This window comes from Lactuca serriola, chromosome 8, assembly GCF_051521515.1.
Source record: "Lactuca serriola cultivar US96UC23 chromosome 8, Lser_US96UC23_V15, whole genome shotgun sequence".
NCBI classification, from domain to species: domain Eukaryota; kingdom Viridiplantae; phylum Streptophyta; class Magnoliopsida; order Asterales; family Asteraceae; genus Lactuca; species Lactuca serriola.
Genome location: NC_136415.1, coordinates 300483079 through 300555167, shown reverse-complemented (window position 1 = coordinate 300555167; position 72089 = coordinate 300483079).

Sequence of the window (72089 nt, the reverse complement as noted above, 5' to 3'; positions counted from 1 at the left end):
TCATCAGGCCATAGTAGCTCACGGGATGCTTGTGGATGAGCCAGGAGAGAATCCAGGTGAAGCACACGATGTCGGACCCGACGAATACATAGACACTGACTACGAGTTTGGAGGAATCGACATTGACGACGAGGAAGGTCAGGCTGGGGACCAGGACCCCATCCCGCCATATGAGGACGTAGCACAACCCGATCACCCCGCTCCACCAGTGAACCCCCCAAGAGAGAACCGTTCCCTCGAAGCGGAGGTCGTCGCACTGCGACAACAGCTGTATGCTATGGAAGCTCGGGCAGTGCGAGCCGAGCATGAGAGGGATGAGGTTATTGGAGACATGGCAGAAATGGCGCAGTTACTGGCGCAACATTTCGGCATGTGACTTCGGCACCACCTCCTGACGCAGCTCATCGCGGTTAGGGATAGACTCGTCGTAGTAGATCATTAGGAACTATGTTATGTACTCCGGCTCTATGTTTAAGTGACTACACTACTCATGGAGCCGTTATGCTGTCGGATTAGTGTCTCATATGTATGCTCCTACGAGCAAATTTTCTTGTATTACATGCGGATAATATTAATAAACTTTGTGTGTTTTGTTATGATATTACTAGTTGTTATGTGTTGAGACGTTATGATTGTATGCTCGATGGTAGTACTGCTTAGGTTTGTATCATACGTCTAGTTAGTAGGATCGCCACCTCACAGAAACCACGTGCACTCAACATCTTTCCGTTTCATGACAGAAAGATGCCTCGCCCAGCTACTCGCGGAAATCCTGAACCAACCCTGCCCGAAGTTGACTCCACTGCTTTTCAGGCGGCCGTGTCTGCTGCGGTCACAGCAGCTATGGCACAACTTCACCGAGGGAACAACGGAGGAGGTAACGGGCAAGGATCCGGAAGTTCGAACCACGGGACGAACCAAGGACCCACTAAAACGTGCACCTACAAGGATTTTGCGAACGCTAAACCCCGAACTTTCAACGGCACTGGAGGAGTGATCGCCCTAAAGCGATGGATCGAGAAGATAGAGTCGGTATTCGAGATATGCGAGTGCCCCGAGCAGACGAAAGTGAAGTTCGCGGCCTGCACTTTTGTGGACCAAGCACTTACTTGGTGGAATGGACACGTAGAAGCTATGACGCTCCCTGTTGCCAACTCTATCCCATGGGTATAAATGAAAGAGATGTTAAAGGCTGAGTACTGCCCCCGAGGCGAAATACAGAAGATGGAACAGGAACTATGGAATCTCACGGTGCAGAGTGGGAACATTGATGCTTACATATCGAGATTCAGCGAACTATCTCTTTTGTGCCCGGGTATGATCACATCAGAAGGAAAGAAGATCGAACGATTCATCTGGGGACTGACACCTCCCATTCAAGGGAATGTGATAGCTGCGAACCCTGAAACGTTTGACAGTGCAAAGAGATTGGCGAAGAGGCTATATGATCATAACCACAAAAAGGGCGAGAAGCCAGTGGAGACTGAGAAGAAGAAGGAGGGTGATGGTAAGAAAGGATGGAACAACAAGAGAAAGGGGCGTCAGGGCCCCGAGACCTCTAAAAAGCAGCAAACGGTGGCAGTTAACGCTGTCACTGCGCCGGTTCCAGCCACACCACATGCTCCAGCCTCAGCTGCTTCAAATGCTTCAAGACCTTATTCCGGTAATCTTCCCAAATGCAACAAGTGCGGTCTCCATCACCAAGGAGAATGTAGGGAGTTCCATTGCACCAGTTGCAACAGAAGGGGACACACTGCAAGGTTCTGCAGGACTTATCCTTCTCAGAACCAGAGTCAGGGAAGCAACCAGAGCAACAACAACCCCCGCAATAACAACAACACCAATGCCGGTAGCAACAATACAGGGCTTAGCCACACCTGTTTCGGGTGCGGAAGGACGGGACACTTCCGTCGGGATTGCCCTAACAACAACAACTCAGGAAATAGAGGAGCAGGAAGAATGCTGACTATGGGTCAGAGTGATGCAGTTCAGGACCCCGCAGTTGTGACCGGTACGTTTCTCCTGAACCACACTTATGCATGCATCTTATTTGATACCGAAGCGGAGCGAAGTTTCGTAAGAGAAAAGTTTAAACATTTACTAAAACAACAACCCCAGAAGCTAAATGAAACCTATACGGTGGAAATGGCCAATGGGAAAACCGAATCCACTAGGGAGATCTACATCGGATGTACCCTAACCCTCAACCAACACGTCTTACGAATAGATCTGATGCCAGTATCAATTAGGAGTTTCGATGTGATTATCGGCATGGATTGGTTAAGCCCCCACCATGCTGAGATTATGTGCCACGAGAAGGTCGTTCGCCTTCGTCTCCCAAATCACGAAACCCTAGTAATTTACGGAGACAAACCCAGTACGAACCTTCGTCTCATTTTGTGCATCAAAGGACAAAAACATCTGCGAAAGAATAATTTGGCATTCTTGGCTCACATAGTGGACAAGACCAAAGAAGAAACTAACGTCCAAGATATTCCGGTAGCGCGTGAATTTCCAGACGTGTTTCCCGAAGATCTTCCAGGAGTACCCCCAGAGAGATAGGTTGAGTTCCGAATCGACCTCGTTCCAGGAGCAACTCCTCTCGCTAAATCACCATATCGGTTGGCTCCTGCTGAAATGCAGGAATTGTCCAGCCAACTCAGTGAGCTTCTGGACAAGGGATTTATCCGACCTAGCTACTCGCCATGGGGAGCTCCGGTGCTCTTTGTCAAAAAGAAGGACGAATCTTTCAGAATGTGCATCGATTACAGAGAGTTGAATAAACTCACTGTTAAAAACCGCTACCCACTCCCACGAATCGATGATCTATTCGACCAGCTCCAAGGAGCTAGTTATTTCTCCAAAATAGATCTACGGTCTGGATACCACCAACTCAAGGTCCGAGAAGAGGATATTCCCAAAACCGCTTTCCGAACCCGCTACGGACATTATGAATTCGTCGTAATGCCCTTCGGTCTAACAAATGCACCTGCCGCATTTATGGACCTAATGAATCGAATCTGTTGACCGTTCCTGGACAACTTCGTCATTGTGTTTATCGATGACATCCTCGTCTATTCTCGAAACAAAGAGGAGCATGGCCAACATCTCCGACAAGTCTTAGAGACCCTGCGAACGGAAAAGCTGTACGCCAAACTCTCCAAGTGCGAGTTCTGGCTTCGCAGTGTGAATTTCCTAGGCCACGTAGTAAGCAAAGACGAAATTCATGTGGATCCCTCTAAGGTCAAAGCTGTGGAAGGATGGGCAACTCCGACTACGCCCACATAAATTCGTCAGTTCTTAGGCCTAGCAGGCTACTATAGGAGATTCATCCAAAACTTCTCTAAGATCGCCAAGCCGCTTACCTTGCTCACGCAAAAGGGCGTGCCGTTCAAGTGGACCGACCGACAAGAGATTGCGTTTCGAACTTTGAAGCAAGCTCTCTGTAGCGCTCCTGTGCTATCTCTACCCGAAGGAACGGAAGATTTTGTAGTCTACTGTGACGCGTCAAATCAGGGCTTAGGTTGCGTTCTCATGCAACGTGGAAGAGTGATAGCATATGCGTCCCGCCAACTAAAGACGCATGAGGTAAATTATACGACCCATGACCTAGAACTGGGAGCCGTGGTCTTTGCTCTAAAAATTTGGAGACACTACCTGTACGGTACAAAGTGCACCATCTTCACAGACCACAAGAGCCTCCAACACATCTTGAATCAGAAGGAGCTAAACATGAGACAACGAAGATGGGTGGAATTGCTAAACGACTACGAATGCGAGATCAAGTACCATCCAGGCAAGGCCAACGTGGTAGCTGACGCATTAAGTCGGAAGGAGTACTCTAATCGCCGTACGAAAACGCACTCGATAACCATTCAGTCTCATCTGACCACTCAAATTGCATCAGTCCAGGCAGAGGCTATGGAAGCGGAAACTAGAACTAGCGAGGCATTACGCGGAATGGAGAAGAACCTAGAAGTCAAGGAGAATGGAGTATACTACTTCATGAACCGTATTTGGGTTCCAAAAATCGGAGGATTTAGAGAGACCGTTATGAAGGAAGCCCACAAGGCACGATACTCCATTCACCCTGGTTCGGACAAGATGTATTTGGACATTAAGCAGCACTATTGGTGGCCTAACATGAAGGCGGAAATCGCGACCTATGTTGGTAAGTGCCTTACGTGCGCCAAAGTGAAAGTGGAGTACCAGAAACCTTCCGAATTGTTACAGCAACCGGCAATCCCTGAGTGGAAATGGGAGGGAATTTCTATGGATTTCGTGACCAAGCTGCCCAAGACGTCGGACGGACTGGACAGCATATGGGTGATAATCGACCGACTGACGAAATCTGCCCATTTCCTACCAATCAAAGAATCCTACAAGATGGAGAGATTGACGCGGTTGTACCTACGAGAAATCGTAAGGCTCCATGGAGTGCCAAAATCTATCATCTCGGATAGGGACAGTAGATTCACGTCGCGCTTTTGGCAATCGCTCCACAAGGCAATGGGTACTTATCTTGATATGAGCACCGCATATCACCCACAAACGGACGGTCAGAGTGAACGAACCATTCAGACGCTTGAAGACATGCTTCGTGCTTGTGTGATAGACTTTGGAAAGTCTTGGGATACCCACCTACCGTTGATCGAGTTTTCATATAACAATAGTTATCATTCGAGCATTAAGGTGGCCCCTTTCGAAGCACTGTACGGGCGTAAATGTAGATCACCGTTATGTTGGGCTGAAGTAGGTGACACCCAGCTAGCAAGAACGCATACGTCGGACAGGGCAATAACAGGACCGGAGATTATTCGCGAAACCACAGAAAAGATCGTTCAGATCAGAGCTCGATTACAGGCATCGCGTGACCGACAAAAGAGCTACGCCGATAAACGGCGAAAGCCCTTAGAATTCCAGGTCGGTGATCGAGTATTGTTGAAAGTCTCACCCTGGAAAGGGGTTATACGTTTCGGAAAACGGGGAAAGCTGAACCCGCGATACATTGGACCTTTCGAAATCGTCGCCCGAATAGGTCCGGTAGCCTATAGACTACAATTACCCACGGAACTAAACGGTGTACACCCCGTGTTTCATGTCTCTAATCTGAAAAAGTGCCTATCGGATGAAACCCTCGTCATTCCTCTTGACGAAATCGAAATCAATGAGAATCTCCTGTTCGTCGAAGAACCAATCGAAATCATGGACAGGGAGGTGAAGCGTACTAAGCAGACCCGCATCCCGATCGTGAAGGTACGGTGGAACGCAAAGCGTGGGCCAGAATTCACGTGGGAACGCGAAGATCAAATGAAGCAGAAGTACCCTCATCTATTCTAGCATTCTCAAATCTAGCTTTCAAACAGAATTTCGGGACGAAATTCCCTCTAACGGGGGGATGATGTCACAACTGAAAATTTTGAGCTATGTAATCTATACATTCAAGTAAATGTGAATCAAAAACTTCAATCAACTACATCATACAAGTAATACAAGTAGTCATTAAACAATTGGAAAACCCTAGAAGTTCTTGTTAAGTCTATTTTGGACTAGAACTTCCTTATTGGATCCAAACGGACCAATAAGCTTCCAATTAGACTATCATGGGCTTAGAACCCTAATTGGGCTCTAATTGGACCCACATCTAATTTATTTCAATATTATGGGCCATATTGGGCCTAGAATGAAATAAATCACAAGCTTTGATCCATAATTTAACCTAGCCTAGCTTAATAAAGCATAAAAATCACAATTTTATTTTATAAGGCCAATAAGCACCCAAACTACCTCTAATGATGGGCTTAGGGGCAAAAAGCCCAAAAATCCTTTCTTCTCTCCCTATTCTCGGCCCAAGCCCAAGGAAAAAGGGAGAGTTGACCTTGGGTTGCCACCTCACTTTTATATGTTGGATTTCCATGCACATAGCCCATGTTTCCAAGCAAGCATCATATCAAGATCACTTCTTTCTTCTCTCCTCTCTCACTCTCGGCCAAACACAACACACACACACTCACAAAAATCTATTCTACTCTCTCTAAATCTTGAAGAACATCTCCTTCCCCCTTCTTCAAAAATTTCGTGAATCAAGGGCTCACAAGGGAAAATCCATCACCAAAAATCATCATCTAAGGTAAGTTGATGACTAATCCATGATCTAGCTACTTCATTTTATTAAAATCTCTTCTAAATTCATTCACTCTTGTGATCTTGCATCCTAGAGGTCGAAATCTTCATCAAAGGGTGCTTAGGCCAAAAATCACTTCATTTTCCTTCCATTTTCTTGCAAAACCGAGCCCCCACACCCAAGGTGAGCTTCATACCCCCTATTTTCTGTTTTTATGAGTTTTGTGGGGGGGGGGGGGAATACAAGTGAAAGTGTAGATCTATATGTGTTTATATGCCTTGTATGATTTCCATGCTTATATGTATGCTTTTATGTGTTTTAATGTTGGATCTAGCCATAAAACTCCTCAAAACCGAGATATATCTTGTGTTAAATGATTTTAGCTTCAAATATATTTCTAAATACAAAGTGTTTCAAGAAAGATAGCTAAATGATTTAGTAACAATTTTCTTTAAGCTAAAAACCCAAATTTTGGGCCAAAAATGTGAAAAATACAAAATTAAGGGCCCAAATTGATATTTCACAGATTCTGATGGATGAAGTGTGCCAAAACAGTTTCCATAAAACTATTTCTAGAATTATACTCAATTGGAGGGTTAAAAACATAAATTTCAAGCTTAATGGGCTAAAAATGAAAATTTCGGGCCAATGAGGCCCATTATGTGAATTTTTCTGTTTTGGAGGGCCAAAACTGTAATTTTCTGTAAAACAGTGGACTATAAGTGTTCCAAATCCTTTTCAAAGGTTTAAAATGCTTTTTAAATTTAAAAAGGACCAAAGTTGCAAAAATTTTCCAATTTGGGCCAAAATTGTCAAAGTTGCGAAAAGAAGGGATTAAAACCGAGAAAACTGCATTTTCAGGGTCTTAAGCTGTTTTCTAAGAAAAATATTCTGGAAAATGTTTATTTCAATAATTTTTGGTGTTAAAATGTCAAGAAAATTGATTTAAGGACCAAACCGGGAAATATTCAATAAGAGGGTTGAAAATGTAAATTTTACAAATAATGAGGGGCTGAAAACAGAAATATTTCAAGGCTAATTCAATATACACAATTTGATCAAATAATGGCACCGAGACTATCGACGAAATACAATACATTACAATACCAAAAGTCGTTGTAAACGAATTGGCTCGGTCTCGAGCCAATAGAAATCTACAACTACTAACACTACGACACTACGATTCATACAAGTAACGTTGGTAATACATATACATGCGAGTGTGCACAGACGTCGACGCACCATCTTTGGGCCCCACAAGTGTAAAATCTTGTTCGTTGAGCCTAGCTAGCCCAATGACCTGATCTTAAGGCCCGAAGACCTTTTTTTTTACGGAGTGTTGGGTTTTACCGATCCGACACAACGTAAATGGACTTTCAATGGCTTGTATACTACTGGTCCCCAAGGGTCCTTTGGTATTGCTAGTAAAGTCTACGTTTCATGCGAGGCGGGTCGGGGACCCCTCGTACCTTTTTATCCCCAACCGGTTAATGGAGTCACCGGGGTCTTCGTGACCTCTTTCTCTTCGGATGTGGGACTACACCTAGTCAGGGCGATTGGATAACGCGATTAGTACTGACGACGCCTTCGGAGTCGTTAGTATAACTATAAACTGGGCGTTTGTGTAACGCGGGTTTGTAGTAAATAATCCTGCTCGAGAACCTTCCAACGTCGCCCGGGACTGATACAATACGCTATGCAATGGTTTCAATGAAATTTCATGTAATTCAAGGAACTAGGAGAACATCGGGTTTTCCTAGGGTTTTCAATACATACAGATTTGAAATGCATACAACTTAAATGAACATTTTTTTTTACAAGTATAGAAACAAACAAGCATACCTATGGATCTTCACAAACGTTTTCAAAAGCTTTTATTTTCAGAAAATATCGGATTTTCTGGTGGTTTTTCAAACAATACAAACATTGGATTTCAAACACTACTTATGAACTCACCAACATTTCATATGTTGTCGTTTTTCAAAATACTTGTATTCTCAGGGAACCAGTGAATCAAAGGAAATCATATCCAGTGACGGCTTGCAGTTTATTTATGAACGAACCGAACAATTTAATTTTTGGGAAATGTAATGTTTAAACAATGTATGACATGTAAACACTACTGGTTGTAATATATTAATGCACGGTGACGAATGTTGTTATGTTTCATATATATTCAATGTTATGGTATTCAATTGAGTCACGACAAGCCCCCGGACGTTTCCGCCGTCTGGTTCGGGGGTGTGACATGCATGCCCATATATGTATAGATATATAAATAATGTTTAAAGGGCTTAGGAAGGCCATCCGCCCTATTTCCTTTTTCTCGATTTGGATGTGGTCTTGTGGGATTTCGGGTGACCATCCGAAGGTCGTTTCCATATTACTTATATATCATATATACATGTATAGACATAAAAGTACTTCCATTTTTATACTTATCAGTACATCAATAGTTAGTTACCATCGGGGTAACACGGGAACATATACAGCTATACTAGAAACAAGTACATATACAGCTATACTAGAAACAAGTACATATACAGTTATACTAGAAACAAGTACATATACAGCTATACTAGAAACAAGTACATATACAGCTATACTAGAAACAAGTACATATACAGCTATACCAGGACCATGTACATATATAGTTATACTAGAAACATGAACATACACAACTATACTAGAAACACGTACATATACATCTATACTAGAAACAGGACATGTACAACTATACTAGAACAAGAAACATTACATATACATGAATACGTTAACAGTTGTGATCCACTGTGTCGGAGCATGCCTTAAATGTCATGGCCCGAGTTGTAGCTAGAAATCTCTTGGAGGGAGAGCGTGAGTTTGCGTATAGATCTATACTGGATTGACTATCCTACACCTTGCTGCTAGCTACAGCCGGACCTGCAGGTTTGCGGTTGCCAAACATCATTTCTTTTTATTAGGACCATTCATTATGTCGTTGTTACCAGTCGATAGCATGGTGCAATTTATCACATTATACCTTAATATAAATCCGGTTTAAGGTAGTAGTAATTAGTACAGCAGTAGTTCTTATTATACAAAGCTACAGTACTACAATGATTTACCCATTACATATTTTAGTGATAATCTCACTTAAGCATTAATGTACAAACTATATTTTATCAAATGATAGTTATACTTGGGAAATTACACACTTTTACAACAGACGAGTTTACAAAACAGTTAAGCATTGGTAGAAGGTTACTTCAATAGAAAATATAGGATTTTTCTGAGGGTTTCAAACTTTTACAAACACTTTCAAACATTTACTTACACTTTTACTAACTTATACATTGAGACAGGTTCAAACGTTTTTGACAACAAACATTGACACTAAAATACTTATGAACTCACCAGCTTAATGCTGATAAACTCTTTCAAAATAACTTGTATTCTCAGGTCATCAGTAGACGGGTACTGAGGCCAGCTTTTGAGAAGATGGTGTGCATTCAAGAGGGATGTCGTAATCCAAGCTATAAAATATTTGAAGGTAGGTGAATGACGATTCACCAATTTCCACCAAGATAAACGGAATGTATTATTAGGTTTTAATTGGTTTTGAAACTCCTAGATTCTTTTGAGATTCATTGAACTTTTGAGATTCATTGAACTTTTCAATGGTCGTTCGGCTAACAACCCTCCACCGGTCAAGGAAGCGTTGCGTGAGAGTGGACACCCATTAAACTGCCATTTTCTAGGCAGTAACCTTATACCCCCCTTATACACCGGCTTCGTGAATGAGGCCTACTAATGGTAAGACAACTTTTTGTTCTTATACATATATAAATATTATTACACTTATAATATTATAAAGTATATGGGTTGAATTTTAACTTTTTTAAAATTCTAGAGATTGGAACCAAAATTTCAATTGTGACTTTACATGTTCCTAAACTTGAGGGCAAGTTTTATAAACTTCCAAAACTTTTCATTTCTCATAACTTATGAGTTAAAGGCTTATTAAAATGATGACTCTTCATCTTCTGTAACCATTGTGTTCTTTTAATGGATTTCATGTCTTGTGACTTTTGGTTATCCATAACTTGAGGACAAGCTATGGACTCCATTAAAACACATAATGACCAAGAATTAAACTACCAAGAAGGTTACAAATAATTCCTATGATCATCTAAGCTCATAAGTTCAAGAACATGCATGTCAACAATTTCAAGAATCATAAAGTTAACCATATAAAACTTGAAATTTTGATAACAACACTAAAATTGGTTTACCATAATCATTACCATATCAAAAAATAGTTTTTATAAGTCCAAAAAAGTTTAAGATAATGATTCTAGACCAATTCCAACCCCAAATCTCGAAGATATGCAGTCAGGGGGTCTAACTCGACGAGTTAGTTGCATTTTGCGTTGGACTCGTTGAGTCAATTAGTGATCTCGGAGAATCGACTGTCCAAACAACAATATAATTTTGATTTTTCAGCAATAGCATCAAGAATATAAGAAAACAAGCCTAGGCTCTGATATCACTGATGAGTTTTGAGCATTCTAACACTCCTATGGTGTACATGCAACCCTATAAACCTTGGATCTATGTTTTCTCTATTATACATACAAATATTAAATATTCCAAGGTTTCATCCTAACTAGCATTTTATGAAGCACCTATACTACAATGTTCTAGTTTGATGACATACCTTTTGTCAAACCCCAAAACCAAGAACGGCGGAAACGTTCCGGGGTGGAGGACGTCATGTGAAGTATCATAACAGTGTAAAGTAGTAAACAAACAACAACATCATCCATTGCATTAAAAGTAATGTTTTAATACATGTGTGTTCTTTCATAATGTACAACAATAAAATGAAAAATCAAAATAAGATGAGTCTCGTCTGTGCTCCGTCTTCTGAAAACCTGGCCATCGTACCTGTCTAATTGATGACCTGAGAATACAAGTTATTTTGAAAGCGAGTATCAGCCTAAAGCTGGTGAATTCATAAGTATTTAAATGTTATTTGTCTTGTTTTGGAATTGTTATGAATGTCATGTAAATCTTTAAATGGAACAGTTGGTATAAGTATGAAATGTAGTCTTCTACCAAGACCCGAATGTTTTTGTAAGTAAAATGATACTTTTCCCTTCTTTTTGACTATTACAAAGAGTACTTAGTCTAACTCATCATTTATGTGAATGTATCACAAAATAAAGTAAAATAGGAAAATGATATGATAGTCTTCTACCAAGACCTGAATGTTCTGTAAGTTAAAATGATGGTTTTTCCTTTTTATTGACTATTACTAAAATTACTTAGTCTAACTCGTCGTTTATGTGAATATATCACAAAATAAAGTAAAATAGGAAAATGATATGATAGTCTTCTACCAAGACCTGAATGTTCTGTAAGTTAAAATGATGGTTTTTCCTTTCTATTGACTAGTACTAAAAGTACTTAGTCTGACACGTCGTTTATGTGAATGTATCACAAAATAAAGTAAATAGGAAAAAATACTAATGTAAGTGTTATCCCGAGGTACTAGGGCTAATACGTCATCGCGTAAAGCAAAATGTATAACCTATCACAAAATAAAGTAAATAGGAAAATATACTAAAGTAAGTGTTATCCCGAGGTACTAGGGCTAACACGACGTATGTAAATGTTATCCCGAGGTACTAGGGCTAACACGACATATATAACCTAATGAACATCCGAAGATTGTCCAATTGTCCTCTGTAGCAGCAACAGGGCGGAGGAAGGGTTAGTCCCGTAATTGACTCCTAATATAAGTAATAACCTTAGGCATCCGTAGATATTCATCACCCACTGGTGCTAACAGCTGGCTTCCGGAATGGTTAGTCCCGTCCATATATCCCGAGATACTAGGGATAGGGTCCCATCTAGATATCCCGAGGTACTAGGGATAGGCAGGAAAATTTATGCAGAAGGTACTAATAAATCATCCTCGCAAGTCGACATACAAGTATCCAGGTAAGTGAATACAGGATAAGGCATTTATGTAACAGTATTCATGTATAGTATTCATGTAAGTGTGTTCATGTATCAGGTAAGTATATGTGAACATATTCATGTATCAGGTAAGCATATGTATATGTACTCATGTATCAGGTAATGTACTAGTGTAGACTCATGAATGAACTGACTCTTGTGTGATTCCTTGTAATAGGAATAATGTTTGATATCTCCAAATTATCCCTATGACAATTTACTGAAAGGTAATTGGTTGTTCAAGTAGGTTTATACACTCTTACTACTCAAGGGTGTGGGAAACTAAATGAAGAATGAAAACTATAACATCAATACATATATAAGAATATAAGTGTATATGCATAGTTTAGTTCAAGAATGTAAAAATGGTTCTGTAAGACATCTACGGGTTTTGAACAATAATAAAAGTGACTTGATGTCATTTTAATAAACATTTCAAAAGTAATACATTTGATAACAAGGTCTTTTTAAGATAGAAAACCATTTCATGCATCACTTTTTGTACTATGTGAAATCTGTTGAATGAAAACACAGTTATAAAATACATATACATGATTTTATAACATGTTGTTTCTACTTGTATCCCCCCATTAATGCATTTAAAATCATTTAAAACATTGATTAAGGGTATGAACTCACATGTAGATGGTGGTTTGGATGAACTGGACGGTGTAGGATTGTTGGGTGTCAAGTGAGGACTTGTACACACACTACGAACCTAATGAACATATAATCACACATATATGCACTCAATTAGTCTTAAATTACTAATTGATAATGTTAAGACATCCTAGAACATAATAAACACTTTATATAAGTGTTATAAGCCCTAAGGATTTCATCTAAGTTATTGTGGGACAAGGCACTTGTGTTTAGGGTTCCAAAGGACCCTATACTTGAGTTTACTCTCCATATAGCATCACACATGGAGTTTACGTTTGTAAACTCTTGATTTTACATCCGTGAACTCCCAATATTGGTGATATTTTGTGTTTTGAAGTTCCAATTGATCCCTAGAATTATTCCAACTTCGTGGTAAAATTCTTGGAAGAGTTTAAGGCCTAGAAACAACCCTTTGAGGAGTTTACGGCCTTAAGGCCATTTCCTTTAGAGTTTGCAGGCGTAAACTCTTAAGGATGGGTGTTTTTGATGCTTTCAAGTCTCTTGCATATGTAGGATAGGTTCTAGACTTTTACCTAAAGCATATGAAGGCATTAGGCTCACTTTGGTGCTCTTCTTTCACGTTTACGGCCCAAGAGCCTTAGTGGGGCCGTAAAATCATTTTGGAAGGTGTTTTTGATGGTTTAATGTGCTTGATTTATGTAGGAGTAACCCTAGGTAATTGTTCAAGACTTTAGGAGTGCCTAAAGCACTCTTTGGTCCATGATTTTGGAGTTCACGGTCCAAGATCTTCGTGGGCCGTGAACAACTAAACTTGGGTGATTCTTTGTTGTTTTCTTGTCCCTAATACACTTCTATACAAGCCCAAGGTAGTGTCATATCACGGGGGAAAGGCTAGGCTTTGTTTCGGGAGTTTACCGCCCAAGAACACCTTGGGGAGTAAACTCCTAAATCTCATTATTTAGCTATTAAATTCATGTTATAAACACAAAATAAGCATTCTAACACTACGAGAGAGAGTTACTCACGTTTTGGGTATAAAAACCCAAAGATCCGTGAGAGAGAAAATGGCTTTTCTCTAGTTGGAAATGCAAATAATGAATGAATTTGGTTCAGAATTCTATTTATAGTTCTGAGATATTTTTGGCAGAAAATATTTTTATTCCTGAAATGATTTCTAATATAACAGAGTGTTGGAATAACTGTTGGATTAATGTCTAAGTCCATAACTATAATTGGTAAGACTTGACCCGACCTGGCATGGTCCATTTGGGTTGCATGGCATCATGCACTTGGATAGACTATAATGAGAGAAATAAGACACTTATGGTTATTAATATATTATAAGTTCTAGTATATGAATAATAAGAATAATAAGATTATTTAATTAGTATTGATCAAGAATTAATCTAGGATTAATCAATCTAGGTCCATATGTTTATATTTCCAAAGGAAGGGACATTGGTTACGAATCTGCCAAATTTACCTAAGGATGTTGAAGTCAATAAGTTTGACTCTACTTCAGGTAAAGTCTACTATCTAACTCTTCTAAGTTTCTAATCTGAGATTCTTGATACATGATGTTACTGGGTCACATGTTGATGTTTTAAGAATCAAAGAAAAGTAAAGAAACTTAAAGAAAGAATATGCTGAATCTGATCGCGTAGATGGATTTGTATCGGTAGTTTGAAGATCGGATTCTTGAGCTAATTCTTAGGAGTTATGAGATATTGCTTAGGAATAGATAACAACAATTTTTCATATGGATTGTAAGGATAAGTTTTTCCGCAAAGTTTTAAAATAAAAGAAAAATTTTGATTTTATTTATTTTAAAATAACCTTACAATGGCATTTGAGGAAAAATTGTTGTTATATGATTCCATTAATAGCAAGAGTGGAAGTATGAAATTGATTCTTTCATTTGTGGCAATGTCTAAATTTACCAAATAAGGAAAGATTCTCATCACCCAAGTTTCAATTGGACCGGAACTTGGGATCATGCAAGTTGTATAGCATGATGAATGAGAACTTTCAAGTATTGGATAATTAAGACGAATTACTTTTCACACGGATGTGTGAGTCAAGTAATGGACTAAGGGATCGAGTACATATTCCTTTGCACTGATTAAGTCCACCACAAAAGATGGATAAGATTATTCGTCATAGTTTCCTAAAGCTCAGTAAATATGATTATACTTACAAGCTTAAGGGTAACTCTGAGACATTGGAAAGAGGTTCCTATCTATGGCAGAGCGAATAAGAAGAATCAAATTAGGCGGAAGGATAAAAGTTTCTCAAATCTGAAAAGATGGGAGAGTACTTTTCTATCAGTTCTGTGATCAGCTTAATGATTAAGAAACCATAGCACAATTAGTTCTCTAAGGAAATCTTAGTGCATTATTATGACTAAGAAGAGGAACTTGAATTGTTGAAGTGGTTAAATCAAGAAGATGAGTCATACTTCATTCCAATACAAGTCTTAGAGTCATACTCCAAGATTGTAACTTGAGTGACATGTCTCAAAGAAGGTTTAAAACACTTGTCAAATGTAAGAGTAAAAGTTTTCTACTCTTGTACATTTGAAATTCGTAAGTTGTGATGTTTTGGATAAAACAAAGACCAACTTAGGCCAATTGTGTGAAGTGTTTGTCTTGATTAGAATCCGCACTATCTCTTGGATGTTTGACAAGGGAGTCTTATATGTCAAGAGGACAGTGGGAGTCTTAAAGGTCTTGAAAGTCTCAAGAACTAATCAAGAATAAAACCTGAAGTTCTTCACTAGCACACGACTTGAGGTTTATAACCTATCGTGTTGACATATTCTGTGCCCATTCCAGTTAAAGTTGGCTTTGCATATGAGTTCTTAGAGTTCTCAATTTGTTGCACAACAACTTCGAAGCAATGGCAGGCCCTTGAGCTGCCAGGTGGCAAGAAATTAAGATTGAGTTCAGTCCATATGAGTTTGGATTTTTCACTAACCTAGTCTTGTGATTATGGTTTTGACAATTCACATGGATAAGAACACATACACCATTAAATCTAAGTGTCAAAAGGTTTCTCTCCGATTCATGAAAATGATGGTGAGGAAACACTTTCACTAAGTAGATTTTAGCTAGATAGCAATTGTGATATTTGCATTCTCAAAGTCGTTAGTGGAGCGTGTGTGGTTTACCGGCACACTAACATGGACTTGTGAGAAGTGGAAAAAAGGTTTAACCATTATGATTACGGCATCCCTCTTCATAATTGTTTAGACACACAAGTGTCATATCTAAGGGAAGGTGTATGATTTTGATAAAGTTTTATCAAAACAATCTAGTATCAGAAATCTGAACTTTGGTAATAAAGTTAGCTGATTTCTGAGTACATGTCAACGCTAGTGGGAGCATAAGTGTTATGCTAATAATCATCATGTTAGTGGGACCATGATAGTTATGATAAGTATTGTAAGTTAGCAATGTTAATAACATGATTTAGAAGGCTAAATCACTAGATTTAGGAGTTTACTCCCCAAGGTGTTCTTGGGCGGTAAACTCCCGAAACTAAGCCTAGACCGATCCTTGTGTTGTGCTACTGCCTTGGACTTGTATAGGAGTGTATTAGGGACATGAAATCAAGCAAAGATCACCCAATTTTGGGAGTTTACGGCCCAAGAATATCTTAGGCCGTGAACTCCAAAATTCAAGCTCAAAATGGTGCTTTTAAGGCACCTAAAGCTTTGGACTTTTACCTAGACTTGTTCCCAATAAATCAAGGGCCTTAATCACATAAGAATCACCTTGCAAAGTGAGTATACGGCCATGAAATGGTTCATGGTCCATAAACTCATTAAAGGGGCACCAAAGTGTTCCTAAGGCCTTCATATGCTTGGAATAAAAGTCTAGAACCTATACCACATGTACAAGAGACTTGAAAACATCAAAAACACCCATACTTAAGATTTTACGGCCGCAAACTCTAAGGGAAATGGCCTTAGGGCCGTAAACTCCTAAATGGAGTGTTTCTATGCCTTATACCCTTCCAAGAATTTAACCACCAAGTTGGAATAATTTTAGGAATCAATTGGAACTTCAAAACACACAATACACCCATGGTTGGGAGTTTACGGCCATAAACTCAAGATTTTACAACCGTAAACTCCATGTGTGTTGGTATATGTGACAACTGTTAATTCAGGTCATTCTTGGACTCATGCATCTTTATAATAACCATTCATGCACATCATGCCATCGCCTAGTAGTATAGATTAGGTCAAAATCTTGCATAAACTAGGATCCAACTAAGATCTAGGACTAATATACTTGACACTTACGATTCTAGTAAGTTGCTTAACTAATATAGGAAATGCCAATGCGATAATTTGAATGAAACTTTCAAGCTTTGTTATAATTGAAAAAGGGTATAAAACCCTAAAAATAAATTCAAATATTCTAATTATACTTCATTATGATGATGAACATCAAACAATATTCCAAAAACCCTAAAGAGCCAAAAATCCAAAGTTATAAATTATAAAGCTTAAAAACCTTATAAAAATTTGGCTATAAAGTTCCTAATATCAAATTGTTATTAATCAAATTATGAATTATAGTCAATGAAATAGAAATTAAATTACCAAGTATTAATCATAATTTATTTGTTGAAAACAAGATTTTAAATAAATCCAAATTTGCTTAATAAGCACTTTTATAAAAATCAATGTCTTTATATAAATAATGGAGTTAAATTTTATAAAATTTGAATTAGGAGAGAGGAGGCCTAACCCACTCAAGAGCCGGCCATCCCCTCTCCCCATGCACTCTCTCTTCCCCAAAACTCAATGATTAAATTTATTCCCTCACTCCACCTCTTCTTTCTCCACTCTCTTACACTCCACTCTTCACACACTTCACTCTCTTCTTCCCTCTCTCTAAACCCACGAAAATCCTCTCATTCCTCTGCAAAATTTCGAGATTGTGAAGCCCTTGAAGTGTTCTTACTTCCCTCAAGATCATAACAAAGGTAAACAACATCATCTTCTTCCATAGTTACATGATTTTACTTCTTTTCTTTCTTAGTTTTCTCTTCTTTTCGGATTCTATGCCATTCCATGGCTAGAAATCTGTATATTTTCCCTTGTGGTTTGTAGATTCTCACCATAACACAATGCATGTGTTAGAGATGGTGAAAATCCGGGATCAAACCCATGCAAGGAGTGAAAAAGATGCACATATGATCATGTGACATCAAAACCTAATATTTCATGTTCTTCTCCATTTCTTTTGTGTTCATGCATGAACAAAAGCATTTAAACCATTTCTAGTACATCTTGGATGCTCATTCATTCCATGCATGTGTTAGAAATCGGGCCTTACCAAAGACATGCATGATGTTCTTGTTGAAATACCCTAATAATGCACACAAGCAAACATGCAATCTGCCAGATTACTTTGTTCGACTTTGAACGGCCATAACTCAGTCATTTCTTAACCAAATCATGATATTCTTTTTGTATTGGTTAGTACCACGAGTTAAATTTCAAACCCAACTGGTCTTACTGTAAAATATTAAATATCCGATTTTTGGCAATTTTTACAAAATGGTTGCACATACAGCTCTTTTTCTGTGATCATTATTTTTGTCTTGCATAATCAATGGCCTTAAACCCAACCATAAATCTGAGGAAAAATACCTTAGAAGCTTAACATATCTAGCGAATAATGGGTGAAATTTCGTGCCTTAAAACCTCACTGAATGTGCTACACAAATTCATGAACTTCAGCCACATCTACACTTCATGCATTATTGCATGCAACTTTTCTTAAATTGTTTGGAATCATTACCCTCATTTCTCTTCTGAATACATTTTTTTACATTTTTCCTTTTGAAAGCCCTTGCATGCATGAGATAATCTGTAAAATACCAAAAGTTTTTATTGTTTCTTTGATTTATTAAAATTATTGCTAGAAACCAAGGGCATAAATCACATAAAATACTTCCAGAGGTCAATAAATCCAGAAAAAATTCATGGATGACCCTTATGATGGATAATGACCCCTCACAAAATTTCACTAATTTTTGTTGCTGTTTGGTATGATTTCCTATTTTCTTTTTGTTAGGATATAATAAATCACAAAACCACTTTGGAGAGTGTGAAAATTTTATCTAAAAATTTTCTCATACCTCACCTGTGATGGATGACTCAGAAAAATAATTTCAACATTTTTCATCTTGCGTTGCTATTTTTCCAAATTTTTGGTAATTAAAATCGTTTAAAAATAGGAAAAATAGTTCTGATTATCCAAAATTCATCAACATTTACCAGCACATCATGTTGTACAGTAGGAGGTTACATAAAAACTTTGAGGGTTTTTCTCCACTGTAAACTATTTTCTATTAATTTCTAAAGTTAATTACACTTAAATTCACATAAATACCCAAAACCGGATTATACAATATGAAGACCACTTTTGGTATTTTTCCCAGGTTATTTATACTGTAAATGATGTTACAAAAATTTTTGGTAATTTATTTTAACTGTTTAATATTATTTCTTCAATTAAAGATTATTTAGAGGAATAAAACAAGGAAAAATAGAAATACCCACTGAAAAATATCTTTTATACTTTTCCCATCCTATTTATGTACAATAACAGTTAATTAAAAAGTTTGGGTAATTTTGGAAACTGTTTCTATTTATTTCAATTTTTATTGGAATAAATGCTCAAAAATCATAAAATATAATTAAACAGCTTGGAAATCCATTTTTATAATCCCAGCTTAGTATTGTGTAATAACAGTTAAATAAAAAGTTTGAGAATTTTTATCCTTTGAATGCTATTTTCATGAATTTATGTTGTAATAAGGACTTAAAAATTTGGAAAATTTATATTCCAATGTTGTAATTAATCGCACGATTTGTAGAATTTCACTATTTCAGAAAAAGTGTAACCAATTAATATAAAATCAAATACTAAATCATAAATTGGCATTTCACTATATGTAGAATTTAGTATATTAGCATTAGATTTCGACATGGAAACTCACTAGTGTGTGTTTGATGTCGTAGGATCCCGGTAGTAAGACGTTGGTGCATTCCGAAGTACCACTTGTACCTACTCGAAACGTTGTGAGTATTCACGCACTCCCCTATTTTCAGTTTTTATGTTTTGGGGTGGAAAAGCATGTCTAGAAAAACTATAATTTGCATGTTGTATTTAATTGGTTATTATCAAACATGATTGCTATTGTATTGCTATGTTTCTTTATGTATGTCTATGCAACACGGAAAATGAGAACATATCGTACTAAGTCCCTTCCCTTATCTCTAACCATTAACTCTTTGAGCCAATGGTCATTATGGATAGCGCTATTAGGAATTGACAACTCCTCACTCGCCTGAATTGCTGGAGTGCATGATACCATATTCATCTATGGAACGATAAGCATAGATCTCGATAGGGCTTCAGTCATAGGTTTGGTTGAGACTCATTGTTTGCTCATACACATACAAACTCGTTTCTCGTTATAGCAATCAACTTGTATTCATTAATAGCAATCAACTTTGTTTATCATTAAAGCAATGTACTTGTATTTACGAAAAGCCTTATTTCAAGCTCGATTTTATAAACTTGTGAACTCACCAACTATTTTCATAGTTGACGCTCGTTTTACATGCTTTTTCAGGAAATAATTAGTAAGTGGATATAAAGATTCATCATCATAGAGCATGCTGCATCGTGTGGAAGCTATTATGAAGCTATATTTTCAACAATGTTGTTTTGGAAAAACTTGTACTTTGTTTCTTTTTGAAACTATGGGTTGTAAACTTTTAAAGACTGTTATGGTGATGTATATTATCTTTTGCAATGAAACTGTTATCGCTGTCATATCTTGCGTTTCCGCTTTAGCGAGGTGTGACAGTATATGAGGAGTAAACTCATATATGGGGTCCTTTGGAACCCTAAACACAAGTGCCTTGTCCCACAATAGCTTAGATGTAATCCTTAGGGCTTAAAACACTTATATAAAGTGTTTATTATGTCTAGGATGTCTTAACTTTATCAATTAGTGATTTGAGACTAATTGAGTGCATATATGTGTGATTATATGTTCATTAGGATAGTAGTGTGTGTACAAGTCCTCACTTGACGCCTAACAATCCTACACCGTCTAGTTCATCTAAACTACCAGCAACAGGTGAGTTCATACCCCTAATCTATGTTTTTAAATAATTTTAAATGCTTTAAAAGGGGGGGGGGGGAATACAAGTAGAAACAAACATGTTATTAAATCATTGATATGTATTTTATAACTGTGTTTTTCATTTAACAGATTTCACATACTACAAAATGTGATGCATGAAATGGTTTTAAATCTTAAAAATACCTTGTTATCAAATGTTTTACTTTTGAAATGTCTATTAAAATGACATCAAGTCATTGTTAATTATTGTTCAAAACCCATAAGATGTCTTACAAAACACATTTTACATTCTTGAACTAAACTATGCATATACACTTATGTTCTTATATATGTACTTATGTTATAGTTTACATCTTTCATTTAGTTTCTTACACCCTTGAGTAGTAAGAGTGTATAAACCTACTTGAACAACTAATTACCTTTCAGTAAATTATCATAGGGATAATTTGAAGATATCAAACATTATTCCTATTACAAGGAATCACACATGAGTCAGTTCATTCATGAGTCTTTACTAGTACATTACCTGATACATGAGTACGTTTACATATGCTTACATGATACATGAATACCTTACATGAGTACCTTTACGTAGATACATTTACCTATGTATTACTTACATGAATACTTGTATCTCGAATTGCGAGGATGATTTATTAGTACCTTTTGTGTAACTTATCCTCCCTACCCCCCAGTACCGCGGGATATTTAGATGTGTCACACCCCCAAACCAGAACGGCGGAAACGTTCGGGGGCGGAGGACGTCATATTCAATATCATAACAGTTCATAGAAAGGAACGTACACACCACCATACATATATATAAAGGTTTTAAAAATGTTTACATGATTGTATTCATTACATGTTCAAAAGATAAATACATAAACATCTTTCAAAAGAAGTAATTAACGCCAGCGCGTTAATCCCCAAAAGTTGATTTCCAAACCTGCTTAGCGGTTCCTTGAGAATACAAGTTATTTCAAAGAGAAAGTGTCAACAATTTAGTTGGTGAGTTCATAAGTGGTTTAGAAAAATTCTATGCCACTCCAAATTGAGTGTATGTTTTCCAAGAAGATCTCTTATTTTCTTATAAAAGTATGAAATGCATGAGCATATTTGTATTGAATAATGTAGATAGTTGAATCAAGAAAATCCCTTATTTTCCTACTAGTTGTTTGTTTTGTATACAGGAAAATCCCATATTTTCCTAAAGTAATAGTTAGCCTAATGTCCCGGACTAAAAACTTAAAGCAAATGACATGCTTTAGAAGGTTGAAACATAGATTTATATAATAAAAACATATTAGAAGATTTCAGTTTGTTAGATAAAGAATAGTTTTAATATCTACTCATTCATCAATCAGAAGTACTATAATAATTGTATATCCAATGAGTTTTATAACCATACTAAACATAATATGCATGTAGCGACGTTCTTCAGGCGTCGTAGCGTTATGACAAACTGTCACCCCGAAGGACGGACTGTAGCTAACAGTAAGGGCGCGAGATCATGACTTCCCGTATAGATCTATACACATTTGACACGTTCTCCGAACGGGAGACTCTGGTTATAGACAGGACTTGTAGCGATACCTTTTAACAAAAAGGCAGTATTTGAAGATGTACATGTCTCACGGATTCTCAACTAAGTCTGTATTAAAGTAATAGTTTTGTATGCAAAGATTATCCTTTTTCACAATGTTTGACAAAGCATAAATCATAAGTTCTTTGAATGCATAAAATGATTTAGTAAAGAATGTCACCCTTGATATGATGTATTTGTATGTAAACATATAAATAAAACATTATTTCTATTTATAAAACATATTGTATCCCAAGAGGGTAAAGCTGTGTTGTGAGGTGTTTTGCATGATAATGACTTCATAAGATAGTTAAAACAAAAGTATGAAAAGTATAGCAAAAGATCGATGTTTCACACGATTTTAGTCGTGTGTTTACTTGTATTCCCCCCCCCCCTTAAAAGTGTTTAAAAAGCATTTAAAAAGCATTTAAAGTGTGGTTGTAGGGGTATGAACTCACTTGAAGGTTTGAAGAAAGCGAGATGGAAACCGGGCAGAATTTATAATCGGGAAAACGGGTTTTCTCGGGATTCTCGGGAATCTCGGGAGTACAAGCGATCTTCGGGACTTGAGCAAAAAGACCAGGGCTTCGGGTTAGCACAGGCACGGAAAACAAGGCAAGAACGCAAAAGAAATAAGAGAAATGGAGCCCTTTCTTCGGAACCTCGCATCCCTTTTATAGGGGTTGGGAACCGCCTCGGTACGCGGGGCGTACGAGGGTACGCAGGGTGTATGCGTACGCCATGCATGACCTCGATTGCCTCGGACTTCGGATGGGACTAGGCTAGTTTCGCATAGACCGGGACGTGGATGATCCGAGGCCTTGGCTTTGAGTACGCGGGGCGTACGAGGGTACGCAGGGCGTACTTCGGCCCTATCTGCTGACTCCTCTTCGGATATTACCAAGAGTTTATAATTAAATTTATATTTAATTTAATTAATAAACTTCTAAAATTCATATCTTCTTCATACGAACTCCGTTTTCGATGGTCTTTATATCCACACGTAGGTGAGACTATGCTCTACAACTTTCGTTTAGATTCCGTCGGCAAATTTTGAAATTATTTTTATTATTTATTTTTAAAAAGATCGTGATTAAGGAATTTTTTTAGAAATTCATAACTTCTTTATCTGACGTCGGTTTTTGCCAGACTTTTTACCGCTGAATTACCATTGTCGAGACCTTCGATCTCGTTTAGGTCATTCCGGCCAAAATTCGCTCGATCTCCAATTCGAGTTTTTAGCTGTCTGCTGCTAAGCCGAACTTGGAAAAATCATAACTTCGATATACGAAGTCGGATTTGGGCGTTCTTTTTACGTACGATCACGGTTTAATGACATCTATCATAGTAGGTAATTAAATAGAAACTTTTTGGACATTTTCTTTTCGAAGTTAATTTCATTATCACAAAAGTGGTTACAATAATTGACTTTTTAGGTCATTACATAGAGTTGAAATATCGGGTTGTCACATCATCCCCCCGTTAGAGGGAATTTCGTCCAGAAATTTAAAGTAGTAACGATACTAGTGAATATGAAAAAGGTGAGAGTAATTTTGTTTCATCTGATCTTCTCGTTCCCATGTGAATTCAGGTCCTCGTTTAGCGTTCCAACGAACCTTTACTATTGGTATTCGACTCTGCTTAGTTCGTTTAATTTCCCTATCCATGATCTCGACGGGTTCTTCCACAAAGTTAAGATTTTCGTTAAGTTCAATTTCATCGAGTGGAATTACTAGTGTTTCGTCGGACAAACACTTTTTCAAGTTCGATACGTGGAATACTGGATGTACTTTGTTAAGCTCGATTGGAAGTTGGAGTTTGTAAGCCACTGGACCAATTCTTGAAATGATTTCGAAGGGTCCAATGTACCGAGGATTTAGTTTCCCACGCTTTCCAAAGCGTATCATGCCCTTCTAGGGTGAGACCTTTAGCAGTACACGGTCTCCAATCTGAAATTCCAAGGGTTTTCGCCTTTTGTCGGCATAACTCTTTTGCCTATCCCTCGACGATTTCAGTCGTTCTCGTATTTGAACGATCTTTTCAGTCGTTTCTCTGATGATCTCCGGACCAGTGAGGGTGCTATCAGGGACTAGACCTTTTGCCAACTGCGTGTCGCCTACTTCCGTCCAGCACAGAGGTGACCTGCACTTACGACCGTAAAGGGCTTCAAATGGAGCAGTCTTGATACTAGTATGATAACTATTGTTATAAGAGAACTCGACTAAAGGTAAGTGAACATCCCACGCTTTACCAAAGTCGATTACACATGCTCGCAACATGTCTTCCAAGGTTTGGATCGTTCTCTCACTCTGTCCATCAGTTTGTGGGTGGTATGTTGTACTCATATCCAACCTTGTTCCCATGGATTTTTGCAATGATTTCCAGAATCTGGAAGTGAATCTGCTGTCTCTATCTGAGATGATAGACATTGGCACTCCATGAAGTCGTACGATCTCCTGGATGTAGGTTCTCGATAGTTTTTCCATCTTATCGGTTTCCTTTATCGGTAAGAAATGAGCGGACTTTGTTAGTCTGTCGACGATCACCCAAATAGTATCTTAGCCACCCTGAGTTTTGGGCAGTTTCGTTATGAAGTCCATGGAAATCTGTTCCCATTTCCACTCAGGTATTTCAGGTTGATGGAGTAGACCTAAGGGTTTTTGGTGTTCTATTTTTATCTTGGCGCAAGTCAAACACTTGCTCACATAGGTAGCAATCTCTGCTTTCATGTTTGGCCACCAGTAGAGTTGCTTGAGATCTAGATACATCTTATCTGACCCTGGGTGCACGGAGTATGGAGTCTTGTGTGCTTCACTCATAACTACCTCTCTGAACCCACCAAACTTGGGTGTCCAGATTCGGTTCATGAGGTAGTGTACTCCGTCACTCTTGATTTCTAGGTTCTTGTCCATCCCCCCTAAGGGTCTCACCTGTCACGTTTTTGGGTTTCAAGGCCTCTATTTGAGCCTCCTTGACTTGCGCTGACAGATCCGAATGGATCGACATGGTTAATTACTTCACTCTTCGACCAGAGTACTCCTTACGACTAAGGGCATCGGCCACGATGTTTGCCTTTCCGGGATGACAGCGAATCTCACATTCGTAGTCGTTGAGCAAATTCGACCCAACGTCGCTGTCTCATGTTTAACTCATTCTGGTCGAAGATGTGTTGAAGGCTCTTGTGGTCTGTAAAGATGGTGCACTTGGTCCCGTATAGGTAGTGCCTCCAGATTTTCAGAGCGAAGACCACTGCTCCAAGTTCTAGGTCGTGAGTGGTGTAGTTGACTTCATGCGTTTTCAGTTGTCGCGAGGCATATGCAATAACCTTTCCTCTCTGCATTAGTACACAGCCCAGCCCTTGCTTCGAAGCATCGCAATACACCACAAAATCTTCGGTCCCCTCTGGAAGAGAAAGAATGGGCGCACTGCAAAGGGCCTGTTTCAGGTTTTGAAATGCAACATCTTGTTTTTCTCCCCAGTTGTAGGTCACCCCTTTCTGAGTTAAGGCAGTAAGAGGCTTTGCGATGCTGGAGAAGTTCTGAATGAATCTTCGATAATAACCAGCAAGACCTAGAAATTGGCGAATCTCTGTTGGTGTAGTTGGTGCAGACCAATTTTTGATAACCTTGATTTTTGATGGGTCCACGTGGATTCCTTCCTTGTTTACCACGTGACCGAGGAAGTCCACCCTTCTAATCCAAAACTCGCATTTCGAGAACTTTGCATAGAGTCTCTCAGTTCGTAACGTCTCTAAGACTTGTCTCAGATGTTGACTATGCTCTTTTTTATTCTTTGAATAAATGAGTATGTCGTCTATGAATACTATCACAAATTTATCCAAGAATGGACGACATACCCGATTCATTAGGTCCATGAATACGGCCGGGGCATTGGTTAGTCCGAACGGCATCACTACGAACTCGTAATGTCCTTATCTCGTTCGGAAGGCCGTCTTGGGAACATCACTCTCTAGGACTCGCAGCTGGTGATATCCTGACCTCAGATCGATCTTGGAGAAGTAGTTGGCTCCTTGGAGTTGGTCGAATAAGTCGTCGATTCGGGGTAAGGGATAACGGTTCTTGATGGTAAGTTTGTTGAGTCCTCGGTAGTCGATGCACATCCGGAATGATCCATCCTTATTTTTTCACGAATAATACGGGTGCTCCCCAAGGCGAGAAGCTCGGCCTGATGAATCCTTTTTCGAGTAGCTCATTCAGTTGGCTGGATAATTCTTGCATCTCCGCCAGGGCTAACTGATAGGGCGCTTTGGCTACTGGGGTAGCTCCGGGAACCAGGTCGATTGTGAACTCGACTTGTCTCGCGGGTGGTATTCCTGGAAGGTCCTCGGGAAAAACGTCGGGAAAATCGCATACGTCAGGCACATTCTTGACGTCCTGGACTTCGCGTTTCACATCCACGACATGTGCCAAAAACGCGTGATACTCCTTGCGTAGGCACTTCTGAGCTTGGATGTTTGAGATGATACGAAGAGTGGTACTAGGTTTGTCGCCCAAGACAAAGAAAGTTTCGTCGGGTGGCAGATTAAGGCGAACGGCCTTATCGTAACATAAAATGTCAGCATGATGAGAACTTAGCCAATCCATGCCAATGATGACATCGAAACTCTTAATCGAGACTGGCATGAGGTTGATTGGAAAGGGATTATCGTATAGAGTTAGGGTATAGTTTAAGTATATCTCCTTAGTGCCTTCGGTTTTACCGTTGGCCATTTCTACTATAAACAGTTCACTTAATGATTGTGGTAATGGCTTTAGCAGGCCTTTAAAATCGTGACTCACAAAACTTCTCTCCGCTCCACTATCAAACAAAATGCATGCATATGAGTTATCGATAAGAAACATACCCGTAGCAACAGTGGGGTCCGCAACGGCTTCATCATGTCCCATTGCGAATACTCGGCCCCTTCCGCCGGTATTCCTGTTGTTTGCCTTCGGGCAGTCCCTGCGGTAGTGCCCCGTGTCTTCGCACTCAAAGCAGGCGCGACTTACTCCGATATTAGCAGCGGGGGCGGATTGTTGTGTCGGCTCCTTGCAGTAGCGTGCTGTACGCCCCTTCTTATTGCACCTAGTGCATTGGAGGCCACGACAGAGACCGTGGTGGTGGAAGTTGCATTGGTTGCATTTCGGAAGTTTCCCATTATATGAGCTTGTGGGGGCAGTGTTGGTAGGTACAGTAATAGCGTGGATTGCTACTACTTGTTGTTTCTTGAGGTTCTCCTGTAGGGTTTGTCCCCTTCTCTTGTTCCAAGGCCTACTCTGGCCCTGTGCCTCCTTAGATGGATTGGCGGTAGCTGCAATGGTACCCTGTTTTACCCCGTGGTCGATGAGTCGCTGAGCCAGGCGTTTAGCGCTGTTGTAGGTAATAGGGTTGGAAGCTAGGACATGCCCTTGAATCTGGGGTGACAACCCCCAAATGTACCTTTCAACTTTCTTTGATTCTTGGTTGACCATGGTAGGGCACAATGCAGCGAGGTCGTTGAACCTAGCTGTGTAGGCGACTAGATCAGACCAAGTCATCTTCAGATTTTAGAGCTCTTGGTCAAGCTTTTGCACTTCGCCCCTTGGGTAGTATTCTTCTAGTAGTAGAACCTTCAGATCCTCCCAACTCATGGCGTTGGCGACAGTGAGAGTCACAGAATTCACATGGCTTTTCCACCACGTGAGGGCTCGATCTATGAAGGTGTAAGCAACAAACTTAACCTTGCTTGTTTCTTGGCATGAGCAGATCTTGAAGACTGTTTCGGTCTTTTCGAACCATTGCATTAGTGTAATGACTCCCCGAATGCCATTAAAAGTTTTTGTCTTTGAGTTGGAGAACTCCTTATAAGTACATTCTCTTACTTGACCATGACTAGTGCCACGATTGGAATGATTCGTGCTGCTTCATGTACCTCCATTTCCGTTGGAGTTTATTTGCGAGAGAGCTGTTATTACTGTTGCTGTGATAGCAGCCTGGACCATGGTCGGATCATACGTTGGTGGTGGAGGTGGTGGTGGCGCCGTGCCCGGTCTCAGCCTTAGGTTTGGACGAGGAGGCATCGCGCTGCCAAAAGAAAATGAGAGATTATAAGTTTTGGTGGTTGTGAGTTGAATGATATTGAGTTAACTTTCTTTAATAGTTCAAGAATTTGGTTTGACCAACACAGGGTCTTGAGCTTGATTTACAAATGGAGTTTGAATAGATATACTTATGAATTGAATGAACTGCACATAATTAACATACGAAAGAGATATGTCCTATATATATTAAACATATAGTTGTGTTACATCCGAGTTTAGACAAAAGTTTTTGACCTTTCTAAAGGTTTCCGATTACAAAAAGTTTAAAGTAAATCATACTCTTATCCGAAGTCCTAATTTATAAAAAATTCGGAATTTTGGCAAGCACTACTTGCGACGTAGGTTGTGCTTGGAGCTTGACTCCGCATCCGATTGCTTCGATTCCATTAGACGCCTATCAAAAGCGGCTTGTTGTTCCCTTAATTCGGCTAGGGCTGCAATCAGTTGTGCTTGGAATGCCTCGGTTTGGAGTTGGGCATTGTCCTGAATACTATCCAGCCTACGGATGTCAAAAGTGTGAACCTGTACTTCTACGTTGACATCCCGAATCCGGCTAGCTTGAACTCCGGATTGGTAGGCTTGATTAGATAGCTTGCCCACCATTACTGGTAGTGCCCGATCAGCTGAACCTCCACCGCAGACATCGTAGAAGTCTCGGCACATGCCGTAAGGAGGGCGTAGGTTTTGTTGTTAGCTCCAATGGTGGAGGTGACTCCCCCATACAAGAGTGGGTCCTTGGAAGTTCCTCACATAGTCGGGAGGTTGTGGGGCCGGTGGATTGATAACCTCTGGCTCTGAATCTGTACCAGAGTCATCTCCTTCATCCAACTCTATAGGTTCTTCGTCTTCTTCGGGATCTTCTTCAATCCATCCTCCATTACCTTGGTTGGGGAAGTAGGGGTCATTGGGTTGATGGAATCCAACCATTGAGTCTGTACGAGAATAGGGTTAAGAATTTACTATAAGCTAGAGCATAGGAAATTTACCCTTAAGTTTAATGGTTGTTGATACTCAAATACTCCCTTAGTATTATTTAACGATATGCATTTGATAAGTTTTAAATTTGTTGTCCACTATAGACACTCCTTGGCATACGTTAGTCGGCTCTCGGACAAATATAGTTGATCAGGCTATATTCTTCCCAGTTCCGATTACATGTCCCAAGGCGTACCTGAACTGCACAACTTATTTATAATAATTCTATAATGATCCGATATGAAACTGTTATTAGTATGAAATGAGTGCATGCTTACTTTACAAAAACTAAATAAATTTAATTTCAAAAGTATGACTCTTCTCAGAGTGTTTTTGCCCAGTTGAGTTTATAGTTGTATACCAAAAATGGTTTTGATATACTTAATTCACTATAAACGATGCTCTGATACCAATCTGTCATAGAAAGGAAAGTACACACCACCATACATATATATAAAGGTTTTAAAAATGTTTACATAATTGTATTCATTACATGTTCAAAAGATAAATACATAAACATCTTTCAAAAGAAGTAATTAACGCCAGCGCGTTAATCCCCAAAAGTTGATTTCCAAACCTGCTTAGTAGTTCCCTGAGAATACAAGTTATTTCAAAGAGAAAGTGTCAACAATTTAGTTGGTGAGTTCATAAGTGGTTTAGAAAAATTCTATGCCATTCCAAATTGAGTGTATGTTTTCCAAGAAGATCTCTTATTTTCTTATAAAAGTATGAAATGCATGAGCATATTTGTATTGAATAATGTAGATAGTTGAATCAAGAAAATCCCTTATTTTCCTACTAGTTGTTTGTTTTGTATACAGGAAAATCCCATATTTTCCTAATGTAATAGTTAGCCTAATGTCCCGGACTAAAAACTTAAAGCAAATGACATGCTTTAGAAGGTTGAAACATAGATTTATATAATAAAAACATATTAGAAGATTTCAGTTTGTTAGATAAAGAATAGTTTTAATAGCTACTCATTCATCAATCAGAAGTACTATAATAATTGTATATCCAATGAGTTTTATAACCATACTAAACATAATATGCATGTAGCGATGTTCTTCAGGCGTCGTAGCGTTATGACAAACTGTCACCCCGGAGGACGGACTGTAGCTAACAGTAAGGGCGCGAGATCATGACTTCCCGTATAGATCTATACACATTTGACACGTTCTCCGAACGGGAGACTCTGGTTATAGACAGGACTTGTAGCGATACCTTCTACCAAAAAGGCAGTATTTGAAGATGTACATGTCTCACGGATTCTCAACTAAGTCTGTATTAAATTAATAGTTTTGTATGCAAAGATTATCCTTTTTCACAATGTTTGACAAAGCATAAATCATAAGTTCTTTGAATAAATAAAATGATTTAGTAAAGAATGTCACCCTTGATATGATGTATTTGTATGTAAACGTATAAATAAAACATTATTTCTATTTATAAAACATATTGTATCCCAAGAGGGTAAAGCTGTGTTGTGAGGTGTTTTGCATGATAATGACTTCATAAGATAGTTAAAACAACAGTATGAAAAGTATAGCAAAAGATCGATGTTTCACATGATTTTAGTCGTGTGTTTACTTGTATTCCCCCCCCCCCCTTTAAAAGTGTTTAAAAAGAATTTCAAAAGCATTTAAAGTGTGGTTGTAGGGGTATGAACTCACTTGAAGGTTTGAAGAAAGCGAGATGGAAACCGGGCAGAATTTCGTCTCGGGAAAACGGGTTTTCTCGGGATTCTCGGGAGTACAAGCGATCTTCGGGACTTGAGCAAAAAGACCAGGGCTTCGGGTTAGCATGGGCACGGAAAACGAGGCAAGAACGCAAAACAAATGAGAGAAATGGAGCTCTTTCTTCGGAACCCTCGCATCCCTTTTATAGGGGCTAGGAACCGCCTCGGTACGCGGGGCGTACGAGGGTACGCAGGGCGTACGCGTACGTCATGCATGACCGAGTCCTCGACTGCCTCGGACTTCGGATGGGACAAGGCTAGTTTCACATAGACCAGGACGTGGACGATCTGAGGCCTTGGCTTTGAGTACGCGGGGCGTACGAGGGTACGCAGGGCGTACTTCGACCCTATCTGCTGACTCCTCTTCGGATATTACCAAGTGTTTATAATTAGATTTATATTTAATTTAATTAATAAACTTCTAAAATTCATATCTTCTTCATACAAACTCCGTTTTCGATGTTCTTTATATCCACGCGTAGGTGAGACTACGCTCTACAACTTTCGTTTAGATTCCGTCGGCAAATTTTGAAATTATTTTTATTATTTATTTTTAAAAAGGCCGTGATTAAGGAATTTCTTTATAAATTCATAACTTCTTTATCTGACGTCGGTTTTTGCCAGACTTTTTACCGCTGAATTACCATTGTTGAGACCTTCGATTCTCGTTTAGGTCATTCCGGCCAAAAGTCGCTCGATCTCCTATTCGAGTTTTTAGCTGTCTGCTGCTAAGCCGAACTTGGAAAAATCATAACTTCGATATATGAAGTCGGATTTGGGCATTCTTTTTACGTACGATTACGGTTTAATGACATCTATCATAGTAGGTAATTAAATAGAAACTTTTTGGACATTTTATTTTCAAAGTTAATTTCATTATCACAAAAGTGGTTACAATAATTGACTTTTTAGGTCATTACATAGAGTTGAAATATCGGGTTGTCACAAGATGGGACCCTATCCCCCAGTACCTCGGGATATTTAGACGTGACCCTATTCTCCAGTACCTCGGGATATTTAGACGGGACCCTATCCCCAGTACCTTGGGATATTTAGACGGGACACTATCCCCCAGTACCTCGGGATATTTAGATGGGACTAACCATTCCGAATCCCAACTGATTAGCACCAGTGGTAGATGAACATCTACGGATTCCTACGGTTATTACTTATACTAGGAGTACCTTTACGGGACTAACCCTTCCTCCAACTTGCTGCTGCTATAGAGGACAATTGGACCATCTTCGGAGGTTCATTAGGTTATACATATTGCTTACTGCGATGTCGTGTTTATCCTGGTAACCCAAGATAATAACACTTATCATCATATTTTTTTTTCCTATTTTACTTTATTTTGTGATATATTCACATAAACGATGAGTTAGACTAAGTACTCTTAGTAGTAGTCGATAGAAAGGAAAAACTATCATTTTACTTACAGAACATTAGTGTCTTGGTAGAAGACTATCATATCATTTTCCTATTTTACTTTATTTTGTGATATATTCACAAAAACGATGAGTTAGACTAAGTACTCTAAGTACTAGTTGATAGAAAGGAAAAACTATCATTTTACTTACAAAACGTTTAGGTCTTGGTAGAAGACTATCATATCATTTTCCTATGTTACTTTATTTTGTGATATATTCACATAAACGATGAGTTAGACTAAGTACTCTTAGTACTAGTCAATAGAAAGGAAAACCTATCATTTTACTTTGTCATAACAAAACATTCGGGTCTTGGTAAAAGACCACATTTCATACTTATATCAACTGTTCTATTTAAGGATTTATATGACATTCTTAACAACATTCCAAAACAGGACAATAACACATAAATACTTATGAATTCACCAGCTTTAAAGCTGATACTCGCTTTCAAAATAACTTGTATTCTCAGGTCATCAGTTAGACAGGTGCGATAGCCATGTTTTTGAGAAGATGGAGCATAGACAAGACTCGCCTTATTTTGATTATTCATTTTATTGTCGTACATTATGAAAGAACACACATGTATTAAAACTCTACTTATAATGCAATGGATGATGTTGTTGCTTGTTTATTTTATTACACTGTTGTGATACTGTACATGACGTCCTCCACCCCTGAACGTTTCCGCCGTTCGTGGTTTTGGGGTGTGACATGTAGACTCATGAATGAGCCGACTCTTGTGTGATTCCTTGTAATAGGAATAATGTTTGATATCTCCAACTTATCCCTATGATAATTTACTGAAAGGTAATTGGTTGTTCAAGTAGGTTTCCACACTCTTACTTCTCAAGGGTGTGGGAAACTAAATGAAGAATGAAAACAATAACATCAATACATAAATAAGAATATAAGTGTATATGCATAGTTTAGTTCAAGAATGTAAAAATGGTTTTGTAAGACATCTAAGGGTTTTGAACAATAATAAAAGTGACTTGATGTCATTTTAATAAACATTTCAGAAGTAATACATTTGATAACAAGGTATTTTTAAGATAGAAAACCATTTCATGCATCACATTTTGTAGTATGTGAAATATGTTGAATGAAAACACAGTTATAAAATACATATACATGATTTAATAACATGTTGTTTCTCCTTGTATCCCCCACCATTAAAGCATTTAAAATCATTTAAAACATTGATTAGGGGTATGAACTCACTTGTAGATGGTGGTTTGGATGAATTGGACGGTGTAGGATTGTTGGGTGTCAAGTGAGGACTTGTACACACACTACGATACTAATGAACATATAATCACACATATATGCACTCAATTAGTCTTAAATTACTAATTGATAATGTTAAGACATCCTAGAACATAATAAACACTTTATATAAGTGTTATAAGCCCTAAGGATTTCATCTAAGTTATTGTGGGACAAGGCACTTGTGTTTAGGGTTCCAAAGGACCCTATACTTGAGTTTACTCTCCATATAGCATCACACATGGAGTTTACGGTTGTAAACTCTTGAGTTTACAGCCGTGAACTCCCAATCTTGGTGATATTTTGTGTTTCAAAGTTCCAATTGATCCCTAGAATTATTCCAACTTGGTGGTTAAATTCTTGGAAGGGTTTAAGGCCTAGAAACAACCCTTTGAGGAGTTTACGGCCTTAAGGCCATTTCTTTTAGAGTTTGCAGGCGTAAACTCTTAAGGATGGGTGTTTTTGATGCTTTCAAGTCTCTTGCATATGTAGGATAGGTTCTAGACTTTTACCTAAAGCATATGAAGGCATTAGGCACACTTTGGTGCTCTTCTTTCATATTTACGGCCCAAGAGCCTTATTGGGGCTGTAAACTCATTTTGGAAGGTGTTTTTGATGGTTTAATGTCCTTGATTTATGTAGGAGTAACCCTAGGTAATTGTCCAAGACTTTAGGAGTGCCAAAAGCACTCTTTGGTCCATGATTTTGGAGTTCACGGTCCAAGATCTTCTTGGGCCGTGAACACCTAAACTTGGGTGATTCTTTGTTGTTTTCTTGTCCCTAATACACGTCTATACAGGCCCAAGGTAGTGTCATATCACGGGGGAAAGGCTAGGCTTTGTTTCGGGAGTTTACCGCCTAAGAACACCTTGGGGAGTAAACTCCTAAATCTCATTATTTAGCTATCTAATTCATATTATAAACACATAATAAGCATTTTAACACTACTAGAGAGAGTTACTCATGTTTTGGGAATAAAAACTCGAAGATCCGAGAGAGAGAAAATGGCTTTTCACTAGTTGGAAATGCGAATAATGAATGAATTTGGTTCAGAATTCTATTTATAGTTCTGAGATATTTTTGGCAGAAAATATTTTTATTCCTGAAATGATTTCTAATATAACAGAGTGCTGGAATAAAGTGTTGCACAAAACCTTAGTGCATCCACTCTCTCCTGATATTTCCTGAAGTGTAAACCCTGAAGTACTGAAACTTATACTAAAAAGTCTGAAAATAAACTGTGACTGTTATAACTTCTATTAAAGTGATGTTGATTGTTCAGAATGGAAATTTCGGGTTGTCACACCTTTTGAAGTAGCTTGATGTCTTCAAGCTTTAAGAGCTTAGCCCCAATAGTGTGGAAGCCTCAAGTAGAATCACAAATCACAAAAACATATTGGAAGAACTTGAGAGAATATATATGCACACTAAAATCGGCCCACTCTTATGTCCTCACACACAAGTACCATTTCTTGTGCTAAAGGTCCCTTTATATACTATATGGAGGATTAGGGTTACATTCATGTAAACCCAAATACCCATGACCTTTCATTTCATAGGATCCATGGGTTAAAACTCCATGGACTATCTATGATAGCTTAGCCCAACCTAAATGAACTTGGCCCATTCCATATATATATATATATATATATATATATATATATATATATATATATATATATATATATATATATATATATATATATATATATATATAAGAGTCCATATTTAATTAGTTCCTATTAATCACTTAATTAATTCTAAATTAATTTTTGATCAATACTAATTAAATAATATGATTCCATATTAATATATTAGAACTTCTAATATATTAATATAAATCATAAACTATCCATATAAATTGTTGTAACACCGAAAATTTCAAGCAATTTTTCGTTTAAAAATAATTGTTTAACTCTTAGAAACACTCGTTTAAAATCTCATTCATAATCGAATTACAAAAACATGACTGCATTTCACTTGTATAGAAAACCAGGATCCTCAAAACATGACTCTTTCTCTGGTGTGTACAATCAAGCCGGTGCCGTCCCGTGATACTGAAAGAAACCTGCAACACAACATAAAACAAAACACTGTAAGCACGAAGCTTAGTGAGTTCCCCAAAATACCACACACAACACACATTAGCCACTCAAGGGATATAACTCTGTGGGTCCATGGACCCTGCTCTGTGAACCCTCTGGTTCTAACTCTGTGAACCTTCCGGTTCTAACTCTAGGAACCCTCTGGTTCCAGCTCTGAAAACATGCACAGCATAAATCACATAGAAATAATGCAGTACAACACATAACATACATATCATACAATTACTTTGTCACATAACTCTGGTTACCTACTCAAGGTAAAGTATAGTGAGAAAACTCACCTGGCAAGTAGAAAGTAGATATCCCCACACTTGAATCTCGAACTCGCCGCTGCCTAACACGTAAGGCATATACTCTCATGAATATAACTCTCGAGACTAGAATCAACCCTCTCATGGCACCCTCTTAAGGGTAAAAGACCATTTTACCCCCCTCTTGGCCCAAAGGCCACACCGCTGACCAAGCCTTAAAAGTCAACGGTCAACTCTTGGTCAAAGTCAAAGTCCTCAGTCCAAGTCAACCCTCCTGGTTGACCCTGCTCGCCGAGTCAACCCGTCGACTCGTCGAGTCCCCATGCTCAGAACTTCCCCAATCCGCGACTCAACTCGCCGAGTCACCCCGAGACTCGCCGAGTTCCACAACTCTGAGTCCACTCGCACACAACTCACCGAGTCATCCCTTGACTCGCCGATTCTCAACTCGACCAGAAGATATCGGGACTCTTCGACAAGACTCGCCGAGTCCAACAACAGACTCGCCAAGTCTAAGGCTATCTTCAACCTACTCGCCGAGTTGTTCATACAACTCGCCGAGTTCCAGACCATCTTCATCCAACTCGCCGAGTTGTTCTTCCAACTCGTCGAGTTCGAGCTCATCTTCAAGCAACTCATCGAGTCCACCCATGTGACTCGCCGAGTACCACCGGTCTGAATCCAAACAAAAGCACTACAGGCCATGCAATTGATCCAAAACATAGATCTAACCTCCTACAACTCATTCATCACGTAAAGTGGCAAATTTTACGTGAATCCAAAGAGATCTATCCATTTTCACTCTAGGGTTTGGGTTTGGGACAAAATAGCTCCATCAACCACTCACAAACAGGGACTTTCATGCATTCCAACCCTTCTCCATTCTAGATCTAAGGTAGCAACCTCATATCTGACCTCTAAACTCCAATACATCCAAGGACATGGTCTCTAACATTCCCAAAATGATGCATCTAAGAAATAGCAGCTCAAAAACGAGATGTTACCTCAAAGGAACGCCCCCAATCTGCAATGAAACTCAATTCCAAGCAAAGCCCCTTGCTCCAAGCCTCTTCTTCTCTAAGATCTCTTCAACAACCACCTCTCCAAGCTCCAATTTGCTCAACAATGGGGTTTCTCCACGAAATTAGGGTTTCTGAGACTCAAGGGGTGATAAAGAGGCTGAGAAGGAAGCATAATGTTCTTTATATAGGGCTCAACCCCGAGAATTAGGGTTTTCTCTACTCAGCGCCTACTCGTCGAGTCCATCTCATTGACTCGCCGTGTCGGCTACTTAACACGCGACCAAATCGCGACTCTACTCGCCGAGTCCATCCATGGACTCGCTGAGTCACTCTTTCCCAAATTACTCTTTTAGCCCTTCAACTCTACTTTTGATATTTCGAGATGTTACAATTCTCCCCCACTTAAATTAGGCTTCATCCTCGAAGCCTATGGCAACTCGACTCCAAAATACTCCCACGACGCGCCACCTGGCCCTAACTGGACCAGGTTCCTCAAAGCATAACCATCAAACTCGAACTCACTTCCTCTTTCCTTGCGGTGTCCTGACCACCGTCTCAAGCCGGGCACCGGCTGTACCCTCTGATAATCACACTCAACAATCGAGAATTACCCGAGATGCATCACTGCTCCAAATCTCAACAATCGCTCGACCCATAAGGGCTAGAAAGCCATGATCCATCGGATCCCCGATCTGAAGCCCACTCTATCCATTTTGTGCTGACAGAAAGACCCACTCTTCAATCTCAGAGCAACTCCCACGAGTTCTCCTCTTGCAATCACATACGCATGCTGAACTTGCCCAACACCCTCAGCTTGGGAAAAACCTGATGCACTGATGAAATCCTCCAACATCCCCCAGGATGAACCACTAGTACATATCCAATACCCTGATCAGAATCAAGCTGGGAGTCCCAGACTCCCTCCCTGCATCCATCCTGAGACTCTTGGCTCTACATCCGCGGAACCCCTTCCGCGTCCTCAGCAGACGTCCCATCATGATGTCATTCCATACCACTGTCACAAACACAATGTTCAACCACCATACTCCAAATCATCCACTCTCACTACTACTTTCACTTCCGTGAACCAACACTCCCCCCCCCGGGGGTTATATACCTTTCTCTTCCCATACCCAGGGAAATCCACTAGCCAACCTTGCCACTACTCCATGTATCACACATGCTCTGGATCTACTCGCAAGGGCTCTCGAGTCCATGCGCTACCTCTCCCCAACAAATGAGGGTCCGAAACCTCCTCCCACACAACAGCTCAAAGGGTGGCATACCAATGCACTAATGATGGCTGTTGATATAGGATAACTCAACCAAGGATAAATACGTGCTGCAACTCCCTCCGAGATCTAATACACATGCCCGAAGCATGTCTTCGAGCGTCTGAATCGCTCGCTCGCTCTGAAGTGTCCTCAGACATCATCATGATAAGCTCTAGCTCATTTCTCATATCCCTCTTCGAGACTGAGCACCAGGTCAGCTTTTGACTCCACAGCTGAGCCTCCAAAGGTCACCCATATCATGATCCAAATAACCCATTAACTTCCTCCCTGTGACCACTATCCCGGCCCAGGGACGCGCAAGTCACAAAATTCTCTTTTCCTCATGCGAGAAAATACAATCGAACCGAGGATCGCCTCAACTCTGATCTCTGGTTTCTGCTGCGCATATCCCTTACGCATCTCGCCGCATCTCCCGACAGAGACGGAGACCCCAGTCTCGCCCCCGGTTCAACACCCAGGCTCCAGAACTCAATACTAGGGCTACTCAAGCCCAAAACATTTCCACATCATACACTGATCGGAGAACATTCCATCATCACATTCTCTTGCTATCTAGTGAGTACTACGGCTCCCCGCAGTATCACAACACCCTCTTACTAGTGAGTACCACGGCTCCCCGCAGTATCACAACACCCTCTAACTAGTGAGTACTACGGCTCCCCGTAGTATCATAACACCCTCTTACTAGTGAATACTACGGCTCCCCGCAATATCACAACACCCTCTGACTAGTGAGTACTACGGCTCCCCACAGTATCACAACACCCTCTAACTAGTGAGTACTACGACTCCCCGCAGTATCACAACACCCTCTGACTCCACTAGCTCATGCTCCGCAGACTATCACAGGCAGCTACCCATACTCGACTCGAATATGCATTCCAGACTCTGGAAGCAATCGACATATCAAAATGCCCACCCTTGCGAAGATCCACTCTCTTAATAATCTCCCTGGATGCCCATACTCGAAGGGCTCCCACTAGATCCGTAGATACCTGATACACCACAAGTCGTTTCAACTCAAGATTCACGAGTAACTCCGAAATAAAGGTATCATACCCGGATACCTCGGAATATCCCAACAGATCATCACAAGATCCTGCCACAACCACTGATTCCCTTACTCCCAACACCATACACTCACGACAATACATTTCCTCTGAATCCCATAAAATTTCTGATATCACACGATGCGCAACTTCAGTGCATCCAAACACTCAATTTGAATACAAGGAAGGCGCTAACCCTTCAGAACACACTGATGATCCTCCAAAACCCTTTCCACTACTGCTCAAAATTCAAGCAAGAATACACATCCTAGCCCGGGAATTGGCTACTCGATAACCTGCTACCCATATTTCAACCCAGAAGTTCTCAACTGCCCATACCATCATTACGAGCCTTCCACTCGAGACGACTCTGACCACCATCAGATTCCTGATCATTGACCACCCGCCGTGGAGACACCCATCCTTCTCCTAGACATATATCACATGCATTACCTCGCCCTGCACCTTTCCTTAATCACCAATGACCCTGATCTCATGAATTCAAGTCACAGGTTCTGCATCCAACCCCTAACCGCTCTTGCACAAATCTCTGGTTCTCTCAATAAACCACCCGATTCTCCCCCACTTAGGTTTCGAACCATCACTATCTGACACATCAACAACCTCACGAAATAATTCCACCAGCAATAACGCACCTGCCCCTAGAAAGTGCTACACAACACCCGATAATCCCCCTTTAAGGAAATTAACCGATCTCATAACTCTGAACCTCAGATGAAATCCTCAAGAATTTCTCGTCACGACTGCCTCTTCGTACCAATCCAATACCAACAACTCAACTGTCCAATAACATTACTGACTCATAGACTAGACCACGAAATCATCATATTCCCCACTTCGACTCATCAACCAACGTTCCAAACATGGATCATCCCAAGAACAGGGACCCACTCCCATATTCAATACCCAACATGGATAGAGAAACCACTGCACTGATTAATTTGACTGGATTCCCCACTGATACCTCTACAATACACCCTACTATACTCAAATAGGCGTAACGTGGTCCTTGACTATCTCAGTCCCAGCTGACTATCTGCTCATGTTACATCACTGTCTCGCAGCACACATGCTACCTGATACTCTGATGGAAAATCATCATCAATGACAACCTGCAGGGTTTTACCCCCAAATCCAAAACTTAAGCATCAGGCCTCTCATGTTCCGCACACGAACATAAATAGCACCACTCCGGTCATAGAAGGTGACCTCTCCTCTATCGACTAATTGCTCAACTCAGACCGAAATTCTCCCCTCCCTCTAACTCGTTACCAAAATACTCTGATAGGCTCTCGACTTCCCTCTCGAGGGACGCCTCTCCAAACTCAATCATGGCCTACAGGCCTAAAACCCATAGCGTCCAATCTCTACCTCATCAATCGTGACCGGATAACCAGAGAATCACAAGCATCATTCACTACAAACCATGGTACTCATCCCATGACATCCCTTCTTGATATGCTCCTGTGTATGGTACCCGAACCATAGCATCACTCCTCCATTTGTTTCGATCTATGGTACTCAAACCATAATATCACTCCTCGATCCGCTCCGATGCGTGGTACTCAAACCATAACATCATTCCTCAATCTGCTCGTTAGAACCTTCAGAATACCCCCTGTATCAAGTATGGGTCCTCTGCTTTCAGTAGTACGGGCCCATACTACCTACCACATCTACCCATACTTTCCACACTGACTATCCCGGAGCTCCTAAGTAGCTGCTCGACCTTCTCGTTCCCCAGCTAAATTCTCTACCCTGCTAGTGCACTCATCTGGCTAAGGTTACTCCCTAGGCTCTCCCCAGATTCCCACACTTCTCTGCCATCAGCTGCTGAAGAGCTCCTAATGATGCCAACCATCTACCTCCTTAATATCGTCATATTTGCTTGGTAGCTGACTCCCGTCATCGAGAGTTCCACAAAGCACGAAGCAAGCAGCATTCGAGCATCAAAGAATATATATGACTCACTCTGGGTGATAACTCCGCTTGCTCTGCTCATCCTCAGAAGTACCACCGAACTCCGCAACTCTTCCCCTCGTGGGCTCTAACTATTCTTTCTCTAAGTACCACAGTACTCATCTAGGTATCTCCCCTAGATTACTCCTCTACTCAAATCCCCTATAGGATCCCAATCAAATATTCTCACTCATCACATACTCAAAAGCACATCGCATATCACAACAATTCCTAGGCTAAGGCATCACAAATCAGGCCACTCTAGTCCTAAGATATGGAATACCTAGCCTGTCTCTAGCATGCAATAATATCTCATAAAGTGCATCATAAATATCTCATAACACAAAAGTAAGGGTATTTTGGAAAATCACCATTTGGGCTCTGGCTGATTGTACACACTGCTCTTTCTCGTTTTCTCTTTGAACTCTTATTCGCTTTAGAAAAATTATTTCTTTGAAAACTTTTCTTACTTCCTCAGTTTGATTCCAGAATTACCCGAAGGCGCATCCGAATCCCTCAAACCAAGGCTCTGATACCAACTTGTAACACCGAAAATTTCAAGCAATTTTTCGTTTAAAAATAATCGTTTAACTCTTAGAAACTCTTGTTTAAAATCTCATTCATAATAGAATTACAAAAACATGACTCCATTTCACTTGTATAGAAAACCAGGATCCTCAAAACATGACTCTTTCTCTGGTGTGTACAATCAAGCCGGTGCCGTCCCGTGATACTGAAAGAAACCTGCAACACAACATAAAACAAAACACTGTAAGCACGAAGCTTAGTAAGTTCCCCAAAATACCACACACAACACACATTAGCCACTCGAGGCTATAACTCTGTGGGTCCGTGGACCCTGCTCTGTGAACCCTCTGGTTCTAACTCTGTGAACCTTCCGGTTCTAACTCTAGGAACCCTCCGATTCCAGCTCTGAAAACATGCACAACATAAATCACATAGAAAAAATGCAGTACAACACATAACATATACATAACATACAATTACTCTGTCACATAACTCTGGTTACCTACTCAAGGTAAAGTATAGTGAGAAGACTCACCTGGCAAGCAGAAAGCAGATATCCCCACACTTGAATCTCGAACTCGCCGCTGCCTAACACGTAAGGCATATACTCTCATGAATATAACTCTCGAGACTAGAATCAACCCTCTCATGGCACCCTCTTAAGGGTAAAAGACCATTTTACCCCCCTCTTGGCCCAAAGGCCACATCGCTGACCAAGCCTTAAAAGTCAACGGTCAACTCTTGGTCAAAGTCAAAGTCCTCAGTCCAAGTCAACCCTCCTGGTTGACCCTGCTCGCCGAGTCAACCCGTCGACTCGTCGAGTCCCCATGCTCAGAACTTCCCCAATCCGCGACTTAACTCGCCGAGTCACCCCGAGACTCGCCGAGTTCCACAACTCTGAGTCCACTCGCACACAACTCACCGAATCATCCCTTGACTCGCCGATTCTCAACTCGAACATAAGATATTGGGACTCTTCGACAAGACTCGCCGAGTCCAACAATAGACTCGCCGAGTCTAAGGCTATCTTCAACCTACTCGGCGAGTTGTTCATACAACTCGCCGAGTTCCAGACCATCTTCATCCAACTCGCCGAGTTATTCTTCCAACTCGTCGAGTTCGAGCTCATCTTCAAGTAACTCGTCGAGTCCACCCATGTGACTCGCCGAGTACCACCGGTCTGAATCCAAACAGAAGCACTCCAAGCCATGCAATTGATCCAAAACATAGATCTAACCTCCTACAACTCATTCATCACGTAAAGTGGCAAACTTTACGTGAATCCAAAGAGATCTATGCATTTTCACTCTAGGGTTTGGGTTTGGGACAAAATAGCTCCATCAACCACTCACAAACAGGGACTTTCATGCATTCCAACCCTTCTCCATTCCAGATCTGAGGTAGCAACCTCAGATCTGACCTCTAAACTCCAATAGATCCACGGACATGGTCTCTAACATTCCCAAAATGATGAATCTAAGAAATAGCAGCTCAAAAACAAGATGTTACCTCAAAGGAACGCCCCCAATCTGCAATGAAACTCAATTCCAAGCAAAGCCCCTTGCTCCAAGCCTCTTCTTCTCTAAGATCTCTTCAACAACCACCTCTCCAAGCTCTAATTTGCTCAACAATGGGGTTTCTCCACGAAATTAGGGTTTCTGGGACTCAAGGGGTGATAAAGAGGATGATAAGGAAACATAATGTTCTTTATATAGGGCTCAACCCTGAGAATTAGGGTTTTCTCTACTCAGCGCCTACTCGCCGAGTCCATCTCATTGACTCGCCGAGTCGACTACTTAACATGCGACCAAATCGCGACTCTACTCGCCGAGTCCATCCATGGACTCGCCGAGTCACTCTTTCACAAATTACTCTTTTAGCCCTTCAAATCTACTTTTGATATTTCGGGATGTTACAATTGTGCTGGTGAAGTGCAACCCAAATGGACCATGCCAGGTCGGGTTAAGTACATACAAGATATAGTTATGGACATAGACATTAATCCAACAGTCTCCCACTTGGATAAGTCTAAAACTATTATAAAGTATGACTTCAAAACCTAACTGGCAATCGTAGCTCTTAAAGCCGCTGTTGAACTCTGACCTTGTCAACGAACTCTGACCTTTATCAACGACTTGTCCATTAGATAAGGGATCATATATTCCTCCATTCTAGATATCATATGGATTGAGACATGGATTATCAATCATTCTCTCTGTCCATTTGTTGTTTCCCGATTTCCGATTTATGATGACTAACTGATTGAACTAATCAAATCAGTCCTAGCTTGGCCAAGCACTCTCATGTGTTCCTAGTTGATGATTCTTAATACAAAAATTTGACTGGGTTGCATTTTGATATTTATCAGGATCAAGCAAAGGGAAGGAATCCTAAAGAATGAGTATGCAGAATTTGATCGTGAAGATGAATTTCTTTCGCTTGGTTGAAGATTGAATTCCTTAGCTACTTCTTACGGGTTATGATAAATTGCTTTGAAACATGTAATAACATAGTTTTCATTTCAAGTTACATTGTAAGGAAAAAGTTTTTTCCGCATTTTAAAATAAATAAAAGTTTGTTTTACTTTATTTTATCTCCTTACAATGGCATTCATGAAAACTTGATTTTTGTATGTTTATAGCATTATTGGTAATATGAATTTGATTCTTCAATTTGTGGTAGTGTCTAAATTTACCAAATAAGGAAAGATTCTCATCACCCAAGTTTCAATTGGACCGAAACATGGAATCATACACTGTGTTTAGTGTGATATATGAGAATTTTCAACTTTGGAAAATTAAGACTAGTTCCGTGTTCACATGTATATGTGACTCAAGAGAAGGACTAAGGGATCAAGTAAACATTCTTGTGCACTAGCCAAAGTTCACCACAAAAGATGGATAAGACTATTCGTCATGATTTACTAAGGTTTAATAAATATGATTATACTTACAAGCTTAAGTGTAATTCTGAGACATTGGATAAGTTTCAATGTATGAAAGAACGAATAAGAAGAATCAAATTAGGCAGAAGGATAAAAGTTTCTCAAATCGGAAAAGATAGGAGAGTACTTTAGTATCATGTTTTAAGATCATCTTAATGATTTTGAGAGCTTATCACATTTCATCCTCTAAGTGCATTCTGATAGTTAAGAAGAGGAGTTATGAATTGTTGAATTGGTTAAATCAAGAAGATGATTCATACGTCGTTTCAAAACCAATTCTTAGAGTCATACTCTAAGATTGTAACTTGAGTGAGATGTCTTAAAGAAGGTTTAAAACACTTATCAAATGTAATACTCTTACATTTGAAATTGGTAAGTTGTGATGTTTTTTATAAAACAAAGACCAACTAAGGCAAATTGTGTGAAGTGTTTGTCTTGATTAAGAATCCACACTACTTCTTGAATATTTGGCAAGAAAGTCTTATAGGTCAAGAAGACAGTGGGAGTCTAAAAGATCCTGATATAGTTTCAAGAACTAATCAGGAATAAAAACCTGTATTTCATCACTAGCACACAACTAGAGGTTTATAACCTATCTTGTTGACATTTATATGCCCATTCCAATTAAGTTAAGATTGAACTTGTGCAATCTTAACTTCTTGCCACCTGGCAGCTCAAGGGCCTGCCATTGCTTCCATGTAGCTATGCAAACAATTGAGAACATGTAGAACTCAAATGTATAGCCAACTTAACTGGAATGGGCATAGAAATGTCAACAAGATAGGTTATAAACCTCTAGTTGTGTGCTAGTGATGAAATACAGGTTTTTATTCTTGATTAGTTCTTGAAACTATATCAGGATCTTTTAGACTCCCACTGTCTTCTTGACCTATAAGACTTTCTTGCCAAATATTCAAGAAGTAGTTTGGATTCTTAATCAAGACAAACACTTCACACAATTGGCCTTAGTTCGACTTTGTTTTATCCAAAACATCACAACTTACCAATTTCAAATGTAAGAGTATTACATTTGATAAGTGTTTTAAACCTTCTTTAAGACATCTCACTCAAGTTACAATCTTAGAGTATGACTCTAAGAATTGTTTTTGAAACGAAGTATGAATCATCTTCTTGATTTAACCACTTCAACAATTCATAACTCCTCTTCTTAACTATCATAATGCACTTAGAGGATGAATTGTGATAAGCTCTCAAAATCATTAAGATGATCTTAAAACATGATACTAAAGTACTCTCCTATCTTTTCTGATTTGAGAAACTTTTATCCTTCTGCCTAATTTGATTCTTCTTATTCGTTCTTTCATACATTGAAACTTATCCAATGTCTCAGAATTACACTTAAGCTTGTAAGTATAATCATATTTACTAAACCTTAGTAAATCAAGACGAATAGTCTTATTCATCTTTTGTGGTGAACTTTGGCTAGTGCACAAGAATGTGTACTTGATCCCTTAGTCCTTCTCTTGAGTCACATATACATGTGAACACGGAACTAGTCTTAATTTTTCAAAGTTGAAAATTCTCATATATCACACTAAACACCGTGTATGATTCCATGTTTCGGTCCAATTGAAACTTGGGTGATGAGAATCTTTCCTTATTTGGTAAATTTAGACACTACCACAAATTGAAGAATCAAATTCATATTACCAATAATGCTATAAACATACAAAAATCAATTTTTCATGAATGCCATTGTAAGGAGATAAAATAAAGGAAAACAAACTTTTATTTATTTTAAAATGCGGAAAAAACTTTTTCCTTACAATGTAACTTGAAATGAAAACTATGTTATTACATGTTTCAAAGTAATTTATCATAACCCGTAAGAAGTAGCTCAGGAATTCAATCTTCAACCAAGCGAAAGAAATTCATCTTCACGATCAAATTCAGCATACCCATTCTTTAAGATTCCTTCCCTTTGCTTGATCCTGATAAATATCAAAATGCAACCCAGTCAAATTTTTGATTCTTCTTTCTTTTAGGTTGCTTGGGCAGCTTCGCTTCCAATGCCACTTTTCTTCACACTGAGAACATATAGACTCTTTGGGAATGGCACATAGGGTATCCCAGACTTAGACTTTCTCTTTACCTTCTGGTCAACCGGGTTTACCAAGACCAATCCCTTTTCATTGGGAAGAGAAAGTTTTTCTGAACTTCCAATCTCACCATTGTCCATGTCCATGGAAGGTTTGAGAAATAGACCTTCCATCCATATTTGCTTGACTATTGTACCAAATCATTTCTGATTCAGCAACAATAAGCAAATAAAAAGCATCTATCAGGGTCATGTCGTGATCTGTCACATAGTAGTCTTTCTATATGACTCAGGAAGTGACTGAAAGACTCAGTCAATAGCCAACTTCCTTAGGACAACGATACCCAACATTCTCAACCTGTCACTGTGTGACTTCAGTCCTAAGACATGAGTGCACACAGGACTTCGAATTTTATGTTTTCTTATGAGTAGGGATTGATTGATCTTAAACTTTTCAAGTCCATAAACTTGTGGTTCAGGGAGAATAAATGGAGGAGGTGGAGGAAGACAAGTATGACTTCCATGAGCCAAACTCGGGAAGTCATATTCATTAGGAAAGCTTGATTTAGGAAGATCATTCCAGACATCAAAAATGGGAGAAATTCAAGTAAAGTTGATTTAAGTCCTTAATATAACACCCAATATGAAATATTAAGGCTAGGACCCACCAAACTATTATATAACTTGGAAGAGGGATGCCGTAATCCAAGTTATAAAATATTTGAAGGTAGGTGAATGACGATTCACCAATTTCCACCAAGATAAACAGAATGTAGTATTAGGTTTTAATTGGTTTTGAAACTCCTAGATTCTTTTGAGATTCATTGAACTTTTCAATGGCATGTTTCAATCTCGAGTGTGCCCTTCAGGTTTTGTGACTGGGGTGACGAGGATCACGAGACAATGTGTGAAGTAGCCATGCAAATATACATGGTACCCTTAATATTTACCCCTCAATCGATGTGCCGGCTAACCACACACACTCCACTCACGGCTTAAACAAAATGCAAAGTGTAATTTCATGGATTAGCACCTGATTCACATTTTCCTAAGTAACTAAGATTGGGAATTTATAAATGTTTAGTTACTTAGTATTTTTCATTAATACTTTTAATTAAGTAGAATTATAGTAACCCGTTCGGCTAACAACCCTCCACCAATCAAGGAAGCGGTGGGTAAGAGTGGACACCCATTAAACTGCCATTTTATAGACAGTAACTTATACCCCCCTTATAGACCGGCTTCGTGAATGAAGCCTACTAATGGTAAGACGACTTTTTGCTCTTATACATATATATATATATATATATATATATATATATATATATATATATATATATATATATATATATATATATATATATTATTCTTAAACTTATAATATTATAAAGTATAAGGGTTGAATTTTAACTTTTTTAAAATTCTAGGGATTGGAACTAAAGTTTTAATTGTGACTCTACATGTTCCAAAACTTGAGGGCAATTTTTGTAAACTTCCAAAACTTTTCATTTCTCAAAACTTATGAGTTAAAGGCTTATTAAAATGAGTGACTTTTCATCTTCTGTAACCATTGTGTTCTTTTAATGGATTTAATGATTTGCGACTTTTGGTTATCCATAACTTGAGGACAAGTTATGGACTCCATTAAAACACATAATGACCAAGAATTAAACTACCAAGAAGGTTACAAATAATTCCTATGATCATCTAAGCTCATAGGTTCAACAACATGCATATAAACAATTTCAAGAATCATAAAGTTAACCATATAAAACTTAAAACTTTGATAACAACTCTGAAACTTGTTTACCAATGTCATTACCATATCAAAAAATAGTTTTTATAAGTCCAAAACAGTTTAATAAAATGATTCTAAACGAATTCCAACACCAAAACTCGAAGATATGCTGTCAGGGGGCCCAATTCGTTGAGTGCATGAACCAACTCGACGAGTTGGTTGCATTTTGCCTTGGACTCGTCGAGTCAATTATTGATCTCGGAGTGTCCATTGTCCAAACAGCAATATAACTTCGATTTTTCAGTAATTGCATCAAGAATATAAGAAAACAAGCCTAGGGTCTGATATCGCTGATGGGTCTTGAGCATTCTAACACTCTGCAACCCTATAAACCTTGGATCTATGTTTTCTCTATTATACATACAAATATTAAATATTACAAGGTTTCATCCTAACTAGCATATTATGAAGCACCTATACTACAAAGTTCTTGTTAGATGACATAACTTTTGAAGTAGCTTGATGTCTTCAAGCTTTAAGAGCTTAGCCCCAATAGTGTGGAAGCCTCAAGTAGAATCACAAATCACCAAAACACATTTGAAGAACTTGAGAGAATATGTATGCACACTAAAATCGGCCCACTCTTATGTCCTCACACAGAAGTACCATTTCTTGTGCCAAAGGCCCCTTTATATACTATATGGAGGATTAGGGATACATTCATGTAAACCCTGATACCTATGAACTTTCATTTCATAGGAACCATGGGTTAAAACTCCATGGACTATCAATGATAGCTTAGCACAACCTAAATGAACTTTGCCCATTCCATATATATATATATATATATATATATATATATATATATATATATATATATATATATGAGAGTCTATATTTAATTAGTTCCTATTAATCACTTAATTAATTCTTGATCAATACTAATTAAATAATATGATTCCATATTAATATATTAGAACTTCTAATATATTAATATAAATCATAAATATACTATTCTCAAAAAGACTATCCATATAAATTGTGCCGGTGAAGTGCAACCTAAATGGACCATGCCAGGTCGGGTCAAGTGCATACCAGATATAGTTATGGACTTAGAAATTAATCCATCGTTCTCCCACTTGGATAAGTCTAAAACTATTATTGAGTATGACTTCAAAACCTAACTGGAAATCGTAGCTCTTAAATCCGTTGTTGAACTCTGACCTTGTCAACGAACTCTGACCTTTGTCAACGACTTGTCCATTAGATAAGGGATCATATATTCCTCCATTCTAGATATCATATGGACTGAGACATGGATTATCAATCATTCTCTCTGTCCATTTGTTGTTTCCGGATTTCCGATTTATGATGACTGACTGATTGAACAAATCAAATCAGTCTTAGCTTGGCGAATCACTCTCATGTGTCATCGCTAAATCATCGAGGGGCCCGTAGATATCGCTTTTATCCCGAAGGTAAAAGTACTGGATAAACTTCGACTCATATGGCTTGTTCCACTACTTGTTGAATCATACACAAAAGCACATTTTATAACATCGAGTTACCGAATGTGTTTTCGTGCAATCAATGTACAACCAACTCATAGTAACAACTCATATCTCTAGGTTTGAAGAATATAAGATATTATCGTCTCATGATCACTCGCGATAGAATCCATGAAGTGATTCAAATGAGCGCGGGTTAAATCCAATACTCAGAACTTATGAGCACTCATGAGTGTTGTAGCACAACTCTGTCCACCAACTTGGACCCATACAAGCCAACCCATGACAGTCTTGATTCATATCTACTTGCAACATATGACCGACTGTGGATGGTTTGAATAACTTAGTCATCCCGGAAGAATAACCTAGTTATTATGGAAGTCAAAACATGCAATGTGAAACACAAGAATAAATGAATCTAATATGGTATCAAAACCAATGAATATAAATAAAACACTTTCTATTTATCACCATACTGATTACTCATTATTCAATGTTTCGGTGTTATCAACTTTATACATGAATTAAAACACTAGGTGTCCCATGCTCCAAGCATGTACACTATGTTTTCTAAACAATAGATTTGCCATACACCATGTATGAACTCTATGTTTGTCTATGATCCTTTTCATTGTGAGATTAGACCAATTGAACATAATTTAAATGATTATCTTCTCACACTCCCAAATCCTTGTCTTAAATGTAAGAATTCCAAACTCCTATCATTTATCGAAATATGTTTATATTTTAGACTTATATGCACTGTTCCTCTTGTAATGATTATGCACAAAGCCACAAAGACTTGGCAACAATCATTACAGAGTATCCTAATGGAAAGCAATTCCACAGAAACTTGGCAACAATCATTACAGAGTATCCAGTTCTAGACATTGTTCTCCTTAATGCCCCAAGGCATTTGGAAATTCAGAAAGGATAAATATTATAGCACATATAATCAATCTTGTACCCAAAGTAAATGGGACACGATTCATGATGTTTCACATAAAGACATGGTTCCAGACCAGTCTTTTGCCATAATAATTTTCTGTTGGCCATATTCTCAAAATTTGACTATGAAAAGGGATGCCGAAATCTTATTCGAATTTTGAGAACGCAATATATAGAATTTTCTTAAGTTGAACCAGTCCAACATGAAATTCATATATATATATATATATATATATATATATATATATATATATATATATATATATATATTCTTGACTAAAGGTGATTAAAACCTCAATATAAGCTCTTATAAACTCAATCTAAGCTTTTTAGAACTGAAATAAAGTATAATTTCCTCTCCCTTAATTATAGAAAGACAACTTTTCCAACCCTTGCAACCTCACGAATTGAAACTATTGTTTTCTATAATTAACATTGCTGACTTGCAATACTTATCGTAATTATCATGCTCCCACTAACATGATGATTATTAGCATAACAGTTATGCTCCCACTAGCTTTGACATGTATCCAGAAAACAGCTGGACCTCTAGAAGTCAATACTTTATTGACATTCTTACCAAAGTTCATATTTATAATACAAGATTGCTTTGATAAGACTTTATCAAAATCATACACCTTATCTTAGATAGCTCACAAGTGTGTCTAAACAACTTTAGAACTATGAAAAGGGATGCCATAATCATAGTCTCAATTGTTTAGACTTTTTGGTCATTTCTCATAAGTCGAATTTCCTCACCATCATTTTCATGAATCAGAGAGAAACCTTATGACACTTAGATCTTATGGTATATGTGCTCTTATCTGTGTGAATTTGTCAAACCATAATCACAAGACTAGGTTAGTGACAAATCCTAACTCATATGGATTGAGCATGTGCAATCTTAACTTCTTGCCACCTGGCAGCTCAAGGGCCTGCCATTCCTTCCAAGTAGCTATTTAAACAATTGAGAACATGTAGAGCTCAAATGTATAGCCAACTTAACTTGAATGGGCACAGAAATGTCAACATGATAGGTTATAAACCTCTAGTTGTGTGCTAGTGATGAAATACAGGTTTTTATTCTTGATTAGTTCTTGAAACTATATCAGGATCTTTTAGACTCCCACTGTCTTCTTGACATATAAGACTTTCTTGCCAAATATTCAAGAAGTAGTGTGGATTCTTAATCAAGACAAACACTTCACACAATTGGCCTTAGTTGGTCTTTGTTTTATCCAAAACATCACAACTTATCAATTTCAAATGTAAGAGTATTACATTTGACAAGTGTTTTAAACCTTCTTTAAGACATCTCACTCAAGTTATAATCTTAGTGTATAACTCTAAGAATTGTTTTTGGAACGAAGTATGAATCATCTTCTTGATTTAAACACTTCAACAATTCATAAGTCCTCTTCTTAACTATCAGAATGCACTAAGGTATCATAATCATTAAGATTATCTTAAAACATGATACTAAAGTACTCTCACATCTTTTTAGATTTGAGAAACTTTTATCCTTCTGCCGAATCTGATTCTTCTTATTCGTTCTGTCATACATTGGAACTTTTCCAATGTCTAAGAATTATACTTAAGCTTGTAAGTATAATCATATTTACTAAACCATAGTAAATCATGACGAATAGTCTTATCCATCTTTTAAGGTGAACTTCGGCAAGTGCACATGAATGTGTACTTGATCCCTTAGTCCTTCTCTTGAGTCACATATACATGTGAACACGGAACTAGTCTTAATTTTCCAAAGTTGAAAATTCTCATATATCACACTAAACACCTTGTATGATTCCAAGTTTCGGTCCAATTGAAACTTGGGTGATGAGAATCTTTCCTTATTTGGTAAATTTAGACACTACCACAAATTGAAGAATCAAATTCATATTTCCAATATTGCAATAAACATACAACCATGAAGTATTCATGAATGCCATTGTAAGGAGATATAATAAAGTAAAAGAAACTTTAATTTTTTTTAAATGCGGAAAAAACTTTTTCCTTACAATGTTACTTGAAATGAAAAATATGTTATTACATGTTTCCTAGGAATCTATGTAACTCCTAAGAAGTAGCTCAGGAATTCAATCTTCAACCAGGCGAAAGAAATTCATCTTCGCGATCAAATTCAGCATACTCTTTCTTTAAGTTTCCTTCCCTTTGCTTGATCCTGCTAAATATCAAAAGGCAACCCAGTCAAATTTTGGTATTAAGAATCATCAACCAGGATCTTAACAGAGTTAGATAATGGACTTACCTGAAGCATAGTCAAAATTTTGATTCTTCTTTCTTCCAGGTAGCTTGGGTAGCTTCGCTTCCAATGCCGCTTTTCTTCACACTGAGAACATATAGATTCTTTAGGAATGGTACATAGGCTATTCCGGACATAGACTTTCTCTTTACCTTCCGGTCAACCGGGTTGACCAAGGCCAATCCCTTTCCATATGGAAGAGAAAGTTTTTCTGAACTTCCAATGTCACCATTGTCCATGTCCATGGAAGATTTGAGAAATAGACCTTCCATCCATATTTGCTTATTGTACCAAATCATTTCTGATTCAGCAACAATAAGCAAATAAAAAACATCTATCAGGGTCATGTCGTGATCTGTCACATAGTAGTCTTTCTATATGACTCAGGAAGTGACTGAAAGACTCAGTCAATAGCCAACTTCCTTAGGACAACGATACCCAACATTCTCAACCTGTCACTGTGTGACTTCAGTCCTAAGACATGAGTGCACACAGGACTTCCAATTTTATGTTTCATTATTAGTAGGGATTGAGTGATTATAAACTTTTCAAGTCCTTAAACTTGTGGGTCAGGGAGAATAAATGGAGGAGGTGGAGGAAGAGAAGTATGACTTCCATGAGCCTAACTCGGGAAGTCATATTCATTAGGAAAGCTTGATTTAGGAAGATCATTGCAGACATCAACAATGGGAGAAATTCAAGTAAAGTTGATTTAAGTCCATAATATAACACCCAATATGAAATATTAAGGCTATGACCCAACAAACTATTTTATAACTTCGAAGAGGGATGTCATAATCCAAGCTATAAAATTTTTGAAGGTAGGTGAATGACGATTCACCAATTTCTACCAAGATAAACAGAATGTATTATTAGGTTTTAATTGGTTTTGAAACTCCTTGATTCTTTTGAGATTCATTGAAATTTTCAATGGCATGTTTCAATCTTGAGTGTGCCCTTCAGGTTTTGTAACTGGGATGCCGAGGATCACAAAACAAGGTGTGAAGTAACCATGCAAATATACTTGGTACCCTTAATATTTACCTCTCAATCGATGTGTCGGTTAACCACACACGCTCCACCGATAGTATGATAAATATTAAGTTACCCTTTGCCTACCTTGTTAAATCCAGGTTAGTGTGCTGGTTAACCACACACGCTCCACTAACGGCTTAAACAAAGTGCAAAGTGTAATTTCATGGATTAGCACCTTATTCACATTTTCCTAAGTAACTAAGATTGAGAATTTATAAATGTTTAGTTACTTAGTATTTATCATTAATACTTTTAATGAACGGAGAATTATAGTCCTTGTCCTACCCATTCGGCTAACAACCCTCCACCGGTCAAGGAAGCGGTGGGTGAGTATGGACCCCCATTAAACTACCATTTTATAGGCAGTAACCTTATACCCCCTTTATAGACTGGCTTCGTGAATGAGGCCTACTAATGGTAAGATGACTTTTTGTACTTATACATATATAAATATTATTAAACTTATAACATTATAAAGCATAAGGATTGAATTTTAACTTTTTTAAAATTCTAGGGATTGGAACTAAAGTATTAATTGTGACTTTACATGTTCCAAAACTTGAGGTAAAGTTTTGTAAACTTCCAAAACTTTTCATTTCTTATAACTTATGAGTTAAAGCCTGATTAAAATGAGTGACTTTTCATCTTATGTAACCATTGTGTTCTTTTAATGGATTTAACGATTTCTGACTTTTGGTTATCCATAACTTTAGGACAAGTTATGGACTCCATTAAAACACATAATGATCAAGAATTAAACTACCAAGAAGGTTACAAATAATTCCTATGATCATCTAAGCTCATAAGTTCAAGAACATGCATGTCAACAATTTCAAGAATCATAAAATTAACCATATAAAACTTGAAATTTTGATCACAACTCTGAAATTGGTTTACCATAATCATTACCATATCAAAAAAAATAGTTTTTATAAGTCCAAAACAGTTTAAGATAATGATTCTAGACCAATTCCAGCACCAAAACTCGAAGATATGCTGTCAAGGGGTCCAACTTGTCAAGTGCATGAACCAACTCGACGAGTTGGTTGCATTTTACCTTGGACTCGTCGAGTCCATTAATGAACTCGGGGAGTCCACTGTCCAAACAGCAACATAACTTCTATTTTTCAGCAATTGCATCAAGAATATAAGAAAACAAGCCTAGGCTCTGATATCACTGATGGGTTTTGAGCACTCTAACATTCCTATGGTGTACATGCAACCCTATAAACCTTGGATCTATGTTTTCTCTATTATACATACAAATATTAAATATTGGAAGGTTTCAGCCTAACTAGCCTATTATGAAGCACCTATACTACAAAGTTCTAGTTAGATGACATACCTTTTGATGTAGCTTGATGTCTTCAAGCTTTAAGAGCTTAGCCCCAATAGTGTGGAAGCCTCAAGTGGAATCACAAATCACAAACACCTTGGAAGAATTTGAGAGAATATGTATGCACACTAAAATCGGCCCACTCTTATGTCCTCTCACACAAGTGCCATTTATTGTGCCGAAGGCCTCTTTATATAGTATGGACGATTAGGGTTACATTCATGTAAACCCTAATACACATGACCTTTCATTTCATAGGATCCATGGGTTTAAACTTTGTGGACTATCCATGATAGCTTAGCCCAACCTAAATGAACTTGGCCCATTCCATATATATATATATATATATATATATATATATATATATATATATATATATATATATATATATATATGTATGTATATATATGTATATGAGTCCATATTTAATTAGTTCGTATTGATCACTTAATTAATTCTAAATTAATTTTTGATCAATACTAATTAAATAATATGATTCCATATTAATATATTAGAACTTATAATATATTAATATAATCATGAATATACTATTCTCAAAAAGACTATCCATATAAATTGTGCCGGTTAAGTGCAACCCAAATCGACCATGTCGTGTCGGGTCAAATACATCCAGATATAGTTATGGACTTAGACATTAATCCAACAGACATACCCTATACAACCTTGCTGGAGGTAGCACCTAGCCCTCGTTGTTGAACATAAAGACGGTCCGCGTTGTGGCCTCTCGCCCTGAATCACCAGCTCTCCCCCACCAGGGGTCCTGACCCCAACGAACTGTTGCACGCAGTCGATCACTGCCCCCTTGGGGCTCAACCAATCCATACCTATAATGACCTTGTTCCCATGCAACGGAATGGGAACAAAGTCTACCTAGTAGTGCTCCTCGTACATCCTCAGAAAACAATCTCTAAAAACCTCTGATGCTCGTACTGATCGGTCGTCTGCAATCTCGACCACTAGAGGGCAATCCAATATGCCCAAAGACTTAGGGAACCTCTTGCTATCTACAAGAGAAACGAATGATCAAGTAGCACTTGAATCGAAAAACACCTGTACTGGGATACCATTCACATGGAACGATCCTAAACAAGGCATACAACATGGTACATCAATATCATAAACAACATATAATAAAAGCTAAGGAGAAGAAATCATACCCATCACCACATCGGGTACGGCACGTGCCACCTAGGTAGTCAACTAGAAGGCTCGGCTCCTCACCACTAGAGCCTCCAACTTTCCCTGTCGGCAGTCCGTAAGCCGCAGGGTCGTTGGAGCTAGCGCCGTTACTGCCGATGTTGCTGTTGTCAACTGCGGGCAATTGGCCTTTTTGTGGCCTCGCTGGTTGTAGTGCAAACACAGAAACTCTGATGTCCGAACAATGGGCGCAGGGGTGGTACCAAACCTGTTGAAGTGCCCCGTCTTGCAGCACTTGTAGAAGCCTGACAATCCCAATCTGCATACCCCCTCATGGGTCTTACCGCACTTCCTGCAGCGACCCCAGCCCTGTTAGCCCTTCGACCTAGTGTCTGATCACTTGGGCTTCTTCCCCCAATCCCCAGACACCTGTCCCTTCTCCACCTTCCTCTTCCAGATGTGCTCCGAGTGAATATCCCTCTCCCTCGCCCTTGCAATCATAGAATCCAGGGTCGGGCAAGCTGACTAGCTTGTTGGGTTTTGGTATACTATAACATCCTATGGTGCACATACAACCCTAAATACCTTGGATCTATGTTTTCACTAATTATACATGCAAATGGTTTCCAAGGTATTATTCTTATAACTAGCATGCATTTAACATAAAACTCTAATATACTAGTTAGCATGACATACCTTTTGATGGAGCTTGAATTCTTGATGTATTTGGCTTTAAAGAGCTTAGCCCTAATAGTGTGGAAGCCTCAAATGGAATCACAACACACCATGGACAAAGGATGAACTTGAGAGAGAATTCCATGCACACAAAAGACACCATGAACTCTAAAAAGATACAAGTGGCGATTTTGGGCAATGAAGTATCTATTTATATGTTGGATTTCTAGGGTCGTGGATATAACCCAAATCCATACCCATGGGTTTATGATCCATGGTTCATGTGGCCCAACTCTTTATGTATCCATACATAAACTTGGTCCAACATGGATCATAAGCCCACCACATATAAATATAACTAATTATCATAATTAGTCCCCATAAATTTAATTAGTCTCTTTCGACCACTAAATTAATTCCAAATTAATTATTGATCAATACTAATTAAAACATATGATTTCATATTAATATATTATTACTTATAATATGTTAATAAACCATAAATAACCTTCTCTCAAAAGTCTATCCTAACAAATTGTCCTGATGATATGCAACCCAAACGGACCATGTTACTCTCGGGTCGAATACATACCAATAATAGTTATGGGCTTAGACACCTAATCTAGCAGCCTCCCACTTGGATAAGTCTAAAAGTATTATTCAAGTATGACTCCAAGATCCCGACTAGCAATCGTAGCTCTTAAAGCCGCTGTTAAACTTTGAACAAATCAAATGACATGTCCATTAGATAAGGGATCATATATTCCTCCATTCAAGATATCATATGGACTGAGACATGGATTATAATCATTCTCTCTGTCCATTTGTTGTTTCCCGATTTCCGATTTATGACGACTGACTAATTAAACAAATCAAATCAGTCCAGGCCCGACCGAGCACTTACGTTTGTCATCACCAAATCATCGAGGGCCCCGCAGATATCGCTTTTATCCCCAAGGTAAAAGGAATGGATAAACATCGACTCATATGGCCTGTTCTACTACTTGTTGAATCATACACAAAGGCACGTTTTATAACATCAAGTTACCAATGCGTTTTCATGCAATCAATGTATAACAAACTCATAGTAACAACTCATGTCTCTAGGTTTGAATAATATAAGATATTATCGTCTCATGATCATTCGTGATATAATCCATGAAGTGATTCCAATGAGCACGGGTTGAATCCAATACTCAGAACATTTGAGCTCTCATGAGTGTTGTAGCCCTTTGTCCAACATCTTAGACCTCTACAAGCCAACCCATGACAGTCTTATTTCATATGAACTTCGAACATATGACCGACGGTGGATGGTTTGAATAACATAGTCATCCAGAACAATGACCTAGTTTATTCTGGAAGTCAAAACATGCAAAATTGAACACAAGAATAATTGAATCGAATATGGTATCAAAACCTATGAACATAAATAAAACACCTTTTATTTATGACCATATTATTACACATTATTCATTGTATACTGTTTCAGCTATCAACTTTATTCTTGAATTTAAAACAATAGTTGTCCGATGCTCCAAGCATGTACACTATGTTTTCTAAACACTAGTCATGCCATACACCAAGTATGCATACTATGTTTGTCTATGATCTTTACTTTGTGAAATAGATCAATTGAACATAATTCCAATGACCCTCTTTTCATATTCCCAAATCCTTACTGTAAATGCAAGAATTCCAAATGCATGCCATTTACTGAAATCTGTTAGATTCTAAACTTATATGCATTGATCCTCTTGTAATGATTATGCATAATGTCAGAAAGACTTGACAACAAATATTACAAAGCATTCCAAAGGAGATCAACTCCTTGGAAACATCCTTGTTGCATTAAGTTTCCTAATCTTACACAGATTGAATAATTTCTAACTTTGAAACATTTCCATATTACATTTTGACTATCACTTCTGAACAAGAGTTGCCTCCTTAGTCCTTACAGATAATGTCAATATGGTCTTTCCAGAATTATCACTATACTTCCAACTATCCTTGAGCAAACAATCTTTGGTAAACCTTAGATTGTCCTCGACAATTGTTTAATCCTTTTAGTCATATCCGATTCTAGACCTTTTCCCTTCTTAATGCCCCAGGCATTTGGAAAAATTTAGAAAGGATGAATATAGCACATGCAATCGATCCTATATCTGAAGCATATGGGACACGATTCATGATGTCGCACATAAAGACTAAACCAGTCTTTTTCTATAATATTTTCATTTCAATTTGCCAAGTTCTCGTAATTCAGATTATGAAAAGGGATGCCGTAATCATAATCGAATTTTAGAATGTAAATAATGGACCCATATATTAGAATTTTCTTATGTCGAGCCATTCCAACATAACATTCATATATATATATATATATATATATATATGTATATATATATATATATATATATATATATATATATATATATATATATATATATATATATATATACTTGACTAAATACGATTAAAACCTCAATCTAAGCTTTTAGATTTGAGATGAAGTATAATTTCCTCTCCCTTAATTATAGCAAAACAACTTTTTTCTAATTGAAACCTTTTGTTTTCTATAATTAACATTTCTAACTTGCAACCTTTATCATAATTATCATGCTCCCACTAACACTTATGCTCCCACTAGCTTTGACATCTAAGCAGAAATCAGTTGAACTTCTAGAAAAAACAATACTTTATTGACTTTCTTACCAAAGTTCAGATTTCTGATACTAGATTGCTTTGATAAAACTTTATCAATATCATACACCTTATCTTCGATAGCTCACAGGTGTGTCTAAACAATTTCAGAACTATGAAAAGGGATGCCGTAATCATAGTCTCAATTTTTTAGACCTTTGCCACTTCTCACAAGTCCATGTTAGTGTGCCGGTCAACCACATAGCTCCACTAACGACTTTGAGAATGCAAATATCACAATTGCTATCTACTTGGGTGGAAGTGTTTCCTCACCATCATTTTCATGAATCGGAGAGAAACCTTATGACCCTTAGATTTAATGGTGTATGTGTTCTTATCCATGTGAATTGTCAAAACCATAGTCACAAGACAAGGATAATGACAAATCCAAACTCATATGGACTGAACTCAATCTGAATTTCTTGCCACCTAGCAGCTCAAGTGTAACACTCGTGTTTCTAGCCTAGGCATTTATATTGAGTTGATAGTCTAGGTTAACCGATGTAACTCATTTTGAAGAAATGAAAAGGAGTTATGTGAATATTATGTGAATTATGTGTTTTATGCTTAAGTATTAGGGCTTAATTAATTAAGAATAAAAATAAGCGTCAAAATTAAAGTGTGAGATAAGCCCGATATCTTTACATAAAGTTGTAGTGGTCGAAACAAGGATTTCGGGGATATAAAGAATACCAAAATCCGAGTTATAACGAAGAAGTTATGACCTGTCGAAGTTTCGCGACAAAACCGGCACGGTGCTGAATGTCGTAAAAAGTGAGTTTTTGATAAACTACTTTTTAGCCTTAGTAATCTAAACGAAAGTTGTAGTATTCGTTAAACCGAGAAGTTCGATAAAAAGAACGCCCAAATCTGACTTCGTATGAGGAAGTTATGATTTTTCGAAGTTTCAGCGTAGCAGTAGACAGCTAAAAACTCGAATTTTAGATCGAGCGATTTTTAGCCGACACAACCTAAACGAGAATTGAAGGTCTCGTCATTAGGAGCACAACGGTAAAAAGTCTGACGAAAACGGACGTCGGATGAAGAAGTTATGAATTTTTAACGGATTTCCTGTCCCGGTCTGTTAAAAATAATAATATAAAAATTAAAGTCAAAATTAGCCGACAAAGTCTAAACGGAAGTTGTAGATCGTAATTTTAGCTATGCGTGCATATAAAGAACGTCAAAAACGGAGCTCGTATGCGAAAGTTATGGATTTTAGAAGTTTTGGCACGAAAACCGAGAAATTTCGCATAGTCACAATTGCCACGTCACCCTCGCTTAGAAAGTGACACTTGTCCTGCTGAGTCACCTGACTGCTGAGTCATTAGGCTGCTGAGTCACCGAGGCTGCTGAGTCATGCGAGCCACGTGTCCTCTTCTGATTCGACCGAGGAGGAGGCCCAATCCGAAGCAGCCAGCTCCCCAGCCGAAGCTTCGCCCAGCTGCCGCGTGTGTCCGAGCCTCGCATAGCCTAGCTCCGAGCCTCGCAGGTGCTCCAGCAAGCCGCGGTCCACTTAGAAGCCGACAGCGAGCCCTCGCATGTGCGAGCCAGGTGCGAGCCATGCGAGCCATGTGCGAGACCCCCCTGCGAAGCCTCTTAGCCGTCGGATCAGGAGACTTCTCAGCCTTTGGATCAAACTTCGGACCCTATAAATAGAAGGGTACCTGCGAGGGTTTCCGGTTACTTTTGGAATTTAGCCATTTTTAGCCCCTCTCTCCATATTTTCTTCATCTTAACATCCCGCAAAGCCCCGGTATCAATTGTAAAGCCCGGAATACCCCACGAAGTGCCCGAGAAGCCCGGAAAATTTATCTTTTCGGTTTCGAAGCCCGACTTTTGCAGAGCCCGGTTTCTCAATAAAACTCCCGGTTTTATTAGAAACGATCGTTTTAGGAAACGAATTGCTGCCCGATTTTCACCAAAATAAGTGAGTGTGTAGTTACTTTCAATTTACACATAGATATGAAGTATTTACCTTGAAATACGTGTTATGTGTAAATATGCTAATTGTTTATTCGAGGTGACTGTTGAATTGACGTTTTATACAAGTTTTAAACTGTATATGCTTTTTATCTACAAAATATGTTGGGTAGAACATGGGTAGATGAAATAGTTGATGTGTGTTAAAATGGTGAGAGGCCTCGATGTCGATGTTGTGTTGTTGTTGTAGTCATCTAGCGAAGTATAGATGACGACCACAGACTTTCTAGATAGTCCAGTGGAACACTAGCAGGTTCGCAACTTGTAGGTGTTGATGAATTAAATGTTCATTGGCGTACTTCATCCCCCTCATGGTTGCCTTAAGGACATGTATGGCTGAGGAAACCCCTTAGCAGTAGTGTCCATCCCGATGATAATCCTTAGGCTAGGTCCCTTGTGATAGGTGTTTAGGGACGTAAAGTGAGGACAACGGGAATGGGTAATCAGGGTTATTGTTGATTGGTGAACTTAATAAGTATATTATTATTGTGGGTTGAAAACCCTATATGCTCACCAGGCTCCCAAGCCTGACCCACTCAGTTTTATGATTACAGGTAGTGGACCCCGAGCATACTCGGAGGACAACGAGAGATTTTTGGATTATAGGCCAGTAGTTGTAAATAACTGTTGAAAGGCTTATAATGTCTTGTTTATGCTTTTGGATCTGTATCGGAACATGACATCCCGAGGTTTTGATATATATATGGAAAACATATACCTTCTTAATGAAGGGTTTTGATAAACTTTTATCATATTTTGTTTGGGGACCAATTCCGCAACATCTTTTAAAAAGATTTCTCTGATTTTATTTTAAAAAGCATAAATTAAATCGGTCTTTTCTAGCCGAGAAATTAGGGGATGTCACAGTTGGTATCAGAGCATTAGTTTAAGCGAACTAAGAAATTGTAGAATTTCTAGACTTGAACTTAGAATGCTAAGTGATGATTGTGAGATGAGTGTCTACCATATTTTAGACACGAGCACTAGTTTATTTTAGGGAAGATGCCTAAAATGCCCTTATGTGCTAAATGCTATGTGTTTGCCATGTGTGCCATTATTTGTTCGGATCTATGGTCTGTTGCCGACCGGATCTGGAAACCTTATGTGTGTAGGATTCTAAGTGTATGAATACGAGATTAGAACTAACATGTAAACGTTTCGGAGTGATAAGGGAATTGACATGTCTAACAAGGATAAAGACCTAAATTTCGCCTTATTCGGTATATAGATTGTAATGACAAGAACTCAGAGTGGAGCTGGAAATGCAAACAGAAACCAACAACCTCAACCTCCAGTGGTGGAACAGGTGCCTATAGTAGGAGTTGCACCCGAACCCATCACTATGGCTGGAGTACGAACTATGATTCAGGCCATGTTGGCTGAACAGAGGGAGGAATTGAGGCAAATGTTGCTGAACGACAGGGATGAACCTTCAGTTCCTGTTGAACAACGTGAACTAAATAATGATCGATCTGAAGAAGGGAACAGTAGCAGATCGGTTGGTCATGGTGAACCGTTTGTGGTTGGGAGGAATAACCACGAGCGTAGAGCGGAGAGAAATGGGTGCAAGTATAAGGACTTTATGACTTGCAAGCCATCGACCTTCAATGGAAAAGAAGATCCTGTCGGAGTAATGGATTGGATCTCGGAAATGGAGTTGGCTTTCATGACTTGTGATTGCCAAGGCAAGTTACAAACTACGTTTTCAGTACGTCAGTTCAGGGGTAGTGCTGCCCGTTGGTGGAGCACTTTGGGGAAAACCCTAAGCCCTAACGAGCCACTGCAATTAACTTGGGCAGAGTTCTTAGTGCACTTCAAGCGCAAGTACTGCTCGGCCCAAAACGTACTTGAGTTAGAAAACCAATTTCTAACGTTGCAGAAGGGGAGTATGACCGTTGACGAATATACAAATAACTTCACAGACAAAATGGAGTTTGCTTTGCGTATTGTCCCAGATGAGTTGGCAAAAATAGACAGGTACGCAAAGGGACTTCCATGGGAGTATGCGGTGCCAGTACGTCAGGCACTTACTTTGGAGGCAGCTATCTGGGCTGCCAAGTCTGTTGAAGATATGATAAAAGGGAGAGCCGCCAGCAAGGTTGAAGTTGGCGAAAAGCGAAAGTTTGAAGGAACTTCAGGTTCCAATAAAAAGAACAAATTCTCGAAGAATGGTTCGAGAAAGTTTGGAGGAGGAAGCGAAGCCAAGTGGTGTAACAAGTGTAAGAAGAAACATGCTGGGAAGTGCAGCATGGAAGTCACTTGTTACAAATGTGGAAAGCCAGGGCATTATGCCGATGAATGCACCTTCAATAAGAACGTATGTTTTGGGTGCAATGAAGAAGGGCATATTTTGAGGGACTGCCCGAAGAAGAAGGACGCAGCAAAACCCAATCTACCACCAAAGCCGAAGGCGAGAGCCTTTCAGATGACCCTCGAAGCTGCGAAAGAAGAAGCCGATGTTGCTTCAGGTACCTTTCTCGTAAACGAATTGCCTGCCCAAATTTTGTTTGATTCTGGAGCCAATTACTCCTTTATATCGCATGAATTTGGTAGAAAGCTAGCTTTGCCTGTAGATAGGCTAGTTAATGCCTTATTAGTCGAGATTGCTAGTGGCAAGTTTGTACCTGTTAGCCATCGTATGAAAAACATCCTCATTGACTTGGATGGGAATAAGTTCCAAGAGGAATTATTGCCTATCGAGTTAAATGGATTCGACATAGTTCTAGGAATGGATTGGCTTAGCGCCAACGATGCAGAAATACTATGTAGAAAGAAGATAGTAAAAGTAAACCCGCCAGGGAAAGAGTCGTTTATGATGTACGGAGACAAACGCAGAGTAAACTCTGGAATCATTTCCCTAATGAAAGCCAGAAAGTGTTTGGCCAAGGGATGTACATCATATCTAGCATTCGTGATCGATGCCAAGATGGAAAAGAAGGAGGTGCAGAATATTCCGGTGGTGTGTGATTATCCGGAAGTCTTTCCCGAAGATCTTCCCGGATTGCCCCCTGATCGACAAGTAGAATTTCGTATCGACTTGTTGCCAGGAACGACGCCGATAGCGAAAGCACCTTATCGACTAGCGCCAACCGAAATGAAAGAACTTATGACACAACTTCAGGAGTTATTGGACAAAGGTTTTATTCGACCTAGTTCATCACCCTGGGGAGCCCCTGTGTTATTTGTAAAGAAGAAAGATGGAAGCATGAGAATGTGCATCGATTACAGAGAGCTGAACAAAGTGACGATAAAGAACAAGTACCCGTTGCCAAGGATCGATGACTTGTTCGACCAGTTGCAGGGTTCGAGCTATTTCTCGAAGATCGATCTTAGGTCGGGATACCATCAACTAAAGGTGAGAGAGCAGGACACCGAAAAGACTGCTTTTAGAACGAGATATGGACACTATGAATTTTTGGTTATGTCGTTCGGACTAACCAATGCCCCAGCAGCTTTCATGGATTTGATGAATAGGGTTTGTAAACCATTCTTAGATAAATCCGTGATAGTATTCATAGATGATATCTTGATTTATTCGAAAAGCAAGCAGGAGCATGAAAAGCATTTGCGTGAAGTGCTAGAAGTCCTGAAAAAGGAGAAGTTGTATGCAAAGTTCTCCAAGTGTGAATTTTGGATTCAAGAAGTCCAATTTTTAGGTCATGTGGTTAACCAAGAAGGGATAATGGTCGACCCAGCAAAGATTGAAGCTGTAATGAAGTGGGAACAACCAAAAAGTCCTACGGAGATTCGAAGCTTTTTAGGATTAGCTGGATATTACCGAAGGTTTATCCAAGGCTTTTCTTCGATTGCTACTCCATTAACAGCTTTGACCCACAAAGGAGCCACTTATTCTTGGAATGAGAAGCATAAGGAAGCCTTTGAGAAGTTGAAGAAGAGATTGTGTGAAGCACCGATTCTTTCATTGCCCGAAGGAGTTGATGACTTTGCAGTTTATAGCGATGCATCCGGAGTTGGGTTAGGTTGTGTTCTGACCCAAAGGGATAAAGTGATCGCGTATGCATCGAGGCAATTGAAGGAGCATGAAAAGAACTACCCCACTCACGATTTGGAGTTGGCAGCGGTAGTATTTGCCTTGAAGATATGGACGCATTATCTTTATGGCACCAAGTGTAAACTTTTCACTGATCATAAGAGTCTCCAATATCTCTTTAATCAGAAGGAATTGAACATGAGGCAACGACGTTGGCTAGAGTTACTCAAGGACTACGACTGTGAGATACTTTACCACCCTGGTAAAGCAAATGTTGTTGCCGATGCTCTCAGTCGGAAGGTAAACCTTGAAAAGAAAAGGCCAAGAGCATTGAGAATTGAAGTTGTCTCGACAATTGTGGAAAGTATAAAGAAAGCTCAAGAGGAAGCTTTAGAGAAAAATGACCGAAAGGAAGAACGTTTAGGCAAAACGTTAGTGTTCGGTACAAACAACCAAGGGTTGAAGGTATTTCAAGATAGAATTTGGGTACCTAAGACGGGCGGAATAAGAGATCTTCTGATGGAAGAAGCTCACAAGACCATGTACTCAATTCATCCCGGCAGTACGAAAATGTATAGGGATCTAAAACTCTATTATTGGTGGCCGACGATGAAGCTCGATGTTGCTAAGTATGTGGCCGAGTGTGTAACTTGTGCTAGGGTTAAGGCACAACATCAGAAACCATATGGGAGTTTAGAACCTTTACCCGTACCCATGGGTAAATGGGAAGACGTCACCATGGATTTTGTAACTAAACTGCCTAGAACAAGGAACGGTCACGACATGATTTGGGTGGTCGTTGATCGCTTCACTAAGAGTGCACATTTCATAGCGGCCAAAGAGAAATGGTCTATGGATAAACTTGCGAATTCTTACGTGAAGGAAATTGTGAGGCTTCACGGTGTTCCGTTAACGATTGTGTCCGATCGTGACAGCCGTTTTACCTCAAGGTTTTGGAGGAGTCTACAAGAGGAATTGGGTACCAAGTTGTGTTTGAGTACAGCTTACCATCCGCAAACCGATGGTCAGAGCGAGCGAACGATTCAAACATTGGAGGATATGCTGAGAGCATGTACCCTAGAATTCCAAGGTAACTGGGATGAACACTTACCTTTAGTAGAATTCTCCTATAATAATAGTTTCCACTCAAGCATTAAGATGGCACCTTATCACGCTTTGTATGGGGAGAAGTGTCGAACGCCATCATGTTGGCTGGAAGCTGGGGAAAAGCAGTTTATGGGACCTGAAATAGTCCATGAGACTGCTGAAAAGTTGAAAGTGATAAGGGAAAGGATGTTAGCTGCTCAAGATCGACAAAAGAGTTATGCTGACAAGAAAAGACGACCGATATCCTTCGATGTTGGAGATTCGGTTTTACTTAAAGTCTCGCCGTGGAAGGGACTTATAAGATTTGGGAAACGAGGGAAGTTGAGTCCAAGGTTTATTGGACCATTTAAAGTTCTTCAGAGGATCGGGAATCAAGCTTACAAGCTAGAGTTACCGGAAGAACTAGAGGGTATTCATAACACCTTTCATGTGTGTTATTTGAGAAAATTCACAGGAGATGTGCCCGACATAATTCCGATTTCTGAGTTAAGGTTGGATGAAAACAAGAGGTTGATCGAAGAACCTGAGGCAATCGTTGACCGTAAGACTATGAAGTTACGACGCAAGATGGTCGATTTAGTGCTTGTGCGCTGGAAACATACGAATGGACGAAATCTCACTTGGGAAACGGAGAGTGGCATGATGAGTCGCTACCCGCAGTTGTTTGGTGATATGTGATTCTGGGGACGGAATCATCCTAAGAGGGAGAGAATTGTAACACTCGTGTTTCTAGCCTAGGCATTTATATTGAGTTGATAGTCTAGGTTAACCGATGTAACTCATTTTGAAGAAATGAAAAGGAGTTATGTGAATATTATGTGAATTATGTGTTTTATGCTTAAGTATTAGGGCTTAATTAATTAAGAATAAAAATAAGCGTCAAAATTAAAGTGTGAGATAAGCCCGATATCTTTACATAAAGTTGTAGTGGTCGAAACAAGGATTTCGGGGATATAAAGAATACCAAAATCCGAGTTATAACGAAGAAGTTATGACCTGTCGAAGTTTCGCGACAAAACCGGCACGGTGCTGAATGTCGTAAAAAGTGAGTTTTTGATAAACTACTTTTTAGCCTTAGTAATCTAAACGAAATTGTAGTATTCGTTAAACCGAGAAGTTCGATAAAAAGAACGCCCAAATCTGACTTCGTATGAGGAAGTTATGATTTTTCGAAGTTTCAGCGTAGCAGTAGACAGCTAAAAACTCGAATTTTAGATCTAGCGATTTTTAGCCGACACAACCTAAACGAGAATTGAAGGTCTCGTCATTAGGAGCACAACGGTAAAAAGTCTGACGAAAACGGACGTCGGATGAAGAAGTTATGAATTTTTAACGGATTTCCTGTCCCGGTCTGTTAAAAATAATAATATAAAAATTAAAGTCAAAATTAGCCGACAAAGTCTAAACGGAAGTTGTAGATCGTAATTTTAGCTACGCGTGCATATAAAGAACGTCAAAAACGGAGCTCGTATGCGAAAGTTATGGATTTTAGAAGTTTTGGCACGAAAACCGAGAAATTTCGCATAGTCACAATTGCCACGTCACCCTCGCTTAGAAAGTGACACGTGTCCTGCTGAGTCACCTGACTGCTGAGTCATTAGGCTGCTGAGTCACCGAGGCTGCTGAGTCATGCGAGCCACGTGTCCTCTTCTGATTCGACCGAGGAGGAGGCCCAATCCGAAGCAGCCAGCTCCCCAGCCGAAGCTTCGCCCAGCTGCCGCATGTGTCCGAGCCTCGCATAGCCTAGCTCCGAGCCTCGCAGGTGCTCCAGCAAGCCGCGGTCCACTTAGAAGCCGACAGCGAGCCCTCGCATGTGCGAGCCAGGTGCGAGCCATGCGAGCCATGTGCGAGACCCCCCTGCGAAGCCTCTTAGCCGTCGGATCAGGAGACTTCTCAGCCTTTGGATCAAACTTCGGACCCTATAAATAGAAGGGTACCTGCGAGGGTTTCCGGTTACTTTTGGAATTTAGCCATTTTTAGCCCCTCTCTCCATATTTTCTTCATCTTAACATCCCGCAAAGCCCCTGTATCAATTGTAAAGCCCGGAATACCCCACGAAGTGCCCGAGAAGCCCGGAAAATTTATCTTTTCGGTTTCGAAGCCCGACTTTTGCAGAGCCCGGTTTCTCAATAAAACTCCCGGTTTTATTAGAAACGATCGTTTTAGGAAACGAATTGCTGCCCGATTTTCACCAAAATAAGTGAGTGTGTAGTTACTTTCAATTTACACATAGATATGAAGTATTTACCTTGAAATACGTGTTATGTGTAAATATGCTAATTGTTTATTCGAGGTGACTGTTGAATTGACGTTTTATACAAGTTTTAAACTGTATATGCTTTTTATCTACAAAATATGTTGGGTAGAACATGGGTAGATGAAATAGTTGATGTGTGTTAAAATGGTGAGAGGCCTCGATGTCGATGTTGTGTTGTTGTTGTAGTCATCTAGCGAAGTATAGATGACGACCACGGACTTTCTAGATAGTCCAGTGGAACACTAGCAGGTTCGCAACTTGTAGGTGTTGATGAATTAAATGTTCATTGGCGTACTTCATCCCCCTCATGGTTGCCTTAAGGACATGTATGGCTGAGGAAACCCCTTAGCAGTAGTGTCCATCCCGATGATAATCCTTAGGCTAGGTCCCTTGTGATAGGTGTTTAGGGACGTAAAGTGAGGACAACGGGAATGGGTAATCAGGGTTATTGTTGATTGGTGAACTTAATAAGTATATTATTATTGTGGGTTGAAAACCCTATATGCTCACCAGGCTCCCAAGCCTGACCCACTCAGTTTTATGATTACAGGTAGTGGACCCCGAGCATAGTCGGAGGACAACGAGAGATTTTTGGATTATAGGCCAGTAGTTGTAAATAACTGTTGAAAGGCTTATAATGTCTTGTTTATGCTTTTGGATCTGTATCGGAACATGACATCCCGAGGTTTTGATATATATATGGAAAACATATACCTTCTTAATGAAGGGTTTTGATAAACTTTTATCATATTTTGTTTGGGGACCAATTCCGCAACATCTTTTAAAAAGATTTCTCTGATTTTATTTTGAAAAGCATAAATTAAATCGGTCTTTTCTAGCCGAGAAATTAGGGGATGTCACATCAAGGGCCTGCCATTGCTTCCAAGTTGTTGTGCAACCAATTTAGAACTCTAAGAACTCATATGCAAAGCCAACTTTAACTGGAATGGGCACAGAATATGTCAACACGATAGGTTATAAACCTCAAGTCATGTGCTAATGAAGAACTTTAGGTGTTATTCTTGATTAGTTCTTGAGAATTTCAAGACCTTTAAGACTCCCACTGTCCTCTTGACATATAAGACTTTCTTGTCATATATTCAAGAGATAGTGTGGATTCTAATCAAGACAAACACTTCACACAATTGGCGTTAGTTGGTCTTTGTTTTATCCAAAATATCACAACTTACCAATTTCAAATGTACAAGAGTAGAAAACTTTTACTCTTACATTTGATAAGTGTTTTAAACCTTCTTTAAGACATGTCACTCAAGTTACAGTCTTAGAGTATAACTCTAAGAATTGTTTTTGGAACGAAGTATGAATCATCTTCTTGATTTAACCACTTCAACAATTCATAACTCCTCTTCTTAATTATCAGAATGCACTTAGATGATCAATTGTGATAAGGTCTCAAAATCATTAAGATGGTCTTAAAACATGATACTAAAGTACTCTCCCATCTTTTCAGATTTGAGAAACATTTATCTTTCTAACTAAATTGATTCTTCTTATTCGCTCTACCATACATTGGAACCTTTTTCCAATGTCTCAGAATTACACTTAAGCTTGTAAGTATAACCATATTTACTAAGCTATAGTAAATTATGACGAACAGTCTTATCGATCTTTTGTGGTGGACTCTGACCAGTGCACATGAATGTGTACTCGATCCCTTAGTCCTTCACTTGACTCACACATCCATGTGAGCAAGTAGTTAGTCTTAATTTTTCCAATGCTCGAAAGTTCTCATTCATCATGCTACACAACTTGCATGATTCCAAGTTTCTATCCAACTGAAACTTGGGTGATGAGAATCATTCCTTATTTGGTAAATTTAGACACTACCACAAATGAAAGAATCAAATTCATATTTCCACTCTTGCTCTTAATGGAATCTTATAAGCAACACAGATTTTCACAAATGCCATTGTAAGGATATTTTAAAATAAATAAAATCAAAATATTTACCTTTTATTTTAAAACTTTGTGGAAAAACTTATCCTTACAATCCATATGAAAACTTGTTGTTATCTATTCCTAAGCAAAATATCATAACTCCTAAGAAGTAGCACAAGAATCCGATCTTCAAACTATGCGATAGAAATCCATCTATGCGATCGGATTCAACATATTTTTCTT